The sequence below is a fragment of the Natator depressus genome, chromosome 2, assembly GCF_965152275.1.
Source record: "Natator depressus isolate rNatDep1 chromosome 2, rNatDep2.hap1, whole genome shotgun sequence".
Taxonomy (NCBI): domain Eukaryota; kingdom Metazoa; phylum Chordata; order Testudines; family Cheloniidae; genus Natator; species Natator depressus.
Genome location: NC_134235.1, coordinates 255,228,168 through 255,289,115, shown reverse-complemented (window position 1 = coordinate 255,289,115; position 60,948 = coordinate 255,228,168). Strand labels below are relative to the sequence as shown.

Sequence of the window (60,948 nt, the reverse complement as noted above, 5' to 3'; positions counted from 1 at the left end):
CCCCCCCACCCCCCATAAGTCCTGAATGCAAAATTGTATCTGGTGTGTATGAAATTTACCTTTTTAAATAGACACATTTTTAAAAATTAGATTCACTTTCATTCAAATCATGCTTATTGCTCAGATCTCATTTTGCTCTACGGACCAAGTCGCGTGTGACGTTTCTACCTTCAACGATGTTTGATTTATCCATGCCCAGAACGTCTGACGGAGCACGCCACTAATGCTGAAGCGTGAGTATTTTCAGGCATATGTAACTCAAATAATAATTGAACCGATTTTGCTGAAAACTTTCCTGAATAATTCACCTCTGGGCTGAGACCGAACATGGAAAATGTCACCCCTTAAGTCTGGCTCCAGCCCTCACAGGTATTTAGGCACCTGACTCCATCACCCTCAGTCCAGTGAGCTGATGGCCAGACTTAATGGGACCCCGAAAATGACACTGAGGACTTCTATGGATCAGCATCCCCAGGACTGGGACAAATGCTTACTCTACCTGCTGTTCATTTATAGGGAAGTGCCCTGGGTATGTACAGGGTTCTCCCTTTTGAACGGTATTGTAGGACAGGGAGGGGACGCCTGGACTCGATGAGGGCTGAGTGGGAAGGGACGGCCTCCCGTGGGAACGTGCTGTCCTTGTGAGAGAGGCTCCCAGGGGTTGTGTCAGGGGGAGGCCCCAGGGGCACGGGCGGTGGGGGAGTCGGGCGCCTCGGCGCGGCCCCAGGGGCACGGGCGGTGGGGGAGTTAGGACGGGGCCGAGACAGAGGGGGCTGGGCGAGGGCTGCCCCCGGCCAGGTGCGACCAGCGTCGTCGTCCCGTGGCTGAGGGAGCTGCCCGAAGCGATCCGGCCCGGGAGGCGCGGCCAGGCCGGGGGCTCGGGGGAATCTGCGGCGGGGGGAGTCCCACGCGCGCCGAACTGGAAGCCCTTGGGCCAGGGCCGGGCCCTTTAAGAGCCGAGCCTCCAGAGGAGGACCCCCCAGTTCCCGGCATGCTCCGGGGTGGGGTGGCCGCTCTAGCCGCCGTCTCGGCTGGAGGCGGGCAGGTTTGTTGTTGTGGGGCCGCCTCCTGGGGGCAGCGACGGGGCCCGCGGTGGGGAAGGTAAGAGCCGTTCAGCCGCCAGCGCGGGGGGCCGGCTGAGGGGGCGGCTGGGAGCGGGGCTGGGCGGGGGGCAGGTTAGTGGTGAGGTTGAGAGGGGCAGGCTGGGTGGGGCAGGCTAGTGGCGAGGCTGGGGGCGAGGCTGTGAAGAGGGGGGAGGAGGTTAGTGGGGAAGCGGTGGGGGCTGGAGAGGGTGAGGGGCAGGGTGGTCGGGGGCGAGGCTGGTGCGGGGGGGCAGGGTGGTGGCGAGGCTGGTTGGTGGGGGGGCAGGCTGGTGGGGAGACTGAGGGGGGTGGGGGGCAGGCTGGTGGGTGTGGGGGTGCTGGGGATACAGAACCTATACTGTCAACCCCAAATCTTCAAAATTCATGAGTCATTCTCACCAAAAACCATGAGATTGACTTTAACCTCATGTTTTTATGCAAAAACAGTAGATTTGGTGTTTTTATTTGCCTTCTGCATTTTGAGCCTTTAGGGTGCCCTGGGCTCACATTTTGAAGCTTTCTCCACGGCCACGAGGGTTAGACACTTACTTTTTCCTTTAAGAATGAAGGCTGAAATAATCGCATATCCACTTGATTCCAGGAGCTGGGGCTTTAAGGAAAACAATAATTATCATGAAACTCATGACAAAATCCTGAGAGTTGGCAACACTGCTGAGTGGATGTGCATGGAGGAGATGCCCTTGTTGGCACCTCACTGCTGGAGAAACGGCTGATTACGGAAAGGCAATGTGTTGGGCATTAGATCTTGTCTATATTATAAAATTGGATAGTCAATTATTTTTTTGTCAAGGTCCAGACTCCAGAAAAAATAATAAAACAATGAGTACATCGATTTTGGGGTCCATTCAACAGTGTCTGGTGGTCTGGGTTTGGCCTGCAGTCTGCCTGTTGACTACCTGTTATAAAAACAACTGTGTCGGGACACTTGGAAACAGCACTACATGCCCCTGATGTCTTGAAGACTTCGTTTGTGGATGGGATTGTATTGTGCTCCCAAACTGCAAAAATCCTGCTAGGTCTGGAATTTAGCTCTTCCTGTGCTGCGAGAACAATTTTTGTTCTAGTTGTTCACAGTATAGGTGTGATTGTGGAAAAGGGGGCAAGTAAAGGCCAATAGGTGTAGTTGCTGGATGCTTTGGGAGACTGGTCCCTATGTAACTCAAGTCAACAAGACTCTATTTGCATGAAAAACTGTAACAGTGTTAGAGAGACAAGGTGGGTGAGGGAATATATTTTATTGGACCAATTTCTTTGGTGAGGGAGATCAGCTTTTGAGCCACACAGAGCTCTTCTTTAGGTCTGGGAAAGGAACTCAAAGTGGCACAGCAAAATGCACAGTGGAACATATTGTTAACATGAGTAATTAGAACATATTGTAACGGACCATTCAAGGTAGAAAGGTCTGTTTTAACACCTCTGCAGTCATAGGACTGAAAAAAAAAAAAAAAGGGTTTCCTGGGTTACAGATTGTTGTAAAATAAGACATAAATCCAGTGTCTGTGTTCAGTCCATGATTTTTGTTGTTTAGCAAAGTAATAAATTTAAGCTCCCTGGCTCTTGTGTTGGTTTCCGTTAAGGGTGAGGACTGATAGTCAGATATCGGTCATTTTGTGAAAAGTGTTCACCCACAGGTGATGGGGTGTTTTTGTCTTTTATCATTTTCCTGTGTGAGTTCATTTGAGAGTGTAGTGATTGTCTGATTTCACCCACATAGCTATTGGGGAATTGAGTGCACTGGATGAGGTATACCACATGTTGTGATTGGCATGTGTAGGATCCATTGATCTTGAAAGATGTGTTGTCGGGGGTGTTATGTCTGCAGGTTTGCTTTGAATTGGTGTGTCCTGGTCTGTGGGGAACTTGCTTCTGGTGATGAGCTTGGAGAGGCTGGGGGTTGTTTGAAGGCCAGAAGAGGGGGTTCAGGAAAGATTTCTTTCAGGATGGGGTCCCTATTGAATATGGGTGGTAGCTGTTTGATGATACCCTGTGTGGGTTCCAGTGTGGGGTGGTGGTAGGTAATAACAAGGGGTGTGGGGTCAGAGAGGGTTTTATTTCCGTATTGAAGCAGATTCGTTCAGGGTACTTGGGTGGCCCATTGCATGATGCGATTTACTTCTCTGGTGGAGTATCCTTGTTTGGTGAAGACGGTTTTAAATGTGTTAAGGTGTATATCCTGGATTCTGTGCTATCCGAGTGCCTGCCTATAGATAACAGATTTCTTGGAGTGTTTGGGGTGGTTATTGGCTCTATGAAGGTTGGTGTGGTGATCCGTGTGTTTCTTGTATATGGTTGTCTGCAGGGTTCCATGGTTGACGCTGACTGTGGTGTCCAGGAAGCTGATGCTAGTGTGGGATTGTTCCAGAGAGAGTTTAAAGCAGAGAGTCTCAACCTTTTTCTTTCTGAGGCCTCCTCAACATGCTATAAAAACTCCATGGCCCACCTGTGCCACAGTAACTGGTTTTCTGCATATAAAAGCCAGGGCTGGTGTTAGGGTATAGCAAGCGGGGCAATTTCCTGGGGCCTCATGCCACAGGGCCCCCGCGAAACTATATTTCTCAGGCTTTGGCCACAAGTGGCGGGGCTCAGGACCCAGGCTTCAGCCCCATGCAGTGGGGCTTTGGCTTTCTACCGTGGGCCCCAGCGAGTCTAATGCTGGCCCTGGTTGGCGGCCTCCCTGAAACCTGCTCGCGGCTCCCCAGGGAGCCTCGGACCCCTTGTTGAGAACCACTGGTTTAAAGGATGTATCATGGTTGTTGAAGTTGTAGTGGAAATCTATAAGGGATTTTAGGTTGCCTGTCCGAGGTTGAAAATATCATTGAGGTATGTTATTGGTTTCATGGTGCATTTGTGCTATCTATGTGCTAAACAATCTGTTCCACCTTGCCTTTCACCATGATGCTGGGAGTTCCTTTCCCAGATCTGAAGAAGAGCTCTGTGTGGCTCAAAAACTTGTCTCAACAACAGAAGCTGGTCCAATACAAGATATTACCTCACCCACCTTGCCTCTCTAATATCCTGGGACTGACCTGGCTACAATTATACTACATATAACGGTGTTATCAAAGTGTAAGGAAAGACAGACTCTTTATGTATGGCAGGGGGCTGTACAATCCATCTAGGATACCTGCTCCCACAGAAAAGACAAAGGCCTTGCTCCTGCTTCCACCCATACACACACTCATCCCCTTTATTTTTATTTGTTTTATTGGCTGAGGCAAAATATCAGCATGTATGTGATCTGCAGTTCTGTTAAATGCTGATGAAGCTTTATACTTCCTTTATGTTTGTTTAGACTGTTCTGAGCCTAATAGACCTATAAAGGTTTTGAGCACCCACAGGTCCCTCTGCAGTCAGTGGAAGCTGTGGGTGTTTGGTCCATCTGAAAATGAGATCAAAGGTGCATTACCTGTAGCAAAACACAAATTTTAATCAAATGCACAGTCAAAACCCCTCAACTTCCTCTAAAGCTTTCCTGAGCACTGATGTAACTTTTATCAGCTCTCCCACAGTCTTCAGTGGGATTGTGTGGGTATGGCCTAGGGCAGAACTTGGCCCAGTAACCGGAAGTTAGTAAATTATTGGGCTGAAATTGGCCTAAATGCAGCTTTTCCATAGGTAAAAGGTGTCTCAAATGAGCAATGAGAAGGAGAACAGATACTCGAGTCAGGACACTCCTGCTTCCTGAGTGCTACCAACCATCCCATTCTGACTAAACAAAGACAAACTTTTTCAACAGTAGAGGAATTTTTTGCTTAAAAGGACACCCAGGCAGCTTTCTGCATCTGTGCTCAGAATCTTTTGGGTGGATACATTTTCTAAATTGCAAAATATGAAAAAAATGTAATGGAAAATGTCTGGCCTGTCTTATAAATAGGAGGTCTAATTTACGCATGAAGGGGGTGCAATAATACTACAGTAAATGTCTAATTCAGTCATACACAATACACTGACTAGTCTTTACATGAGCCTTAGGTTAAAAAGCATATCCTTGGAATGTTGTTAGATGTACAAGTGTATTTCATTCATGTTGAAATTTGACGTACCTTGTTTGTTATGTAAGTTCCCATCTACTCTGTTGAAACGTCCCTTTAAAAAAAGTTTGTGAAGTTATGTCCAGTCTACACTAGTAGTATAGCTGGACTGGCAAAATATTTTTTATTAAATGTGTTTCAGTAGATTGTGTGGGGGCTATAAATTAAAATACTGTGAGCACGTTATTGCTTTCTTAATTTTGAGCACCAAAATGTATGATAGGTGTTTAACAGAAACAGTAATGACATCTTTCAGAGTAGCAGCTGTGTTAGTCTGTATTCGCAAAAAGAAAAGGAGTACCTGTGGCATCTTAGAGACTAACAAATTTGTTTGAGAATAAGCTTTCGTGAGCTACAACTCACTTCATCGGATGCATGTAGTGGAAAATACAGTGGGGAGATTTATATACACACAGAACATGAAACAATGGATGTTACCATACACACTGTAACAAGAGTGATCAGGTAAGGTGAGCTATTACTAGCGGGTGGGGGGGGGGAACCTTTTGTAGTGATAATCAAGGTGGGCCATTTCCAGCAGTTGACAAGAACATCTGAGGAACAGTGCCGGGGGGGGGGGGGGGGATAAACATGGGGAAATAGTTTTACTTTGTGTAATGACCCATCCACTCCCAGTCTTTATTAAAGCCTAAGTTAATTGTATGCAGTTTGCAAATTAATTCCAATTCAGCAGTCTCTTGTTGGATGACATCGTCCCTGGCACAAATATGTTGTATTACCAGGCTTCAATTTCGCAACTGGATCTTTGAATGTAGTTGGCTTCAGTGAGGCTCTGCATATGTGCAAGGGTCTGCTACACAGATCCAACTGCTGGATTGGGGCCTAAATTCAGACAAGTGATCATAGACAGAAAAGGGGACTGGAGAAGAAGAGAGGTAGACAAGGGTTAGAGTAATAAGATCGTGCATTTACTCAGGCAAGTACACATCCTGATGAATCCATTAATCTCTCTTAAGAACTAACTTTATCATGACACCTGCAAGTAAATACATGCCATAATAATTTAAACAAGCAGAAAGGAGGTGGCTTGGGAAACAGGTTTTTGGAAGGCATTCTGTGCCTGTGGGGCAGCATGGAATGAACAAAGGTGAAAGTGAGCAGAAAAACGAATGGGGTGTGAGGCTGGTTTTGTGGGCAGAGTAGATGGAGAGAGCCTGCTTAATTTGCAGCCTTGTTTGGTGATGTAGGTGCATCTAAGTGTTTCAGTGTCTTGATGACAAGCTGTTGCCTCTCTGTGTATGGAACAAACTTGTGAGTTAAATCTTAAGGTTTGCCCTGTATCTTATGGGGTGACATTAGCGCTAACCTCTAATCCAGGCCCAAGCAGACTTCTAACAAAACCCCAAATCAATCAAGAATACGTAAGTCTCTCTCTTCTGCTCATGAATAGATGCTTTTAAAAGTTGTACACGATTCCTTAGAAAATGATGAAAAGTGGTTCATTCTAGGTAATGTAGCTGTCCATGTTCTCAGTATCCATACACATGTCTAATCCCTTTTTGAATCCTAATATCTTGGCAACACTGATTTATTGAGGCAAAGAGATCTACAGGTTAATTATGTGATGTGTTAAAAGGGTTTTTGTTTTAAATTTGTTGCCTTTCCATTTAATTGAATGTCCCCTTGCTCTTCTATTACAAGAGGGTAAGTAGAAGCGTCCAATGTACCTCATCTATATCATTCATTGTTTTATATAGATCTGAAACAGTTTTAGATAAATTCATCTTAATCTGTTAGGAATAGCACCCAGTAACTGAGAGAATTTTGCAGTTTTGAGGAGCTGATCTCAGTTGAAAGTTAACCATGCTAATATTTATACTTCTTCTGAACCAACAAACTTTTTTCAGTAGGTTAAAGTCTGGGCGTGTTTGTGCACTGTTTGTTTTAAACATTGATATTATGAGAGCAGATGGAAGGTCAGTGTGATGTTTCACTCTCACGTATCTTGTATTTTGGAGCTTAGTTTGATTTTTTTTTTTTTTTAAAACAAAATCATTTATTTTAAACACAAGCTGTGAGACAAATAGTGTCAAACATTAACTGCTTTAACTTTTTTTACTCTCTATCTTAAAAGCTCAACAGTAACACTTTTGTAGTGTTGTTCAATTTAACAAATGACTATTTTTCTCTTTTTAATGGCATGCAAGCCCTATGTGGTTCTTTCTTTGTTTACTGTGACCAGGGTCCCAGTGGGGACCAGCTGTGGTCACTCAATTAGGGTGAACTGCAAAGAATGGGGCAGACAAACTCCAAAAAGCTGGTGGATATTCCAATACTTAGATTTACCAAGCCAGCATTAAACAGCTTCTTTTTTACCTTGCTGGTTTCTCAGAAGCCCAACCAACACAGTTCCCTTAAAGTGATCCAGCCTCAGGCCTCCATCCAGGTACCTAAGTCAAATATGATGATTTCTGAAAATCTTATTTCATCATATTAAAAAAAAAGGTTCTACCAATCCCAAAGTATTGGACGCATTACCTCCCAGGTTATTGAATATTCAAGATTTTACCCAGATACACGCGGCAGCCAATTCTTATGAACTAAACTAAAATTTATTAAAAAACAAAAGGGTATGGTTAAAAGATCAATATACATACAGATATGAGTTCAATCCATTGAGGTTCAGGTTCCTAGCAGAGATGGTGAACTTTGTAGTTGCAAAGAGTTCCTTTAGAATTCAGTTCATAGGTTATAGTCTAACGTCCAAATATCATATTCAAGATGTACCAGCATAACTGGAACCTCACTCTTGCGACTCAGACTTCCCCTGATGAAGCTTAAGCAGATCTGAGATAACAGAATCAGGACCAACGGGTCTTTTTATACAGTGTTCTAGCATCCACTAGACTATGCAGACCAGGTTAGTAAACAATAGGCTTTTGATGTAACCTTTTGTTTAAACACCACCAGTAATTAGTTACACAAATTAACACAGGCAAAAAGAACAGGAGGACTTGTGGCACCTTAGAGACTAACAAATTTATTTGAGCATAAGCTTTGGTGAGCTACAGCTCACTTCATCAGATGCATTCAGTGGAAAATACAGTGGAGAGATTTCTATACATAGAGAACATGAAACAATGGGTGTTACCATACACACTGTAATGAGAGTGATCACTTAAGGTGAGATATTACCAGCAGGAGAGTGGGGCGGGGGGGGGGGAAACCTTTTGTAGTGATAATCAAGGTGGGCCATTTCCAGCTGTTGACAAGAACGTCTGAGGAACAGTGGGGAGTGGAGGGGGAATAAACATGGGGAAATAGTTTTACTTTGTGTAATGACCCATCCACTCCCAGTCTCTATTCAAGCCTAAGTTAATTGTATCCAGTTTGCAAATTAGTTCCAATTCAGCAGTCTCTTGTTGGAGTCTGTTTTTGAAGTTTTTTGTTGAAGAATTGCCACTTTTAGGTCTGTAATCGAGTGACCAAAGAGATTGAAGTGTTCTCTGACTGGTTTTTGAATATTATAATTCTTGACGTCTGATTTGTGTCCATTTATTTTTTTACGTAGAGACTGTCCAGTTTGACCAATGTACATGGCAGAGGGGCATTGCTGGCACATGATGGCATATATCACATTGGTAGATGTGCAGGTGAACGAGCCTCTGATAGTGTGGCTGATGTCATTAGGCCCTATGATGGTGTCCCCTGAATAGATATGTGGGCACAGTTGGCAACGGGCTTTGTTGCAAGGATAGGTTCCTGGGTTAGTGGTTCTGTTGTGTGGTGTGTGGTTGCTGGTGAGTATTTGTTTCAGGTTGGGGGGGCTGTCTGTAAGCAAGGACTGGCCTGTCTCCCAAGATCTGTGAGAGTGATGGGTCGTCCTTTAGGATAGGTTGTAGATTCTTGATGATGCGTTGGAGAGGTTTTAGTTGGGGGCTGAAGGTGATGGCTAGTGGCATTCTGTTGTTTTCTTTCTTGGGCCTGTCCTGTAGTAGGTGACTTCTGGGTACTCTTCTGGCTCTGTCAATCTGTTTCTTCACTTCAGCTGGTGGGTATTGTAGTTGTAAGAATGCTTGATAGAGATCTTGTAGGTGTTTGTCTCTGTCTGAGGGGTTGGAGCAAATGCGGTTGTATCGTAGAGCTTGGCTGTAGACAATGGATCGTGTGGTGTGGTCTGGATGAAACTGTTTCTACATGTTTATTCTCTCCCCCCCCCCCCCCCCCCGCACTGTTCCTCAGATGTTCTTGTCAACTGCTGGAAATGGCCCACCTTGATTATCACTACAAAAGGTTCCCTCCCCCTCCCCCGCTCTCCTGCTGGTAATATCTCATCTTAAGTGATCACTCTAGTTACAGTGTGTACGGTAACACCCATTGTTTCATGTTCTCTGTGTATAGAAATCTCCCCACTGTATTTTCCACTGAATGCATCCGATGAAGTGAGCAGTAGCTCACGAAAGCTTATGCTCAAATAAATTGGTTAGTCTCTAAGGTGCCAGAAGTACTCCTTTTCTTTTTGCGAATACAGACTAACACGGCTGCTACTCTGAAACCTAAAATTAACATACGGCAATTTATCCATTAGGCAGTCTATCACAAACTTCAAAGAGACATATAGACAATGACATTATTTTACCAAAGATTCATATAAATGTTAATATTCCATTTTGATCTCTGAATCAATAGTTACAGTGACAGACAGGAACTGTCCGGATTACACGGGTAGCATCTAAGATACACACAATATTACCTCCAACTTCTAACAACATAGGTTTGCATTTCAAAGTTCTAGCCTATTTAGCATGCAGTGGTCCTAATTAACATTTCTAACATGTCTTTAAAGGTCGGCTTTGCGTCATTCAGCTTGCAAGCTGTTTAACACTTTCTGGTCATGAGTTATAAGGTTTGCTGCAATTCTATGGCAGTGGTAGTAACAATGGTTTGCATGGTTATATTTTAATTAGGTAACATCATAACTTCATAGTTCTGATACATATAATCATATCACAAACGCCAGCAGTATTCTAAGAATGGAGGATTTGCTCCCTCTGGTTGTCTAGTTTCATAACAACAAAAAAAGTTGAATTATGTGTAATTGGGTTGCTTACTCTTTTTTGATATTGTGGCCAGTTCGCATGCCAAACCCCATAGTTATACAGTGTAATTCTGACTATGATTGAGAGTTTATTGCCCTCTCCACATTAACTGCTTTTGCCTACGATGCTGAGTAATTTTTTTTAATATGAATTGGATGGAGAAAATACCTTTTAAGTTCTCTGAATTTTGTCTTTTTTTTTTTCTTCCTACTGTAAAACAAAGTTTAAATACAATTTGGGCATTAGATGTACTTTACATCATATATACAATTCTGATTTCACACTAGATGATCCTTATGTCTAGGAACACTAATATCCATTGACTAGAAGGAGTACTGCAGAAAGGGATCTGGGCATCATAGTGGATCACAAGCTAAATATGAGTGAACAATGTTTCTTTTTCTTTCTTTGCAACAGTGGTACGCTCTGGGATGTATTAGCAGGAATGTTGGAAGCAAGACAAAAGAAGTTTATTTTTCGTCTCTACTCTGCATTGATTAGGCCTCAACTGGAATGTTGTGTCCATTTCAGGAAAGATGTCGACAAATTGGAGAAAGTCCAGAGAAGAGTAACTAAAATGTTTGAAGGTCTGGAAAACATGACCTCTCAAGGTCCCTTCCAGTCCTGTGATTCTATTGTACAAAGCATTTGTCCTGAAGCAAACTAATTTTACTAGGCAAGCATACCTCCTAGAATATTGAAGTATGCTGATCAGCTCACTGGTAAGCTTTTTCACATGATCCATTGAGTTCTCTATTTCTGAGATGATGTGTAAGTTGATGCCTTAGTCTTCTAGCATTTTGCTGCTGAACTCTCGTGGTACATTTTTGAGGGACATATCTGCTGTGCTTCTTGAATGTACCAGATAGCACTTGACACTTAATTGGCTTCCATGGGATATTAAGTGGCCTGCTAAGGAAGAATCATAGAACTGGAAGGGACCTCGAAAGGTCATCTAGTCCAGTCCCCTGCACTCAGGGCAGGACTAAGTATTATCTAGACAATCCCTGACAGGTGTTTGTCCAGCCTGCTCTTAAAAATTCCCAATGATGGCGTTTCCAGAACCTCCCTAGACAATTCATTCCAGTGCTTAACCACCCTGACAGGAAGTTTTCCCTAATGTCCAACCTAAACTGCCCTTGCTGCAATTTAAGCCCATTGCTTCTTGTCCTATCCTCGGAGGTTAAGAAGAACAATTTTTCTTCCACTTACTTGTAACAACCTTTTTATGTACTTGAAAACTGTTACCATGTCTCCTCTCACTCTTTTCTTCTCCAGACTAAACAAACCCAACTTTTTCAATCTTCCCTCATAGGTCATGTTTTCTAGACCTTTCGTTATTTTTGTTGCTCTTCTCTGGACTTTCTCCGATTTGTCCGCATCTTTGCTGAAATGTGGCACCCAGAACTGCACAGTACTCCAGTTTAGGCCTAATCAGTGTGGAGTAGAGTAGAAGAATTACTTCTCGTGTCTTGGTTACAATACTCCTGCTAATACATCCCAGAATGATGTTTGCTTTTTTTGCAACAGTGTTACAGTGTTGACTCATATTTAGGTTGTGGTCCACTATGATCCCCAGATCCCTTTCCACAAGAAGAATTAGGATTGTCCTCTTTTGATTTTTATATAATATATAAAAAAAAGTCTTGAAAGTTTTTGGACAAAAAAATTTATTTCTTGTTTGTTTTTACATTAGGAATTTAGGACTTGTCTGTGACAGTAAGAATATGTCTGCAGTACAGATTGAGGTGTTAAGTTAGCTTGTGTGAGTAATAGCAGCAAAGATGTGGCAGCATGGACCCTGGCCAGGGATAGCAACCCAAGTATGTACTTACAATCCCTGGCGGGCTGGTACTGAGTTGGCTAGCCTGTGCTGAAGCTCGAAGCACCATGTCCTCACTACTACTGTTACTTGCACCAGCTAGATTAAAGCTAGCATGGTTATGTCTAGCTGCACTGCAAACACACCATCATTTGGGGTGTAGATGTACCGTTTGATGACTGACAGGAGGACTAGTAGAAATGACAACTAGTCAGTGTGAGTTAGATGTCCAAGTGCTATTTTTGTCTTTCAAAATCTCTTCCAGTGTTCCTGATATTTCTAAAGTAAAATGCTATCGGGAAGAAATTGGTGAATTCTTTCAGGGAGAGAACATTTTCTGGTCATTATTATACATCAGCAAGAAGCAGAAAAAGGGACAGTTCTAATTTAAAAAAGCAAAAAAACCTCACATTTCTTGATCATCTTTAAAAGATGATGGCAGTACAAGAAGTATTGTTGAGAAGCAGCAATGAAAGAGTTAAATCTGTGCTTTATCACAATATATCCTTGCATAGTAGCTTATTATGTAAATGGATGCAATCTTAATTTAATACATTTATTTCCAGGTTGTCCTCATGAATACTCTTGTGGAGGATGTCCATGATCCTCTTTGCTTGTGTGGTGAGAGTGAGGGACGGACTTCCACTTTCAGCCTCCACGGATTTTCATCTCAACCAGGACTTTCTGGAATGCAGGAAGAGACTAAAGGCATTATCCTTAATTCTGGCACAGTATCCTGATCGAGGCACAGCAACAGGACGTGGCTTCAGCATACAGTAAGCTACCACGTTCATTTGGTCTTAATTTCACAGAATTGTTTATCCTGCTGGGATTAATTTAACTTCAAGGGTTGGCTATCATATTTATTGGGTTTTTTTCATCCTATAATATAACTGCAACTTGAACATGTGCTACAGATATAACATGAACTTTCGGTATTATGTGAAAATGAGTGTTTGCATTATCATGTTGTTATATAAACTTTACTACTAATTTCCTCCTGCTATCATTTTGCTTCCAACCTGCATCTCTTCTCCTCTCCCCCTCCTTCATGTTGGTGTTCCCACTTCTTTATGGGAATGAAACTCTTTCTGTTTTAAGCATTTCTAAAACAGCCACCACTGTAATAACATCTAGATGAGTTTTCTCCCTCTCAAGTTCCTCATTCGCAGTCATGTCAGTTGTATTACCTTTAAATTGTACATTTAAAAAGGTAATCTTGTCAAGACAAATATAATATTTATAATAAAAATAATCCTACCAGAGTATACTCTTTAAATTAGATTTTTAAAACGGTTTTAATAGGCTCTTCAGCTTTTTTTTTTCTCATTCCACTTAGCTTGATCTGCAAGACTACTCAGGCCTGTTGATAATCAAAATTCCCTTCCTATTGAATCACGGGAAGCTACTTTTTTCTTAGGCTTAAGAACCAGTCCAGGTCATTCATGAATGAAAGTTAGCATCTGGTGGTGGTTTGGTCTCGATACAGGACAGAACTCAGAGGACAGGAGAGCCCCCTTCATTGTGTCTGACCCATGTGAGCCACCCAGACTGGTGAATGCCCATGTCTGAGAAATAATACTTCAAGGATCCTAGTCTTGACCACATATTGCAAAGTTCCTTTTCTCTGTTCTGTAGCCCATATGTTGTTCTCTTGGTTTACTTAATGATCAATATTTCTTTTTTCACCACACTTCCTCCATTGGAACAATCTTTGTGTGCCCATCTCCTTTAGGCACATATGAAAATCTCACTCCATGTGTCTGAATTTTAAATTGCTACCAACGTTCCTGGATGAGACTTGTGATTATCCAGTATTCTGATTTGCACCACAGCCTTGCAATTCCTACCTAACACAGCAAGAGTGATATGATGAAAATTCACTTCTTTAAAATAGTGCCAGTTGTTTTATGCACGAACGTGGGTGCTTCCTAGGATCAGAAATCACGCCGTGAACAGGGCCATTTGGCTCAGACTTACAACAATGGGTTTTCAATGGGAGTCTCGCACAACTTCCTTAACCATGTCTGAAAATCCTACTTGTGAGAGAAGAACTGGGGAGACTCCTTGCAATAGGATCCCATAACCCCTCCAGATAAATATGCCATGACACACACACTGGCTGCAGTTAGATATCTAGCAGTTTAATAAGACCCGTAGAACAACAAAAATTCCCCTGCCAGGCGCAAGAAATGTTGTCTCACAAAACTTAAATTGTAGATTGTTGGGTCTTAAAAATTATGGACAAGAAATTGAGGAACCAGTTTTACGGGAAAATCCTTTCTCGTTTAGTGCACAGCGGCTTATTCTCTAAAACCTATAGACTTAACATCTGCTTCCATTTCTAGAAAAAGCATAGCTTTAATTTGTAAGAAAAATATAAATCTCACGCTCTGGATATTTGCAAAAGGGAATATTAATGCATTGTTTAATTTTGTATACTCTAAATTGATTGGATTTTATTTCTTAAGTGATCAGAGCTCACATCTGAGACTGCATTCCTGGTTAGAGATTGTAAGGGCTGGTTACTGGAGACCTGAGCTATAAGTGATTGTATGTATGTGTATAATTATTTTTGTGGCATGGAGCGGGGGGGTGGGGCTATGAACTTAGATTGAATCACGAATTGAGAAAGGAAAGATTAGAGTTTTAGTTGGTTTTCCTTCAAATCCAGTGTTACAAGGCATGAATGTCATGTTATGTTTAATCTTCAGCATTGTCAGCTGAAGGTGATAGCTTTAGATCTAGTACCCTTTGTAGAGAAGGGACCATAAACAGGTAATGGGGATAAAAGGATATGAACAAATAGCTGCTGTATACAGAGATTGGTATGTTTTCTTTAAATAGAACTACAACTGGGATGAAAACCAGATATTTTTTTCAGTACTCTTTCCCAACTAATGCAGCCAAGATAAAAATATTTTTGAGACCGTACAGTCTAATGCTGATGTCCAGCATAACTCTTCTACCTCTTAACTGTGATTTAAAATGGATGTTTTCTTTTCAGTTTTCATTCTTCTGGGGACATCACCTGCATGGGGATCTGCACCAGCAGTTGCCCAACCGTCATGGCATTTTGTTTCCTGGAGGAGCTCCAGTGGAAATTTTCTGCTTCATATGACTCTACGAGCATAAGCTTGGCTACCAGACCCTATGCTTTTCTTGAATTTGGTTTGTAGATTTACTCTTTTAATGTTAGAATCCTTTGTACAGAGCATCATATCTGAAATAATTAAACTAGCAGACAGGTTGGTAATGACAAGGAGCCATGCCAATTCCTGGTCATACAAGGTGGCTTTATGTGGCAGGAAAATGGTGTACGAAAAACATTCATATAATAATATCAAACTGTATATTTATTATTGTGGTATTTCTTAGGAGTCTTAGTTATAGACCTGGGCCCTGTTGTGCTAGGTGCTGTTCAAAAACAGAACAAAAAGACAGTCCCTGCCCCAAACAGTTTACAATCTAAGTATAATGACAGGTTTCAGAGTAACAGCCGTGTTAATCTGTATTTGCAAAGAGAAAAGGAGTACTTGTGGCACCTTAGAGACTAACCAATTTATTTGAGCATAAGCTTTCGTGAGCTACAGCTCACTTCATCTGATGCATACTGTGGAAAGTGTAGAAGAAGATCTTTTTATACACACAAAGCATGAAAAAATACCTCCCCCCACCCCACTCTCCTGCTGGTAATAGCTTATCTAAAGAGTGATCACTCTTTAGATAAGCTATTACCAGCAGGAGAGTGGGGTGGGGGGAGGTATTTTTTCATGCTTTGTGTGTATAAAAAGATCTTCTTCTACACTTTCCACAGTATGCATCAGATGAAGTGAGCTGTAGCTCACGAAAGCTTATGCTCAAATAAATTGGTTAGTCTCTAAGGTGCCACAAGTACTCCTTTTCTTTTTTGCGAATCTAAGTATAAGACAAGATTGTGAAAAAGACCATGTGAACAGCACAGAAAACCGTGAGATCAGATCAGCGTGGTAGACAGTTTCACTTCCTACATAGCTTAGGTTCATGTAGCACTTCGTGATCATACAGGGAGTCCTCTCTCACCTGTGATTCCTGACATAAATAAATGGCTTTTTTTTTTTTTCCACCTACCAACTGGGGCCCCTTGTGAATATCACATCTCGGGGAAAAATATGACTAGCTCTGTAGGATTAGTTCCATTAGTGAGATATCTATAACCCATTTCACCACCCTACCCCTCCCAGGGTAATACACTAACATCCAGCTCTGAACAAGACATTTCAGATCCTGCTTAGAAGAAAGAGATGCTTATCGGGAAACTACAGTATGCAGCAGTTCTTGCATTATGCGTGAATTGACTGCCAGCCACATTCTAATTTCTTCATAAATCTGTGTTGAAATTTGCGTTCTGTTTCTCCTGCAGTTTGGCTAGGGATTTCTAGCTTATTTTAATCATACATTGGCCACGTACTAAGAAAACAAGATGCAGAAGTTTGGGTTCCTTGCATTTTTTCATTTTCAGTATGATGTTTCCCTCTCCTCTTACGCTGTTGCATGGTCTTTTATATGTTCTCTTAGATCTAAGTTGCACTGAATAAATTGCAAGATCTGAACTATTGCCTTAGTAGTTATTGATCTTTGTAACTGTTTAACTCTTGGCATATTGCAGCATTAATATGATCCCCGTAGTTGTTGCTTGAAATCCCCTATCCTTGCCTGATGCTGTCTGTGTACTGTGGGTCATAAAGCACTCTGTAGTCTTGCTGTTCAGTAGGAGCTGCCATCAACCTAAATGATACATTGTAAGTTACTGTTTGGATGGATTGCCTTTTAAGTTAGGATTTTTTTTTTTTACTTCACTTAAAAAAACAGATCTCTTTATAAATATGCTTCTACATTTAATTTGCTTCATTACTCATGATTATTATAAAAAATAATGTAGCAAAACCTCCACCCTTCATAGCATAGAGATAAGCAAGTAAGCTAGGCTAGAGAACAATTAGCAATATCCGTAATGGGGATCTCTGACTCTGGAGATGTGGATGATTGTTACTGAGATGCTGCTGTAGGTTGTAGTTTTAGTGGTCTGCAACTTGACTCAAACCTGTGGAGAGGGATATTTTTGTATGAGAACGTGGTTATAAAATCTAACTATGGAATATTTGTCTGAGTCATTTGTAGTACAAGTCTCAGGAAAATCCCTGGGCATCCTGGTCTGAGAAGTTGTTGCTGCTAGTGCACTTTGAGTAGTAGGTCCCATCTTGCACTGTAAAACTAAAATCCCTGGCACTGTTAAAATACAATTCTGTCTTGCGGAGTAGATGGGACCTAACAGCATTCAAGGCTTCATTGTGATTTATAGACCTTGCTAAACCATGGTTAGGTCATCTTTACTACGCAGAGTAAAGCTGTGTTTTAAGCATATCTGGGATGGCGAGTGTGTGCGTTACAGCATCCAGAAGTGTGATAGGTACTTTACACAACAAATAGAAAGCAAAGACTTTGATCCAGATAGTAAATAATATTTTAGATATGTTTAAAAAAAATAGGATAGGAAGGTCCGGGATATCAGTTAGCTCATTAACAATCCAGTGTTTTAATTAAAATATTTCTTGATACCCTCTTATAGATAATATTATTCAGAAAGTGAAATACCATTTCAACTACACAAGCTGCTCTCAAATGAAGAACCGCCTGGAGAAAATTCAGGAAGAGCTGAAGTTCCATCCTCCTGTGCTTCTGAAACTAGAGGATACAGAGCTGATGAATGGGATGATTAACGGGCACACAGAAGTGCACATGGGGTCTGGTAAGTTATTGGTATGCAAAGTTTTTTAATGTCAACAATACAGATTTCTTCTGATAACTACTTCTTAACCTATGGTGAATAGTTAAAAATTCCAGTTGTGTTTTTCTGAAATGAGAAACCCATGTTAACATATATAAACCTCAGACAAATAATTCTTGTTCAAGCCTACCTTTTTCATCATGATGAAGAGGACATAAACCCTTGTGTTATGGCAGATACATAAAGAAACTAATGAAGTACTTATAGTAGTTCATCTTTAACCATCAATCATTTTCTCTGTGGAAGTTCGTTATAACTGGAATTACGAATTGCACATTCCCCTGCATTTAAGCAAGTTGAGGCTTTAATTTTCTTTAAGAGAAAGAGCTTCCTTATATCATGTGTTCCATAAACAAAGACCCAAAATATACTTCCAGCCTAGAAGATTTATTTTGGCTTAAGGAAGAAAATGATTCAAAGAATAAATATCTCTGAGATTGCAGGGTGATGTCTCGCTTAAGATTATCCATCTTGAATTGTTTCACAACATTTCACCTCTTCCCCAGTAGCCAGGCAAGATAACTGATTACATTTAAAGTTGCTGTACATAAAAACCAGAATTAAACCTGTCTTACAGTTATGATAAACATCTACATAAATATCGAGAGGTTTCACATAGCTAATATTGTATAACAAACACTGAAAAACAAATAGATACTTTTTAAAGTATCATCTTACTATGCGAAAACTCAGAACACAGCTTGACTTGCCTATTTCAGGATGAATCTGTAGGGCTAACAAAAATCCCATTGTTTTGTTTATAAACCAAACAGGTTTGATTGGCAAGTTATATTAGTGATCAATTTTCAGAACCACATGTGAAGGGACAATATCTTACGACCTGACAGGCTTAGAAATACTTTAAACTAGTACAGATGGTTTCAAGACCAGAAAATATTTCCAAGCTATACCTGAACAAATGATAAGAACTAAATATTCAGTTCTCATAACCTCAGTATTCTTTATTACTTTCTTCCATTTTTCATCTAGGTTTGTGCCTCTGGCTCTTTTCAGTGGTCTAACCCAGGTGCTCATGCATGTTGTTTCATCCTTATTGTAAGAACCATTTTCAGCCTCATCTGTCTACCACTGCTTGACTCAGCTTTTCTGGCTTTTTGTCAGTATCTCAGTCTTTCATTTTCTGTCATTAACAGAAGCAGTGACTGAATCCCATTCTACTGCCTCCAAAATTTGTTTGTTTTATCTTAGAAAGAAACAAAGGCTTTATCTACACTACAACTATACTAGTCAGGAAACTTGGTTACAACACAAAGCCCTTGTTAAACCCTGGATTTGTGCTGGAAATGGCCCACCTTGATTATCATACACATTGTAAGGAGAGTGGTCACTTTACATAAGCTATTACCAGCAGGAGAGTGGGGTGGGGGGAGAGAAAACCTTTTGTGGTGATAAACACCCATTTTTTCATGATTTGTGTGTATAAAAACAAACATCTTCTGTATTTTCCACAGTATGCATCAGATGAAGTGAGCTGTAGCTCACGAAAGCTTATGCTTAAATAAATTGGTTAGTCTCTAAGGTGCCACAAGTACTCCTTTTCTTTTTGCGAATACAGACTAACACGGCTGTTACTCTGAAACACAAAGCCAGGGGATCTGATTACAATAAGGTTGAAAGATATAGTATAAGACAAGATCTAATCATGTCCTCGTAAACAGGTAAAAACATGTACTGTCCAAGGTTTTAGTCCTGTCAGAGGGAGGTGGTTATCTACACTTTGTAACCATGTTGTGACCAGATCTTCTGATGCCTTATTTCTAATGTTGGAAAGGGGAGTGTAGTCTAGCCATTTACTCCCAATCTGCTCTGGCCAGAGGGAACCCCTTTTGTACCGTGCTAAAGAACAGTGCTTGAACCCAGTTCTTGCTAACAAGGTGCTAGCATTGTTCCCTTGGTCAGTGTGGTCGCCATTGTCTTACTGGAAAGCTTAACTCCTGTCTTGATGGTGTTTATGTAGCTGGTGGAGTTCTGGAAGAAACTGGGCACACAGGAAATGTTGTAAATAGTTGATGTGGAGAGGAGAGAACATTTCCATCTTAGACAGATACTGAAATAGTACTTATGAAATGGAAAAAACATCTTGTCCTAATTAGCATGTTTACCAGACAATTAGTGGTGTTCATTTGGGAAAACACAATGCAGCATCGCTTGTCTCCTGAACAGCTTTACAGGTCATATTTAAAGCATAATTGCATTTTCTTAAGATGAGATCTTAATATAAATGGTTTTCAGATTTAAAATACCTCACTTATTTTTAAATGGAAATGTCTGAGTCTAATTTCATACTGCTAAAGATTGTGCATTGACTTGGAGCTCTCTGTCAGCCTTATTTCTCTGCTTGGCTCCTTGGCAGCCAACTATTTTGTACAATGCCCTGAGGAAATAGACATTACTGTTTGCTGAAAATTCCATTCGATCTCCAGTTAAATAGGCTGAGGGAATCAGTTTGGAAAAATCTTAATTGAAACTTCTACCCATTACTTAGTGAATGGATTTGCAGGATTGTATGTCTCCTCGAGATATGCACAAACTGCTGCTGATAAGCACGGAACAGACTCTCATTCCCCAAGGCCGGGTCCACACAATTTATGTACCGACTTAACTATTTCTGTTATGGGTGTGCTTTTATTTTTCTTTCCCTACTGAAATAGTTACATCAGCACTACCCTTAATGTGGTTGTAGTTATACTGGCGTGGTTTATTCTCTGAAATATGGGAATAAGCCATACCACTGTAATTGGTACAGCTTTTATGAGTGAGTAATGCCTAAGACATATATAGGAATAAAATGAAAACTTTTGTCTTGGGGTATAAAGATCAGTTCCTAGTCAGAAATAAACCAACCCCACATGATCAGGCATAGCAGTCTCCACTCTTTTTCTCCCATGATATTAATGCTTATTGCCTCCTGTATAGAACGTCTAATTTGAAAATTTTCTAAACTAGATTCTTCATCGTATTCAAGTCTCAATATGTTGCCTCCATAGTTTCTCACTGGGGACTGGAAGTTGGTGATATGCTTGCTTCAAGCAGGGAAGAATGACTCTTATATTAGTTACTGACAATTCCTGTTTGTTTTAAAGTGAAACACTGATTGGCTCGGAAGTGAATCTTGGCAACGTATTTATTTGGCGCATGCAGTCCAGTCAAGCCAAGCCACAGCATTCTTATCAACGATGCTCAAGGCACGAAGACCTCCAGGAAGTTGAGTGACTTTGCAGTCCTCAACAATATGTGTCATAGTTTGTGGCTGCCCATACTGACATAGTGGACTGTCTGTAAAATTTCACTGCAGCACAAATTCCATGTCCAGTACGAAACTGGTTGGTTCATAAGGCTCCATTGCCTTCATGGTAAATCAACCCCAGGACAACAATGAGTGGGGTCCGAGACAAGATAATTATTTGTCACTTTCTCTGAGGACCATGGAGCTCACCACATGTCCTCTACCGTAAATCCCTCTCCTGGTAAACTTATCTACAATGGGCAATGTGAGTGCAGACGATCACGTGGTGGATTAAACAATCTTTAATTAACAGTGACTGTGGCATATCGTGCAGTGTTGTCATGACCTTTGCTACGCTTTCCTCTCTGCAAACACTGAGTGAAGCAATATTGCAGAGAACCAGTAACTATGGTAGAGGAGTAGATTTAAGTGTGCCTGAAATAATACGCATGGTGGAATTAAATTGTATGTCAGTCATCTTTGTGTGAGACAAGTAAGCCCATACTGGAGTGCAACACTCTACCGAATAACAGAGTGCCATGGCTGAAGCGTTGTAACTTTTGGGCTTTGGCTCCCCATGTCATTCCAGCCAGTTTTCTGAGCAGGTTTGTGTATTTTGACCTTAGTTGCTGTCTTTATAAAATGGTCGTGATATGTGAGAGTTCTATCCAATGTCATGCCTAGATAGACCAGGTGTGAATCACGCTTTATTTGCTGACCATTGAGAACTATATTCAGCTGTCTGCCCACTTGTTCATGATGTAAGTGGGGAAACACTCAACGCAGTCTGTCTTCCACTTGGTATCAGGCGCAGCCAACGACAATCCGTCATAGCCACCATATCTGCGTTTAGAACACTCTCTCAGGTATGTCAAAGGCATGTGACTGAGTGCCAAGGCATATGTCATCTGCATGAACAAACTTGGCAACTTGAAATCAAGGGATAGCTAAACAAGGGAGGGAGAATCAATGCTCTTTTCTGGAAAATTGTGTCGGGAGGAATATGCACTATTGCTTATTTTAGTAAAACTTAATTCATCAAGAGTAATGTACAGTGAACTGTGTGTGCAGATCATTGAGAAAATAAAACATGCTGGTGCTGCTTATCTGACTAAACACTGTTCAGTGAGTCAATTCGATGTTAAATTTCATTGCTGTTTTTTATTATGCAAAGTCATATTTAAATGACTGAGATACCTACACCATTGATTTCAGTGGAAACTTGTGTCCAGTAATGTTGCATGATGCTGGCTTATTGCATCACAAAATTAATGTGGCTGCTGCCACAGCAGTGTCTGAGATAAAAGCAGGTGTGTGGGTGAGTGCCAGATGAGTTAATTGCGTAGCTAATTATTAGCACTAATTTACACCACTGTATTCAAATAGCATTGAAGCTTTCTGTAAATCCACATTGTCAAGGAAACCTCAATTATAGGACAAGACTTTATTTTAATAAAAAAAGAGTGAGTGAAATTCCTACTTTAAACTGTTCAGTATCACTGTATTAAACAGCTGCTGCATTCCATCCCAGCAGTGGCTGCATTTCACTAAAGAGTGAAATGTGGTGATACACATTTATCTTATAAGGGAGCTCCTGTCCTGGGGAGGCATAATATTTATACTGCATTTTGAGACAGCTAGATTAAAGGTGCTATAAAACATACATAATCGGTTTTTTGCATTCCTATGTTGCTACTAGTGTGTATTTTTGAGGTGGAGTAAGATCACTTCTGGTTCTGAGGCCCTTCCAATAAAGGAATTGCTGCCTCTTAACTCTTTGCTCTTGTGTGTTTGTCTGATATTAACTAAGTTAATATTTAAACTTATTGTTTGTATCGATTTATATAATGCTCAAGTACGTGAATTGGGTATTCTGTGTTTTCATGATTGCAATTCCATCCTCTGCTGTTTTTTATAAATAAGTTTCTAGCCCTTATGGGTGTAAGGAAAACCTTGTCTATTTTGTTTAGTTTTCTTGAAGCTACCATGAGCATAAAATGGTGCTGCACATTATCTTCCCTGCTTGCAGGCTCTTTGCTACCTTAGCAATGCAAAGATGATGGAATCCAGCTGTAACTGCTGAACTGAGACCCGAGCTGGTGGAGAGGAATTCTCAGTTGGCATAAAAGCCAGTGGAGCTACCTCCTGTGCCATCTGCCCCTTTCCCCAGGCATGAATGGTTGGTGAGGGTGCAATGTGGACCTCCTCTATGCTCCACAGTTTGGGGATACCAGCCAGCCACTGGCTATAGCTGGGCTGAGGCCAGAACATCGTAAGAACTGGGGCGACTCCTTGATGACCCGTCTCTTCTTTCTTGTGTCTTGTGGATCTTGGTGTAAGAGAGAATTGGAGCCCAGTATCTGAGGTGTGAATTAGCCTGCTCATCTCAGTGCTGGAGTTCCTTCAGAAGCCTAAGTGCAGCTTAATGTTGGCAGATAAGGTGCTTAAACCATCGATGATGGATGTGGGTACCAGCAGTGCAGCTGTTGTTGAGGGTTTGCTGGGGTCAGGAACTAAAGCTACGTCTACACATCGCACCACTTTTGGTGAAGCTGTGCGGTGCAGAGTGGACACGGTGTGCTTTTCACTGAGGTGAAGGTCTCTGGCAGAGGGCAGGTAGTGTGGAAAGGCTTCGGCTGCTCCCTGCTGCCAGAGCCTTTCACTGCCAGGAGGAAGGACTCTGGAAAGGGGGAGCAGTGGGGAAATGCTGAGCCTTTTCCCTTCTGCTGGTGCCTTTCTCTGCTGCACGGAAAGGCTTCAGCAGCGGAGAGCTACTGGAACCTTTCCATGCTACCTCCTTACTGCTGGAGCCTTTCCCTGCACTGTGAAAGGGCTTCGCAGTGGGACACTACACTGTTAAAAATAGCAGTGTAGGGGAGGCACAGCGTGGGCCAGTAGAGAACATGTCTATGCTGCTATAGATACCCGTGCTGGAAGGCCTATGCACGTATGTACACTACTATGCCTGCAGTGTAGCTGCCCCCTAAGAGTTAAAGCCCCTTTCAGTCCCTATGTGTAAAGTCATCTCTGCCCACAAGGAGCAGCAAAGAGGAGATACTTCCCCTCTCCAGTGTCAAAAGCTGTAACTGCTTCTTGGGTGCAAGAACTGTAAGCCACCTCCCATGACTTCTGGATGCCAAAACCTCCAGCTTTTCTGCTGACAAGGAAGTGAAGTGTCTTCAATACAAAAATCTGTAGCATGCTGACAATTGAAAATTTAGGTGTGGCATAAAATAAGCGACACTTAATATCCAGATACATAATGCAAGTGCTAATGGACTGATCGTATCATTCAGTCCATTAAAAATCACTTCAGTTTATTGGTAGCTGCTGTAGAATGTCCAGGTACCCTGAGAATTCAGCAATGGAGTGCAACAGAAACTGGGCGCCTTGCCACAAAATTTAAAGTCCATCTTGCCAGAGAGTACACAAGGCCTTGAATATGCAACCCATAATTAGACTGAATTTGAGTTTCCTTATGAAAAAGGAATGAAGTAATTGGAATGAATTTTCAATAGTCTTTTTTTTTTTTTTTTTTTTTAATTGTCTGAAGCCCCTACCTACAGAATGCAACCTGTGACTCCTTTGGGGATTCTGTCTCTTGTTCTCAACATCATGTGTGGGGCTTTGAACCTCATTCGAGGAGTTCATCTAGCAGAGTATTCTTTTCAGGTAACCTTTTATTGACTTTTGAGTTGTAGTGTGGGGAAAGGAGAGGAGGATTAGAGTTTTATACAGGTGTCAGATCATCGGTGGCTATTGCACACCATAACTTTTCAAGTTATAATTTGTTTATCCGAAGAGCTTTATTCAGATAAATGAATATACTTCATCCACTCTGATCTGTCAGAGCCTGAATTTTTTGAGCTTCAGGGCATGTTGAAAAATCTTTTTTCCCTGGAGGGAGTGGAGTGATGTAGTTCATTTGAAAGGTGGAGGAGAATCTTTATTTTTGACATCCTGGAAGGATTTTATGTGGGCATATTGTCCCACTTTAAAATGTCTGTTTTGATAAATTGCATGTGTTTCTTCGGATAGTGCACTTTTATATCTTTTAGAAAATATATTGTGGAATCAGCATAAAATACCTCTTTAAAAAAAGTCTAAATCGTTTAGTGTTTTGCAGTTTTTATTTTGTGGCCTAAATTAATCTATACATCTCAATTTCCAGTATTTTGTTCAATGAATATTGATTTAACTCCAGTCTGACTTTGTATTCTGAGATGATGATGGTACCACAGTAGAATGAGAATAAGTACTTCTATAGAATGCACCTATATAAAATGTCAAGCAGTACTTGGCATCAACTAAAACGCAGTAACTCTTAAAAAAAATTCTTCTTTATCTTCCCCAAACAGGAAGACCACGAGGGAACTGGAAATGTAATAGCATTTCTCCTTTCTTTTCTAGCCTGCATTTTTCAGGTATGTTAAATTTAACTATTGTGCTCTGGCACTCTTCCTGCATTTTTCATCTACTGCGCTGCATCTACCAAACATTTGTCGAGTGTGATCAACGTGCAGAATAGGAGACTTTGAAGCACGTTGTCTGTTCGCTGGCTGAAATTCTGTGTTTGGGTGCATACATGACACAGGAGCAAAAATTGCGCATTGGGTAGATGCAGTCTACAAATGGAGCCTTCACACTTCTAACCCATTATGCACCTATTGACTAATCGCTCCTCTCAACCCCTCAGCTGTAAGTTTATCTATCCCTTTCATTGTACAGATATCTCAAGAACTATTCCGGTTTAAAGTAGCCCCCACATAAACCACTAGTTAAATGAAAACTCCCCAAAGTAGCAATAGGTATGTTTTGTGCTATTCCAGCATTGTAGCGTTTTCTTTAAACCACTTGAAAAAGCAGGGCCATATAAACTTCAAAAGCCTTGAGCCATAATTTTAATTATATTAACTAGTTTTAAAACTCTTTCGCACTTTAACATTTTCTAAAGAGAATCCTTAAGATACTGTAGCACAAACCTTGTTTTTCCATTGTTTCCCTGCCATAATATATGAATCACCAAAATTGTTTGTGAATCTGAGACAAATCCAGGGCCTGCTAAGTTTTATTCTAACTCTTTCATTGACTCAGTGCGGCCTTGAATAAATCTCGTAACTTCTCAGCCTTGGTCTTTCTATCTGTAAAATGGCAATTATGCGCTGCAGGGCCCTCTTGGCTCCTACCCCTGTTGTGCTGACAAAGTCACTCGGAGACCCTGGGCTTCAGTAACCACTGGTGCTGTTTATTTACGGGTTGTACTCCCACCATCTTTTCACCATACACTGCTTGGGTTCTAGTGTCTGCACCCAGAAGGAAGAGCTATCCCTCTGCTTCCACTCCCTCGCTGCTCCTCCCCCCCCTTCCTCCGCATCCTTCCTCCCAGCCTTTTATATAGCCCCAGGATAATTGGGTGGGCAGCTGTCTCCCAATTAGTTGCAGGTTTTCTCTAGTCAGCTCCAATTTACTTCCCTTAATAGGGGCTGGCGTGACAGAGGGCTGAGTCAGCAGTTCTTGCCCAGCGCCCTGTCACATGCACATCTGTTTACTTTACAAAATAGCTTTTTTTGTCACCTATCTGCCAGTAAACAATCCTGAGGTCATATATGAAGATCCTTTTGCATTGCAGTCATGTTGGATATTGCAACAGACTCCTAGTCAGTAGGCAAAAGGCATTGCTGATGTTAATGGTGTAACTTACACATCAGCTGTGAGTGGTAAAGTAATGTAAGTTACATTGATCTGGCATTTGATGGAGTGCAAAAATATGTTACGGGCAATTTAATACTACCTGTGGACCAGTTCTGGCATAAACAGGCGCAGCTCACACAAAGATCTGTAACTTACGTTATACACATGACTGCTGAATTTAGCTTAGAGACAAATCTCTGTGGGAGCTGGTCCTGTTTCCAGGCTGTTTTAGCATGAGCTTGGCCCAATATCCAGTCTACTTCTTTAATAGCATGTGCAGCCCTCTTCCTCATTCTTTTAAGGTAGCTGCCAGATAATTATTTCTTCTTGCATTATTTCAAATGGTAACCGAAATCCCCTTCTCCTCTTCTCTGAGAGCTTTGCAAGAATTTGAGTAATCTTTTGTTCGGTATAGTGGAAGAACAAGCATTCATATTTGGCATTCCTTAGAGCTTTTGCATATTCATTTTCCAAATTATGTTCTTGGTTTTCTGATTCACATGGGTATAATGGATGAATGCTCATGTCTAAACAAGCCAACCTACAAATGAACAGCCGTCATCCTGATTTCAGGGTCATGTGGTGCTTGAATTGAGCTCAATTATTTGAGGAACTTGGACTTTGCATAACTGGTAAAATGGACTGAAAATGGACAAAACTACATGCTCTAATTTATTTAAAAATAAGTCTTGAAACTTTAAACTTTAACTGTATTTAAATTCAACATTAGTATTTAGTCTTATCTTTGGACACTAACCTTCATTGCTAAAATAGAGAAATTCTAGCCTATAACAAATTAACATTTCAAATATTAAATGCTTTAAAAACCTTGCTGTTTGACCAGCTCAGCCTTTCTTCAACTGAGTGAGTTACTTTGGACACGCTTTCAAATCTACAGCGGAAAGAGCCGATATATTTATTGTGTATAAAAATGCCACGTTGGTTTCTGCATAATCTGAGGCTTAGTCGGAAGACCAAGTTATGTTCTGTCACTACAGCCACTCAATTCCACTGACTTAAGTGAAGTAGCACGAATGTGAGGGCAGAATTTGACCCTTGTTAAATAGCAATTACAGGTCTGATACAGTGCATCTTTACTGTAAAGTGCCAGATGCGGCTCTGTGATAAATGAGGCTTGGCACAGAGATGACAGTTTCCAAGAGGGATGAAGTAGTATTTCTTCAGGACCTGAGGTCTTGGATTTAGGCTTGTGCATTATTGCCCTTTGAAAACCTGGCCAAATGTAAAATAGCAGAATTGCAATAAGTGTTTGTAATCGGCATAAATATAAAGTTCTAAGTGTGAATACAACTCCGGACCTCTTTCAAAGAACACCTTGCAAAAATGTAAATTAGTGTAGTATCACTTTCAGTATTTCTGTGTGGTGATTAATATGCTAGAAATATATTTAGAAAACTATTTGCCATGTTAGGTTAACCTAGGCTGATGATGAAATGTACCTTTTAATATCTGATTTTGTGTTTTGTCCAATCACAGAATTTCAGAAACTTAGTATTCTGGGCTTAGTCCTTTATTGTACCATATGGCTTCTAGCTTGGCTTGATTCTCTGACTGTGATTGAAGTTTTTTGCCCTTTAAATTCATTGGACTTTTCTGCCAAAATAAGGGGAGAGACAGTTAAGGTGAAACAACTCCTTGCTCTGGTACATGTGTAACCCATTTTTACTGTGGTTCTCTGTCTACTCTAATGGCTGGACCACTTAAAGGTGTGGATCTGCTGCTGGCTTTGAGATAACAGGGTCTCTTAGCTCAGGCAGTAGAGTCTAATGCTTATAGATCCAGAGGTGCTACCATTGGTCCTGACTGCTGGTGACCCATCCCGGGGTGGTACATATACATACAATAAGAGAAGTAATTGCGTAGCTTATACTAATTTTTTGGGCCAGTATTTCACATAGTAGAAACTTTGTATTTTTTGGGTGACGTGAAGTGATCTGCTCCTAAAACTTGGTGCCAGTCAGTTTCACCTTTTTACACAGAGTAGCTCTTTCTTGACTTTCCCATCTTCTTGGCTGAGAGTGGAAAATGCTAACAAACATTGTATTTTGGGCTCTTTGCCCTCTTAGATTATGGCAGGACAGAGTCATGAAGTGACCCTGCATAATCATACTCAGTGCAAAGTGCTGCGTATATAGCAATCCCACTTGTGTCACCAGCAAGGTTTGAACCCAGGACCTCCAGCAGACTAAAGCCCGAGTCTTGACTGCTTGAGCTAAACAAGTAACTCCTTTAGCTGGCACGCGTAATAGGCTCTTACCCTGTTATGTGGACCAGCCACTAGAGGAGAACACTTAAAACACACTGAACGAGTGGACTGTACCTGCACTGGGAATTTTTTGTTTTGTTCTGTTTAAATCTTGCTCTGAGTCTCTTGTTAGAAATTATATCCTCTAATATTTAAGTGAATTCTGGGATAAAATCACTGTTAATGTAGCCCTTTATTTTTGCCCAGAATAAGTACAGCAGAAGTGAGTAGAGGTTTGCCTCGTATCTCCCTACCGTTGATTTTCAGCCTTAACCTACAAGGCTCACATCTGAGTCTTAGAATGTAGTTTAGCTTTCATACTTCTTGTAAATCCTTTTTCGACTACCAACAAGGGTGCCAGTTGCGCTGGCGGGTTTCTTTTGTTGTGGATATGGTACCTGTTCAGTAGGATCTGGATTGAGGCCACCAATTCACTTCTGTTGGATGGATGGTCTTGTAATAGATAAGACTTGAAAAGAGCTTTAAGCTTTTTGTGTGCGTTTTAGTGGCAGGTGAATCCCTAAATCATAGGTGCCAGTAGTTGTAAGCTGTGATCCTTGTCTGTGTATATTCAGTTTGATGTTGCTAACATTGTTTCTCTGATGCTATTCCAGTGTTATTTGTACTTGTTCCATGGTTCATCAAGGAAGATGAAGGCATTTGTACTGTTTTTCTCCATTTGTCTATGCAACATTTACTTGTATGGATTAAGAAACATCTGGCAAATACTCTTTCACATCGGAGTGGCTTCTCTTTCTTCATATCAGATACTGACAAGGCAACTGATGGAGAAACAGCCTGATATTGGAGTATGAAAACACACATGGGATTCATTGCTCATATTTTAAAAAACTTTTATTTACTTAAACTAGCCAAAAATACTTTGGGGCATATTTTAAAACTGTACAACGATGGTTATCACCAGGGAGAGATTTTGAAACGAAACAACTCGAAATAAACTGTGCTCTTCTAATTAGTGTCAAATAGACATTCAGGGGATTAGTTGTACTTCAGCTGTGCATTGCAGACTATTGCAAGCATTCGTAATGGAGGTTCTCACTGCCATTGAGAATCTTCAGTACTCAATCTTTTCAATGTACTCCTTGACTAATACCAAACAGTCAGTCTCTCTTCATTTGTCTCATTTGCTTTGCAACAGTTCACTATTTCAGTGTGTTGCCCTGGAAGTTTGACAGAAAACATTGAAATTGTACTTTAAAACCAAGACTGATTAAAATTGTGGATAATAATGCTTGGCACTTTCATCTATAGATCCTAAGTTGCTCGACAGATGTAAGCTAAGGAGGCGTTTGCCATAATTAGTCAGTAATTGGTGGAAAAAATGCTTTTAGTGGGATTTTCAGGGTAATCCTACTAAGGTGAAATAGAATGATAGGGGTCAGAAGAAAAGAAAAGAAAAGAAAAGAAAAGGGGCCCTTTTAAAAACCATAAAGGATGTAAAATGTCTCTTGAGTAAACTGTACATCTTAATTGTTGGTATGGTGTGAGCTTATTGAGAAATTGTCAGTAAGTTTTTGAAGCTGCATAAACCAAACCAAAAAAACACACAACTGACCTTTCAGCCCAAGTGGCCTTTATTTCCCTGTTGAAGGTCACATTTTTTGAAAGGGTAATTATATGTTTGTTTGGTTTATACAGATAAATAAGTTTGGAAGATGTATTTTGTGACAACCCAGTGAGTTTTTCCACCTTTCAAAAGATACGTTATTAGCGATTAGAAATCCATTCCCCATCCTGGAAAGCAAGAGCAGGTTCTCTTTATTTTACATTTAAGCTCTCATGCTAAGGTTAATTTATGAGCATGCACTTTTGAGTATAGTCATTAGGAGCTGAATTTCTCCACCTCTGCTGCAGTGTATATTCTGGTATTTAATGTGCTGAAGTATACACTGAGATATAAAATGTATCTGAACACTTTTTTGATAAGTTTTCTCTGTATAAAGAATGTCTAATGTTTTGACACAGCTGTCTTTTGGAGGGTTAGTGGAGAATCATGAAACCTGAGAAATTACAGGAAGCTTGTAGTTGTAATACTGTGGAGGTAACCTCTTAATTTTTTCTCACTTAACCGTTTTATGGTAGTCCCATGTATTATGTAGAATTTCATCCCCTTGCTGAGGAATTGTTCTTTCACTTAATGTCTCTACCTTTCATGTTTGCAAAGAGATTAAATTGATGGAGAGTTACCTTCCTGACTCTGTAGGCAGCTTAAATGTTAGTCAATATTATCTGTTTCAGTACTGACTATTATAGCAGAAACATCCAGCTAATATTTTAAACCAGACCCACACATTGCATGCTAAAAGCCCTAACAACTGACTGTCCAGCTGCCGAAACCTGCACCTTCCTCTGACAACTTGTGCAATGCAACTCTGTGCAGCCAATGCATAAATCTGTGCATAAAGATTTAAGTGACTGGATATTGTTTGTCTGCTGTTCTAATAGTACGGCCTTTACTGTACCTAATCCCATGCACTGCTACAGTGAAACAGAAGTATCGGGGGTAGCTGTGTTAGTCTGTATCCACAAAATCAACAAGGAGTTTGGTGGCACCTTAAAGACTAACAGATGTATTTGCCACCGGACTCCTTGTTGTTTTAGAGAAATAGCAAAAGATTCTTCTATGTTTTTGGGACATGGAAAGGCACTGTGTAGTAAAGAAAACTGAGCTGAAATTCCAGGAGTAAATAAACTTTAAAAAGGGAAAAAAATATCAGAAGGAAAGGGCTAAAATGAAACATCAGAAACAGTGGTGGGTAGAAACTTAGAGACCAGTGGAAACTTTAGCTTCGTAGTAGACAGTAAATTGGATGTGAAATTGTAAGATGATATGACCGCCAAAAAGACCCTATGGTTGTAGGCTGCATGGGGTGAGGCATGTCTCAGAGCAGGGAAGGATCATAATCCTTTATGCAGCTTGGATGCAAGCACTCCTAGAATTATTTCATTCAGTTCCAGGTATCCATACCGAAGACAGACACGCTGAAGGGTGTCCACAGAAGACTGTCCAGGTATTGATATTTGAAGAGAGAAGAGAAAGTCACTGCTTAGCATAGAAACTAAAGGGGTCAACCTTTCTTGATGTTTGTCCTTCAGATATCGGGTCAGATGAGAAAGAAGTTAGGCACAAGGAGGCACAACTAAGCCTAATAGAATGAAACTGAAAAGGAACATTTAGGTTGACTGTCAGGGAAAACTGCTTGATACTAAGGGCTTGTCTGCACTACCGCGTGGGGTCGATCTAAGATACACAACTTCAGCTACGCTATTCACGTAGCTGAAGTAGACTTACTTAGATCTACTTACCACGGTGTCTTCACTGCAGTAAGTTGATGGCTGACGCTCTCCTGTCGACTCCGCTTGCACTTCTCGTTCTGGTGGAGTACCAGAGTCGACAGGACAGTGCTCAACGGTCAGTTTATCGCATGTATACTAGACGCGATAAATCGACCCCCGCTGGATTGATCTCTGCCTGCCGATCCAGCGGGTAGTGTAGACAAGCCCTGAGATCTATTAAACTGTGTGGAATAGGCTAAGGTAGCCGTTCCCAGACTTCATGAATAACATAACATTTGCTTAAAAATTTGATGTTTGAAGTATCACTTGCAAATGTTTCCTTTTTTATTTTAGGACTTAACTGGTTTTTAATATTTCTGAACTCATAGTAAAATAAATGCCTAAGGAAGCCAGAAATTATAACCTCCTTTTTTAAACATTTCAAGTTCTTTATCAGTGTATCAAAAAGCACAATGAAGCAGCAATTGTTGATCTGTTTTGTATTACTCAAATTACAAGGAACAATTAAATGTCAAGTGACATGTTGACGTATCTCTATATGCTGCTAAGCTATGTCAAGGCCTGACTTTTTAATATATCAATTCAAAGTTCCTCCTCATTCTTATCTGGACTATTGAAGAACATGAGCCAAAGTTCTTTACTTACATTTTGACAATATTTAAATAAAGAGCCAATCAAAATGTTTTGCATTTTCTCTGATAAAAATATAAAAGTACCATTAATGAGAAGGGTGTTCTTGCTTCACATATCAGGGTTGCTTTGTGTCAGGTAAGATTTTGCTGAGCTTCAGCTGAAGGTCTGGTCCTGCAGACCTAAGTTTCATCTTGTAGGTTTTTTTTTTTAAATGGTGATCAGGGCAGAAATCCAGTTCTGTCAGGGAAACCTTTCTTAACATTCAGCCTAGTAGCACTTGTAACATGTTCTATTCATATGAATGGAGGTCTTATTAGAAAATAAGGCATGAAGATGACTAAGAGTAAACATTTTTTTAATAATCCGTTTTCTAAATTTCCATACTAGGGTCTGCCTTGCTGATGTTACAGGACATGGTGCTCATACCTCTGGCTAGTCTTAACCAGGTGGCAGTGCATTGACTTAAATATGGAAAGCTGTTTTCTGCTAGGAAAAGGGGTAGGAGATTTACTTTGTACATGGACAAAACATTGTGGGGAATAACCTTAATGACAGGATCTGATTTCTATGTCTCCCCTGATCCTGGTAGTGTTGTACTTGTCTCCACTAAATGTATTTGAGTAAAGCTAGTCTTGCATAGACTTGGGCACCTAGAACACTTAGGTATGTCAACACTGCTGTCTGGAGATGTGAATTCCAGCTCAAAGAGGACATACCTGCACTAGCGCTCATTCAGCTGGCGTGCGTAGCCACGGTGTTACAAGTGGCCCACTGCCTTGAGTACATATGGTCCAAAATGTTAAGTTTAAGCATAATGAAATGAATCACTGGATTTGCCTACTGGAAGGATCATCCAACCCAAGAATCTTTAGGAAAACAATACAGCAAAATCTCTCAATACAACGTTCTGCTTTCCCAGTGGACCCTATGTCTGATGAATGGACAAACACCTAGTAGCGATTTGTTACAAAGGAGGTAGAATTGGCAGGGAACTATTCACAGGGAGATCTGGTTCTATAATGTGGGTAAGCCTGCCTTCAAAATCCATATTAGGGAACATACATTTAGCAATGTGTGTCCATTAATAGCTGAACACTTCTTCCAGCTTGGGTTGTGATTCAGGGACCAAGGAGAGGTCAAGTTAAGCATTGACTGTCCTAATTTTTTTTCTGTAAATGTTTACATTGGCTTCTTGGTATGTTAATTCTGTGCACAGTGTGTGTGTGTATAATATATGTTTAAACTTTCTTTTGCTAAAACAGGAAAAGAGATAACATAGTTTTACATTTATATGAGTCCTTCAAGATTTAATAAAACAAGCGTTTTACTGTTTGAGAACAGAAAATCTGGATCAGAACTCTAGGATTGTGCTTGTATTGAATCAGATCTTTAAAAGGAATCAAATTTTTGTCAGAACCTTGGACCATTTAAAATAATTTGATTATTCTCATTTTCAATTTTCACATTAAGTCTCTTGGAAATTCTGTTGTTCATCTAGAAACACAACACAAGAAAATAGGCCAAGAGTAAACCTTCCTTCCAGTTAAAATATTTAGAGTGCTTTGCCAACTTATGAAATATTGACCCGTTCTCCCCCTGCCTTTTTTAACCAAAGATCTGTTAAGGTTTCTTGAAAGGCTGGCTGGTACCTTTTTTTAAAAAAAAAAACTTTTGCACTGCATTAACAATTGAACCTGTGTATATGTATGTAAAGTCATTTTTTGCATGTGTGTGTATATATGTACATATTTATGAAAATAAATGACTTTTTGTAATGGCTGTGTTCATTTATATCTTCAGAAATTAGTGAAACACATCAGAAACAGGATAAACAAGCTTTTCATCAATGTTGCATCCTAAAATATAAATACACATACCAAACTCTTGACATACATAGTGAAGGCTGGAAAATATATCTTGAGAATAACTTGAAGAGATAAGTTGAGCTTATTTAACAGATACGTTTTAAAGCCAGTCTGGTTCAAATGTTGCCCTAACACTCACTGGGCAATCTGTGTGGGCTCTCTGTTTTTCATAGAGAGAAATGTAAGCATGTGATCATGATGGGGTGCTTCAGTGATGTGTTTCACCCTCTAAAACCTGCCCTTCAAAGTGATGGATGCTCATCCCTGCGGCTGTTTAAAATTGGACTGCACAAAGCACTAACAAGATCTATCTGATCTTGTTACCTATTCTGTTATTTAGGACCCAAAGCTACTAGTTGGAGCTGCTGTGGTGCAGAGCAGCTGCCAATCTTTAGCGAAGGTCACATCAAAATAAGTTTATTTTTTAAAAGACAAAGTTCAATGGAATTGTTAAAGTCCACACAAAGGAGATTTAAAAAAAAAAGAGTCCAAGTCTCATTAGAAAGATGTGGCCATAAAAAAATGAAATCCAGTATACAAAATTAAAAGGCAAGTCAGACTCCTTTTAGATCCACTTGGTGATTGTGTAAGGGAGTTGGTGTGATGTAATTTATGAGCCAAAGGTGTAAGTATAACTTGCATTTTCTTACACTCTCCTGTTAGCTTTTCATCCTACACTCCTCTCTTCCATCCTCTGAGTAAGAACCTTACATCAACCTAGGTTTCCTTAGAAGCAGTGATCCAAACCCAAAGGTGGATTACTGAGCCCTGTGCCCATTTTCCAATGTGTAAATATAAGGTGCTTTCTAAATTCCAAGGCCTTACCTTCACTAGGAGAAAAAGTGTGTTTTACCCTTTAAAAGCCTAGTGTGGACAAAGTTGTAGTTTTACAACTACAGTAGTCTTAGCTTGTCCAGGTAAACCCTAGGTTTCCTGACAGCGTTTTCTGTGATCAGCTAACAATGTTAAAATACAACTGCCTTTTCTACTCTAAATGCATGTTAAAAATCTGCCCTTTTCCTACTGTAAACATGATCCAAGTTGATGTGGGATACCATGTGGTTGACTGGGCAACAAAATGGCTGATGAAATTCAGTGTTGATAAATACAACGTAGTGCATATTGGAAAACATAATCCCAACTATGCATATAAAATGATGGGGTCTGAATTAGCTGTTACCACTCGAGAGAGATCTTGGAGTCATTGTGGATAATTCACTGAAAACATCCACTCAATGCGCAGCGGCAGTCAAAAAAAAAAAAGCCAACAATGTTGAGAATCATTAGGCAAGGGACAGATAAGACAGAAAATATCATATTGCCTCTACATAAATCCATGGTACGCCCACATCATGAATACTGCTTGCAGATCTGGTCTCCCGCATCTCAAAAGAGATTGGAATTGGAAAAGGTAAAGAAAAGAGCAATAAAAATGTTTAGGGGTATGGGATAGCTTACATATGAAGAGAGATTAATAAGGCTGGGACTCTTCAGCTTGGAAAAGAGACGACTAGGGGGGTATATGATAGAGGTGTATAAAATCATGACTGATGTGGAGACAGTAAATAAGGAAGTGTTATTTACTCATATAACACAAGAACTAGGGGTCACCAAAAGAAATTAATAGGCAGCAGATTTAAAACAAACAAAAGGAAGTATTTTTTCACACAACGCACAGGCAACCTGTGGAACTCTTTGCCAGAGGATGTTGTGAAGGCCAAGACTATACCAGGGTTCAAAAAAGAACTAGGTAAGTTCCAGGAGGATAGGTCCATCAATGGTGATGGGCAGGGATAGTGTCCCTAGCCACTGCCAGAAGCTGGGAATGAGGGACAGGTGATGGATCACTCGATGATTACCTGTTCTGTTCATTCCGTGTGAAGCACCTGGCACCGGCCACTGTTGGAAGAGAGGATACTGGGCTACATGGGCCTTTGGTCTGACCCAGTAGGGCCATTCTTATGTTGTTATACCATAAGTGCACTGAAAGCCAGGTTACAGTAACAAGAAGGGTTTCTTCAGGTATGTTAGCAACAAGAAGAAGGTCAAGGAGAGTGTAGGCCCCTTAGTGAATGAGGGAGGCAACCTAGTGACCGAGGATGTGGAAAAAGCTAATGTACTCAATGCCTTTTTTGCCTCGGTCTTCACAGACAAGGTTAGCTCCCAGACTGCTGCACTGGGCAGCACAGTATGGGGAGGAGGTCAGCCCTCTGTGGAGAAAGAAGTGGTTCAGGACTATTTGGAAAAGCTGGATGTGCTGCATCCGAGGGTGCTAAAGGGGTTGGCTGATGTGATTGCAGAGCCGTTGGCCATTATTTTTGAAAACTCATGGCAATCGGGAGAGGCCCCGGATGACTGGAAAAAGGCTAATGTAGCGCCCTTCTTTAAAAAAGGGAAGGAGGAGGATCCGCGGAACTACAGGCCATTCAGCCTCACCTCAGTCCCTGGAAAAGTCATGGAGCAGGTCCTCAAGGAATCAGTTCTGAAGCACTTAAAGGAGAGGAAAGTGATCAGGAACAGTCAGCATGGCTTCACCAAGGGCAAGTCATGCCAAACTAACCTAATTGGCTCTGGATGAGGGGAAAGCAGTGGACGTGTTATTCCTTGACTTTAGCAAAGCTTTTGATACAGTCTCCCACAGTATTCTTGCCATCAAGTTAAAGAAGTATGGGCTGGATGAATGGACGATAAGGTGGATAGAAAGCTGACTAGATCATCAGGCTCAATGGGTAGTGATCAATGGCTTCCTGTCTAGTTGGCAGCTGGTATCAAGCGGAATGCCCCATGGGTCGGTCCTGGGGCTGGTTTTGTTCAATATCTTCACTAATGATCTGGAGGATGGCATGGATTGCACCCTCAGCAAGTTGTCAGATGACACTAAACTGGGAGGAGTGGTAGATATGCTGGAAGGTAGGGATAGGATACAGAGGGATGTAGGCAAATTAGAGGATTGGGCCAAAAGAAATCTGATGAGGTTCAACCAGGACAAGTGCAGAGTCCTGCACTTAGGATGGAAGAATCCCATGCACCACTACAGACTAGGGACCGAATGGCTAGGCAGCAGTTCTGCAGAAAAGGACCTAGGAATTACAGTGGACGAGAAGCTGGATATGAGTCATCAGTGTGCCCTTGTTGCCAAGAAGGCTAATGGCATTTTGGGCTGCATAAGTAGGAGCATTGCCAGCAGATCGAGGGATGTGATTATTCCCCTCTGTTCGGCATTGGTGAGCCCTTATCTGGAATACTGTGTCCAGTTTTGGGCCCCACACTACGAGAAGGATGTGGAAAAATTGGAAAGAGTCCAGCGAAGGGCAACAAAAATGATTAGGGGCTGGAGCACATGACTTAGGAGGAGGGGCTGAGGGAACTGAGATTATTTAGTCTGCAGAAGAGAAGAATGAGGTGGGGTTTGATAGCTGCTTTCAACTACGTGAAGTGGGGTTCCAAAGAGGATGGATCTAGACTGTTCTCAGTGGTAGCAGATGACAGAACGAGGAGTAATGGTCTCAAATTGCAGTGTGGGAGGTTTTGGTTGGATATTAGGAAAAACTTTTTCGCAAGGAGGGTGGTGAAGCACTGGAATGGGTTACCTAGGGAGGTGGTGGAATCTCCTTCCTTAGAGGTTTTTAAGGTCAGGCTTGACAAAGCCCTGGCTGGGATGACTTAGTTGGGGATTGGTCCTGCTTTTGAGCAGAAGACTAGACGACCTCTTGAGGTCCCGTGCAACCCTGATATTCTATGATACAGCAATTTCAACGCTAGCTTCACTTTTGAATGGGTCCTAGTGTATCTACCTTCAAAAGTTGACGGGCTGAGTCAGCCTTGCTGAGATGCAAACTAGCGGTGCTGGAATGTGTATATATTTCCAACCTGAAGCTTAAACTACTGTGCTTACCCCTGCAGCCTTCAAAAGACACAACTAATGGAAGTGTTTCTGCTGTAACGAGGTACAATGTGGTTGTCAAGGTTCCTCCCCCACTCTGAACGCTAGGGTACAGATGTGGGGACCTGCATGAAAAACCTCCTAAACTTATCTTTACCAGCTTAGGTCAAAACTTCCCCAAGGTACAAAATATTCCACCCTCTGTCCTTGGATTGGCCGCTACCACCACCAAACAAATACTGGTTACTGGAGAAGAGCTGTTTGGACACGTCTTTCCCCCCAAAATACTTCCCAAAACCTTGCACCCCACTTTCTGGACAAGGTTTGGTAAAAAGCCTCACCAATTTGCCTAGGTGACTACAGACCCAGACCCTTGGATCTTAAGACAATGAAAAAGCATTCAGTTTTCTTACAAGAAGACTTTTAATAGAAATAGAAGTAAATAGAAATAAAGAAATCCCCCCTGTAAAATCAGGATGGTAGATACCTTACAGGGTAATTAGATTCAAAACATAGAGAACCCCTCTAGGCAAAACCTTAAGTTACAAAAAAGATACACAGACAAATAGTTATTCTATTCAGCACAATTCTTTTCTCAGCCATTTAAAGAAATCATAATCTAACACGTACCTAGCTAGATTACTTACTAAAAGTTCTAAGACTCCATTCCTGGTCTATCCCTGGCAAAGACAGAATAAAGACAGACACACAAACCCTGTGTTTCTCTCCCTCCTCCCAGCTTTTGAAAGTATCTTGTCTCCTCATTGGTCATTTTGGTCAGATGCCAGCGAGGTTACCTTTAGCTTCTTAACCCTTTACAGGTGAGAGGAGATTTCCTCTGGCCAGGAGGAATTTCAAAGGGGTTTACCCTTCCCTTTATATTTATGACAGTGGTAAAATGTAGATGGTAACAAATGAGAGCCTTATTCTTCTGAACTGCTCCGCCCTTAGAATTCTATATTTCTTGTAAATAAAGGACTGCTCAAAGCATGTTTCTTCTTGGGATGCCAACTGGAAAAGAGCAGCTGCTTTACCCTTTTTTCTTTTCCCTTGATGTTAGGGGAGAAAGCAATTACCGCTTCATTTTCTTTTGAAGATTCTGAGGAGAGGAGGCAGGAGGATGAGAGGAGCGTCATGCCAAAGGAGGAACAATTCCTCTGGTGATGAAAGTGTGCGATTTCATGAGAGAGCCTGCACATCTATGCCGTGCCCTGGGCATTTGGCAACTCGACTTTTGTGCTGATGCTTTCCTTTGAATGTGACCCAGTTACATCTAGAACTATGTTTGGAGCAATAATGGTCACTAGGAAAAGAAAAGCTCGGAATGCATTATTTGCTCCTGAGGCAGGTTTGATGAGTGTCCTGGTTAAAAGTGAAAGAATCCTGCCATTATAACAGCCACTGGTCCTTAAATGGATCACACACATGGTGGTAGGCAGTCTGTTTAAAGGGACGCAGCCTGTTTAGGCCCCCAAATTTGTTTTCCTTAAGGGCAATCCTCAGTGGATACCATTTTAAGAATTCATCAGTCACTCTGCCATATACCTACAGTACTCACAGTATGTGCCTGGGGCTAGAAGAGCAGAGAAGATGTTGTTATGCTCCCTGTGGAATAGCCAATGAGTTTTTAATGGTGACTACTATTTACAGCATTTCAGATGATGCCTTTTAATATACGTCAGAAATGAAAACAGAACGATCGCTGGGAAAGTTGGTTATTATTTAAGAGGAACAGTGATTGGAATGTGGTTGCACTAGCGTTTTGCATTCCGAATTTTGTTTTCATGCTTAGGTTTTTCATATCGGATTCTTAGACCCAAAAGCTGCTTTTGCCACACTTTAAATTTTCACTGTGTTTTTTTAAAATGTCTTTTTTACATTTGCCTTTCACATAAAGAGGAGCACTAGTTTTGGAAACTTGAAACAGACAATTTTGAATAACTAAATAGTGAAAACTCTGATTTCTGCTACTACTAAGAATAAAAAGTAATAAACACAGGACCATGCCTGATTACATTTGGTAGAATAAAAGTCATTCTGTATAAGAGGAGGTGAGAAGGAGCAGAGAAGATAAAGGGACTGAAATAATGGCTATTAAAATGTAAAGCAATAGTCTGCATAGCACGGCACAAGTCTAGAGAGAGCAGCTGAGATTCATTCTTTCATTACACAATGAAATATATTAACATACAAAATCCTTTCTTTCAAGGGCTCTGGTATGAAATGGTTTAAAAAAAAAAGAAAGAAAGCAATTATGCAAAAAGTTCAGCTATGCAATACATTAGCGCTCATAAATATGTATTTGGAAAGGCAATCAAAGAGCCCTGTCCTGTGCAGTGCTGAACGCTGTCAACTCCCACTTACTTGACTGAAAGTTGGGCATGCTGAGTCCCAGGCAGGATTGGATCTGAACAATCCACACTTGCCTGATGGCGAAGGCCAAAAAGTCTTTCAGTTCATGCAGCTCATTCAGATGTGGGAAGTGCAGGACACATGACCTGCCATTCCCCATTGGTTCTAGAACTCAAGACCCACAGGTTGCTGGGATGGGCATCTCCTCTGGGTGTGGAATTCCCGTTAATTCCAATTGCAGATGGAGGCTGTGCTTAGCAGAATGGACCCTATATATTCTAAATAAGCATCTGTTTTACATATTCAGCCATCTCTTAAAGGTATATAACCATTATTCATGGAATATCCATCCAGGTATACTATGGCTCTTATCACCAGTGTCTGAGCACCTACGTATATGTGAGGGTAACGTCCAGAGTCCCCAGTCGAATCTGCAGTCCCATGGTGCTAGGTATTGTAGAAATGTTGAGGCAGACTCTGCAGAGCTTAAATCTGCGAAGGAGGAAAAAGTAAATATTTATTAGGCCACTCAGTGAGAGAGATTTTGGTCTGAGAAGTTTGTGTCTTAACAGCATGGAATTCCCTTCCAGAGGTGGAATCCCTCACTCAGAGTATTGTCCTATAAACTTATTTACTTAATTTTTGTGCTGCTTTATGATGATCCAACTTGCAGTTGTGTATTCCCATCCCCTGGGGCAGTGTATTCTTTGTCTTTGGTGGTAAGGACCACTGTTTCCTCTATAACCTGGCTAGGGCAGAACAGTCAGTGTTCGACAAATGATATGATGCCTATTCCATGTGATCTCTGTGGGTACTGACCATATCCAACTATAATCCACTGGGATGCAGACCCCTGTATGGCTTCAGCCCTGCTGCAACTTTGGAAAAGCTCTTCCTGTGACTTGCTAATGCAGAAGTGAGTCCATCACGCTGTCTGCAGTGTTATTGGTTGTTCCCAAGATATTAGACAAGGTGGGTGAGGTAATATCTTTGATTGTACCAACTTCTGTGGGTGAGAGAGACAAGCTTACTGTCCAATTCAAGATACTACCTCACCCACCTTGTCTCCCTAATCCAGCAAGCTGTTAGACCTGGGAGCCTTATTTATTCCAGCTGGTCTTGTAGCACTTAAAGTTCTATTTCTCATTAGGTCTCCACACAGTCTTATGCCCTGATCTGCATAACCAAGCCTTTGCACTCACATGGAGCCCATGATGTCAGTGGTTTCCACAGAGGGGCTCTCCTGCATGGAGCTCATTCCTGCATCAGTGTCACAAATTGTGCAGTGGGGATTGGGCTCATTAGAGGGCCAACTTCCAGGGCACTTTTCTGCTAATAACTGCAGTCAAGGACACAAACTATGTTGCTTGATGCAGTGATTCAGGCAGGCATTGGCCAGGCAGCGCAGATAAAGCCTCAGATTTTTAGGAATTCCTACAGTATCTCCTTTAGTTTATTGTCCATCTCCTTAACTTCCTGAAGGACATTGTATCTGTGTGATGGCGCAGTACCGCACTGCACACAGATCTGACAGGAAGGGAAGAAAAAATACCCTAATCATTTGAAATTGCAGTAGGAATGCGATGAAATTTGAGACAAAGCACAACTAAAGAGTAGGGGCAAAATTTTCAAAAGTGCCACAGTGTCTTGGAAACTTGTCACCTTTTCAGAAGCGACTTATTCCCAGATCCACAGAGGCACACAGGTGTCTAACTTGTAATGATTTCAGTGGCAAGTAAGCACTTAGATACCTTTGAGGATCTTGGCCCTATGGCCAGCTTTTCTGAAGTATTTTTAGGTGCCTAAAACTGTAGATAAGCGCCTGGTGGGCTTTTCAAGAGAGGGAGTCGGCACCTAGGCACTCGGGCACTTTTGAAAATTCCCAGTGGGTGCTTCTCTGCACCTTTAGGCACCTCAAGCTACTTTTGAAAATCTGGCCCTGAGGCTCCGAAGCTCCCTGAAAGTCAATGGCACTTAGGCACCTACCTGTCACTTTTGAAAATGGGACTTTGGTTCCCGAGTCACGTAGGTGCGTTTTGGTATTTTCTCCCTCATTCCAGCTCTAGTATAGAAATTCTTAAAGGATTGAGGCAGCTGAACTCTTCCTTACATCGTCTCATTTTCTAATGACAGTTTCATGTATATCTATCTCCTTCCTTAAGGAGAACAAATGCCATAAACACACCCCCCCGCTTATTGCTAAAAAGGCTTAATCCTGCTCTTGTTGGGTTCATTAGGGAGGTTTCCGTTGACTTCGTTAGGAGTAGGGTCACCTGAGATGACTATTAGCCGGTTCCATTGTATTTAACTCCTTGGTTACAGAGACAGTTTCACTAGGAAACAGGGTGCATTTTAAAATGTTAACACTACAACTTGCCTTGTCAAGGCTAGGATTTTAACACCTGTGTAAAACCCCTCTTTCCTAGTGTAGATGTGGCGAAAGTGAAATGTGTTTTGAAGATCTCTCTAGTTGCGTTTCAAGCTTTTTTTACTTGCCAGTCTCTGTTGCAACCACTAAGAGGCATCAGCGTACAAGCTAATGCTGCATTTCTCAAGCCACCGGGGAATCAGACAGATGGAGAATCAGCAATGGGTCTTTTTAAAAAAAAACCCAACCTTGCTATAACCTGCTATATAAGAGCAAGGTATTACTAGTTCATTACTATTCCTATCTACCAGTCTGTATGAGGTACTGTCTTAGCTCTTTGTAGAGAGACTTGGGATACTCAGGAGAAAGGCACTAGGAGTGAAATCCTGGCCCTGTGAAGTCAGTGGGAATTTTGCCTTTGATTTTAGTGGGGCCAGGATGTCACCCAATAAACTTGCAAATGATTACAAATAAAGTTAACGTGAGCGTTAGATAATGAGTCAGTTTTCACGGGTTTATAGCCCAATCCTTCTGCCACTGAAGATAACAGCAAAACTCCCATTGATGTAGAAGAGAGCCAAACCGGCCACGCACAATCTCCCCGATTGTGAGGTGGGAACTCACCCCAGCAGAGCAAACACGGCTATAGAAAATACAAGGAGGTGAGAAAATCCATTTGCCTCTTGGAGGGGCTATAAGGATCCTTCCATCTTCAGAGACAGAATGAGAGCCCCAACCCTTTAGTGGAGACCTGTCTATTAATGCTGGGTGTCTGAGAGAGAACTACAGGGCTTGGCAATGAAACATGGTTTGGCTGCCTTCCAGGTCTTGGATCCTCTCCACCTGCTGCTAGTGAGGCTCAGGAGCAAGGACTTTTTGTCTTCCTCCAAAAATATTAGGCTTTTATGGAGATTTCTATATATTTTCCTCCCCATGTTTTAAATGAATGAGTGTGTCTTTCCGCCACATTCGATTGTTTCTAAAGTAAAGAACCAGCATTCAGCAGGCCTCGAAACTCCTGTTCTGATACTGTGGAAAATGCTCTTGTGACTCCAAACTCTAAAGTGGGCTTGATCCCATTCACCATCAATGCCTTTGGAGGCTAAGGGTGTGTGTATGTTGCAGTTATAAAGCTGCTGCTGGCCTGTGCAGGGCTTGCGGGGCGGGGGCTAAGGTGCTGTTTAATTGCAGTGTAGACATTGAGGCTTAGGTTGGAGCCTGGCTCTAGGACCCATCCCGGAACAGGGGCTGCACCCAAGCCCAAACATCTACACCGCTGTTAAGCCCTTAGCCCAAGCCCATGTCAGCTGGCACAGGCCCAGTCATGGGGGTCTCATTGCAGAGTGGACATTCCCTAAAGAACTGATCCAAATTCCGCTGACTTCAGCAGGCTTTGGATTAGGTGCCACAGCCCAGATCCTGCAATGAGGTCCTTGGGGAGCTGATTGCAGGAAAAACTACTCTGCTATTCTGCTTGGGATAGCAACATGCTGAGAAATCCAGTGACCCTTTAGAGGGGGCTGCTGCTTTTCAGGGGGTCACTAGGCCCAACATGACCCAGCAGAAGGAGACACGTGTCCTGGCAGCCCACTTTCTAAGTACCTTATGCTGCTCTCCCTTACACCAGTGCAACTCCCCTGGCTCCCCTGGTGTTACTACTGTTTGACATCAGTGTAAGTGAGCCTCATAGAAGTGTAGGACTGGAAGGAACCTCAGTAGGTCACCTAGTCCGGTCCCCTGCACTCAAGGCAGGGCTACATAATAACTAGACCATTCCTGCCAGCTGCTTGTCTAACTGTTCTTAAAAACCTCCAGTGATGGAGATTCTACAGCCTCCCTATGAAATTCGTTCCAGTGCTTAGCCATCCTGACAGGAAGTTTTTCCTAACGTCCATCCTAAACTGCCCTGGCTGCAATGTAAACTTATTGCTTCTTGTCCTATCCTCTGAAGTTAATGAGAACAATTTTTCACCCTCCTCCTTGTAACAACAAGAGAAGAGACTCACGCTGCCTAATAGGAAGTTAGTCCCATCCCGAATAGGATCTGTAGGTATCTTCTGGATTTTAAGAGCTGGATTCTTTGCCTCTGTTCCAGCCCCAGTTGTCAAACTGATAAATCTCCCTGGTGGGGGGGAATTTCTCCACTGGCATTTAGCTGGCAGCACTGATTTCTGTGCCACTGCCTGCCTACCACCGGGTGTAGGGGGTATTTTGGGAATGGGAGGGGTGTGCCAGGGCCTGTAGGGGGCAGAACTCTACTATGCTAAGCCAATTTGCTATTGGCATATGGTCTCCTACAGACCATAGCTAGCTGTTGTGAGTTAGAGCAGTGCCTAGGCTGCTCTAACTTTTCTTGAGGCTGGGGCAGCTTGAAAACCCAGGTCTGACCCTCTCCTGTCCTGTGCTGAGTAGATCTTTGTGCAGGAGGAAAGCTGGACCTAAATATATGTATTTTTAAAATGTACCCTTCACTGAGAAATAGGCATAATTAAAAATTCTCTATTTTGGGTGTAACACACCAACCCCTCCCCCCACCCCCTGACATAGGCTAAATGTCCAGAAAGATGCATTAATGTTGCACATGTAAAACCAGCAACTGTACGTCTGGTATGTCTGTTTATCCACAGAAATTAGACTGGTTGATAATATCATGCCAAAAATCCATACAAGGGATGCAGCAAATAGGAGTACTACAAGCCCTATTTTATTTTTAATTGCAATTAATTCATTTCCCTCTGCAGAATCAATTCATGTTTTTAACAGTTTTCAAGTATATAAACATTTGTTACAAGGCAGAGGGAGAAATATTGTTCTCATTAACCTCTGAGGAGAGGACAAGAAGCAATGGGCTTAAATTGCAGCAAGGGAGGTTTAGGTTGGACATTAGGAAAAACTTCCTGACTGTCAGGGTGGTTAAGCACTGGAATAAATTGCCTAGGGAGGTTATGGAATCTCTGTCACTGGAGATTTTTAAGAGCAGGTCAGACAAACACCTGTCAGGGATGGTCTAGATAGCACTTAGTCCTGGCTTAAGTGCAGGGGACTAGACTAGAAGACCTCTCAAGGTCCCTTCCAGTCCTTTGATTCTATGTTCTTTGGGCTCCGTCCACCAAGGTGACACCCTAACAAACCTAATCGAACCCTAAAAGACCACCTCACCACCCCAGGCTTCCACCTAGGAACTGATTGGGGGAGGGATAGCTCAGTGGTTTGAACATTGGCCTGCTAAACCCAGGGTTGTGAGTTCAATCCTTGAGGGGTCCATTTGGGATCTGGGGCAAAAATTGGGGATTGGTCCTGCTTTGAGCAGGGGGTTGGACTAGATGACCTCCTGAGGTCCCTTCCAAAACTGGTATTCTATGATCTGAAGTCCATGCTAGTGCTCCCAGTGACTTCAGTGGATTTTGGATCAGGCCCATGGTGACTCCCTGGCTACTTTATGGTATCTTGTGGGGGCAGTCTGTGACTCGAGTTCTGTGGGAAATGAGTGTCTTCCCTTTGGCTCATGCAGTTCAGTCCAAATCTTGTTACAATAAATTAAGTAGTTTCTAACTCTCCTCTGGGCTTCTAGGTGCAGTTTGACAAAGGTATTTAGGCTCCAAACTTCCACTGAAATCACTACATGCTCTGAACACAGCCCCGCTCCCCATCCTGTCCCGCCAGCACAGAGGTGCTGTCATGGTGCAGTTAGCCAGTGGGATTCCTTGCCCGGTCTTCCGTGGGATCGTAGTGAAGATTAATCAGTGCTGCAGACCTGCACTTGGAGCTTGTCTTCACTAGGAAAAACGATGTGTTCTTACCATGTGTTAGCTAGCACGTGGTACTAACCCCAGGTAAAAGCCTAGTGAAGTCGAGACGGTTGTAGTTTTAACACGTCAGCAAGTAAACCCTAGGGCAGGGCTTCTCAACCAGGAATACCCAGAGGTCTGCTGGGAGGTACATATACTCATCAAGATATTTGCCTATTTTCACAACAGGCTACATAAAAAGCACTAGTGAAGTCAGTACAAACTAAAATGTCAAACAAACAATGACTTGTTTATATTGCTCTGTATACTGTACACTGAACTGTAAGTACAATATTTACATTCCAATTGATTTATAATTACATGGTAAAAACGAGAAAGTCAGCAATTTTTCAGTGCTGTGACACTTGTGTTTTTATGTCTGATTTTGTAAGCAAGTAGTTTTTAAGTGAGGTGAAACTTGGGGGTGTGCAAGATGAATCAGACTCCTGGAAGAGGGACAGTGGTCTGGAAAGGTTGAGAGCCACCGCCCTAGGGACTCCTCATTAGAGAACAGCCCTAGGCTTTTTCTCCCCCTGATGCTCACACGGACTATGAAGTATGAGTTGCACATGCACCCTTGAACATCTTCCTTAGAAACTTGGCACATCAGCCTGTTCTAAAACGAGTGCCGTTGTAATTAAAAAAAGGGAGACATTATTGCTGGCCTAAGCAGCTGTGAGTCAGTGGATCACACGGGACTCATTTATGTTTTGGCAATGCCAGCATTGAAATAACAAGTCATCAAAGTAATGGAAAAGTTATCAGGGTGAGTGATTCATCCGCAGAATCTGCTTGAAGGGCTTCAGCTGGGTGATAATTAAATAAACCGGACAAGTCCTAATTAATTCTGGACATGGTTTGGTTTCGGGTGGATCATTGCAAGAGCGGTAGGTCGTTCTTGTTTGTCCACCAGCATGCAGGGGTGTGTCTTCCAGGACTTAGCCCAGATCTTTAAAGGTACTTTGGCATTGCTCCATCAGCACTGCAACGCCTAACCCCTCTGAGTAAGTCAACACAGCCCGGGGCGACGGATTTGGGCTCGCAGGGTGTGTGCTGCGGCACTAAAAACAGCAGTGGAGATGTTGCAGCTCTGGCTGTGAAGCCTAGTGAGTGGGGGTGAGCTCAACGCTGGCTCTGAGATCTGCTGCCACTCGCTGTGTAGAAGTATCTCCCTTTCCCCCCTCCAGGGCTGCCACTCAGAGGAATTTTCAGCCCCAAGGAAGGTGTCCAAGTTCCCTATACAATGGATGGGGAGAGCTAGGCACTTAAGGAAGGGATTTTCAGAAGCTGCCCAGCTGAGCTGGAGCTAGCCAGGGGTGAAATGCCAATGAGAGGGGCTTTGGTGCCTATGCAGTTTACCCGGAGTGCCTGGCTGATGGGCCAGAGATAGATGTCTCCTGCCACGTGGGCTCCTTTCGGGGTTGGCTCTTCAGTGCCTGATCCAAAGCCCACTGAAAGCAAAGGAGGCCTTCCAGCGACTTCAGCTTTCGCTCAAGCTGTAGCAGTTCATGGTTTAGTGCTGGCATTCCCCTATTCGATCTCCAGCATGTTGGCTGTGAAGAGGGGTGTCTGTCACACACAGTCTAGAAGAGACAGTGAAGGGCTGCGGTGGGATGAGGCGTGTGCGGTAAGGGTAGCTGCTGAGGGTGTGTGACTGTTTACACTTCATAAAGGATCAGGTTCTGATTGTTGTTATGTTGGTGGCTTGGGGGAGATGAGACGTGATCTGTACAGGAGAGGGGAGAGGCAGCAGGAGCCCCAAAGACCATTTGTATTCTGATTTATTTCTCATATTGTTATAACATCTAAAGGCCCCTGACAGATCAGGGCCCCGTGGTGCGTGCACAAACTCATAGTGAAAAAGAACCTAGACCCCAAAGAACTTACCATCTAAATAGATAAACAGACCCAGGTAATATCCTAAGCCCCATTTTACAGATGGAGAATCGAGGAACACAGAGATTAGTGACTGCCCAAGTCTACTCTACAAAATTGTCGACCTAACGTACGTCGGCATACAGCCGCTGCAGTAATTACATCACTTGTGCCTGTCCACACTACGCTCCTTGTGTCGGCGGTGGGCATCCTCATCAGGAGCGCTTGTATTGATTGTACTGTCCATGCAGGGCATTGTGGGATGGCTCCTGAAAGCCAGTAACAGTCGACGTAAGCAACGCCGTGTCTGCTTTGACACCGTGTCAATCTAACTACATTGACCTCGGCTCTATGCCGCTCATGGAGGGGGAGTTACTAAGTTGGTGTAGCTGTGCCGTTACGTTGGCAGGAGCAAAATGTAAGTGTAGACGCTTCCATGGTTAGGTTGATGTAAGCTGCCTTGGGTTGACCTCACTCTGTAGTGTCGACCAGGCCCCTCACAATGAATCTGTGGCAAAACTGGGTACCGAGCCCCGATCTCAGGAGTCTCAGCCTGCCATTTTAACCAGAAGGCCAGCCTTTCTCGGGCTCCATGCTTTGAAAATAATTGGCTTATTTATAGCAGAAAAGAATATTTCCTGCTTAGAAAACTGATGTCTGAACCATGTCTACAAAAAGAAAGTCATTGTAGGCAATAATAAACACCATGCAGCTGCGAAGACAGGGACTCACTGGAAGCAGGGGTATATGCTATCCACCTTCATAGACAGACACCTCTGGAGCTTGGAAAATTACTCACCCAGAAAGCTGTTGAACTGTCAGCTTTCCTTAACAGCTTTGTTATGATGGGGTAATGTGCCGAGCTGGATAACAGCTCTGGAGGGGCTGTGGCTTTAATCTCTTCTGTGCTTGCTTCAGTGCACTATTTTGTTAATAAAAAGCCTCTCCTGTCTCTTGTCTTCTGTTCCCCTGGGCTCACCAGTTCCTGTTTACTTTGGGTTGACTGAAAAAGGATCCGATGAGGCCACAGGAGGTGGATAGGTGCTCCAGTGGTCTTGGCTTGCCAGAGAAAGCAAACAATCTGAAACTCGTGTGTGTGAGAGAATAAAGTAGCATGATCGTCAGCCTGGCTCCCTTTCAGAAGGTTGTCAGGTAGTTCAGGCCCCAAATGTAGGGTTTATGGTAAAAACCAAACAGATTTTAGGGACTGATTCAGTTAGGCCATGCCAACACTGCCACTTATGTCGGCAAAACGTACGTCACTCAGGGGTGGGAAACAAACACCCCCTGGAGCGACCCAAGCTGCACTGGTGTAAGTGGTAGTGTGCACAGCGTTATGTCGGCTGGAGAGCGTCTCCCACCAACGTAGCTACCGCCGCTCGTCGGGGGTCGTTTAATTATGTTGACTGGAGAGAGCTCTCTCCCGCCGGCATAGAGCGGCCACATGGGAGATCTTACAGTGGCGCAGCTGCCTCGGTACAGCGGTGCTGCTGTAAGGCCTCTAGTGTAGACACAGCCCTAGTTACGCTGAAGCCCCTTCACACCACTCTGGCTTTGTGAAGGGCTATTGAAGTAAGTGTGATCTGCATTTACATTTTCGGTCACTTTAAGGCTCATTGATGGTATCAGTGCAGCAGAAATGGTAGCTGAGACTCAAGCCCTTAGGCTGTGTCTACACTTAAACAGCTACCATGTAGACGCTTACTACAGCAATTGGAGAGGTTCTCCCTTTGCGGTAGTTAATCCACCTCTCTGGGAGGCAGTAGCACGAGGTGTTCCATCCACCCAGCGCTGTCTACCCGGGGGTGGGTTGGGCCGGTTTAACAACGTCGCTCAGGGGTCTGGATTTATCATCTTAGAGATTAACCAAACCTCATGTTAATCAGCATGTTTTCATTAATTAAAAAAAAAAGCCAACCTTTCTTATGCCTGGAATTATCCATTTCCCGGCATTTTTAGCAGTATTGGAATAGTGCACGAGAGCCAGAAATAAAGAGAAACTGACTACTCTATTGTTGTTGTCCATCTACCTAAGCTATTTATATGGCCCTCATGATTGTAATATCAGAATGCCTCACCATTTTTAATGTAATGCTCTTCCTAACACCCCTCTGGGGTAGGGAAGTGCTACAGAAGCCTTTTATAAAAGAGAAATGGAGAGACTAGCCAGAGGTTACACAAGAAGCCCATGGTAGAGGAGGAACTTGAACCCATTACCCACATCTGAGGCTAGCACACAAACCACAAGACCATCTTTCCTTTTGCCTCTAGGTTTGGTGAAATACAAATCTGTAGGAATGGAGGAATGAACATCCTGGATCCGAGCAGTGGCCCATCTTGTCCAATATCCTATCTCCTATAGTGGCTAGTACTAGTGAACATGTAACCCACAGTAGCACAGTGTGGGTCTTTGTCCCCCTCTAGTGGCAAGTCCATAGAAGTGGATAAGAGACAACTGCTACAATCCACAAGCTCAAGTGACAAAGACTTATGCTTTCAGCACTGAGAGTCTCAGGTTCAAACCCCACTGGTGATTTAATGTGGCAAGGGTCCCTCTATATGCAATCAAGCTAAATATTTTTGGATCTGCTTGTATCTGGTGCTAACCCTGTGTATTTTTGTGTGTGCCCTGGCCAGTGGCACTGGTTCCATTAAAGCCCTGATTAGAGCCAGGTATTTGGAGTACATGACGTTTGCCTGATTTCCCTGCACTCCTCAGGCACAGGCTGGTTTCAGGGCACTTGCTTAGATCGCAGCAATTCACCCAAACACAGAGAAATGTGCACCGTGGAATTTGGAGGGAGCCACGTGTGATTGACTCTCAAGGACGGGAAGGAAAAGGAAGAATAGAAATTAACCTGAAGAGGGATTTGATTTCAATTTAAACTCCCTGCAAAACTCATATGTGGGAGGATCATCCAGGAGAACTACCCAAATTAATGACAGGTTTCAGAGTAGCAGCCGAGTTAGTCTGTACCCGCAAAAAGAAAAGGAGGACTTGTGGCACCTTAGAGACTAACAAATTTATTTGAGCATAAGCTTTCGTGAGCTACAGCTCACTTCATCGGATACATTCAGTGGAAAATACAGTGGGGATGCAGCCGATGAAGTGAGCTGTAGCTCACGAAAGCTTATGCTCAAATAAATTTGTTAGTCTCTAAGGTGCCACAAGTCCTCCTTTTCTTTTTACCCAAATTAATGTTTGCCGTTTCACCCACCCATGAGTAACTTCTGAGCATTTGCTCTCTCTGCCTTATTTGGTGTGTGGTTGCCTTGAGTGCTGTGAAACATTCAGCCTCCAGTCAGCTTCATTTTTTCCTAGTGCCACCTGTTTGTTAGAGGGGCTCTGGAGTTCTAGACACATCACTAGCTGCAAAAATCAAAAAAGGTACCCAGCTGCCTTCTGCTAAGGCTAGAGGCTACAATTCACCCCTGCACAGGGTCTATGCATCACTTACATACACAAGCTGTAGGCCAAGGTTTTCCAACATGACTACTGATGTTTGGAGCCTCCATTTTTGGGTGCCCAACTTGAGGCATCTTTAAAAGGGCCTGGTTTTCAGAGGGCCAGTGCTCAGCACTCTCTGAATATCAGGCCCCTTTAAGTGTCTCAAGATGGGTTCCCAAAAATTCACTAGTCACCTCGGAAAAGCTTGGCCATTGGTTTAGTTTGAAATGAATGCTGGGTGTTAGAAGACTTCTGATAGATGCCCTTCCTGCACGGATGTGACGGTCTATACTATTATGTTCGCTACTTTTACAAGACTATGATAAATTGTGTGCAAAGTATGCCTTGTGAGGCATACTTTGAAACATCATAATCTGCTGAACATTACTTTCCTGGTAAAATATGTGTATCAACACTGTATGTGAAGTTATAAGATTCTACTATGTATCATTGCTGTACCATGCTCCAAGTTTAAGAAAAGCAGGCCCAAACCATGTTTCTCAGAAACAAAGGACAGACCAACACCCAGCCAGGTGTTAAAAGACTATCACCTACTTAAGTGTCCAGTCTCTGGTGGGGGAAGGTGTGAATAAGAAATTTACATTCACAGGGATGGGTCAGACCTCATGTCCACAAGAAACTACTTGTCATAAAAACATAAGAACGGCCATACTGGGTCAGACCAAAGGTCCATCTAGCCCAGTATCCTGTCTTCCGACAGTGGCCAATGCCAGGTGCCCCAGAGGGAATGAACAGAACAGGTCACCATCTAGTGATCCATCCCCTGTCACCCATTCCCGGCTTCTGGCAAACAGAGGCTCGGGACACCATCCCTGCCCATCCTGGCTAATAGCCATTGATGGACTTATCCTCCATGAATGTATCTAGTTCTTTTCACCTGTATCCCAGCTGGGGGTAATCCTTAAAGAGGGGAGAGTGGTATAAGAATGAGAGACATTGGCCTCCAAATCACCTCTCTCTCCTCCATCTCTACTCATGGCGGCTACAACGCTTGAAAGACACTGAAAACATCACTGAGCTAGGGGAGGGGTGATCCTGGCAGTACAGACAGCTGTAAACATATGATGAGACAAAACCTTTTTCCTTTAAAATTCGTTTAGCTATTAGCTTGTGTTTAACTTTTTTATTTCTTTTGTAACTGACTTTTATGCATCGTTACTTGTAATAACTTTAAAAATAACTTTCTGTAGTTAATAAACATATCTTATTGTTTTAGCTTAACCAAAGTGTTTGGTTAAAGTGTGTGGGGAAACTCCATTTGAGATAATGAGGCTGGTTCATATCAACTTCCTTTGATGAAATGATGGACTTTCTGTGAACTTGTACTGTTCAGATGGGTACTGAGCAGTCCAAGATGCACATTTCTGGGGACAAGGCTGGGACTGGGAATTTGCTGGTGCTGCCCTATATTTAATTCATGAATGGCTGCCAGGGCACTCATGTAACATAGCTGGGAGTGATTTTGCATGTGAGAGGCTGTGTGTGAACAGGCCAGGAGCGGATGTTCTTACAGCACAGCGGTGTAAAAGGCAACCCCAGGCTAGAGAATTGAGGGGACACGGCTGTTCAGCAGTCCAGATTGTACCCTGGGTAATGTCACAAGTGGAAGTGAATGGGTGTCTCGCAATAGAGGCTACCAGCGATACAAGGACATACATGTATTTGCTGGATGCCCCAAGTTAAAACTAAAAGTGGCCCCCACATCCCTTCAAAGTTATTAAATTAATGAAAAGCCCTCCCTTCTGCTCCTCTGATTGTGTCACTTCCAAGCACCATGCACAGCTTGCCATGTTCATGAACTAGTTAACTCTGTCAGAAAGACTCACTGAGCCAACCCCAAAGAGCTTTAGTAACTGACAGACATTACACTGGAGTTTCCGCAGAGCTGATAATCAGCCCTATCAAACCATCTTCCTTGCATGTGATCTTCAGACCGTACTTGATATGCTATGAATGGGACTGTGCAAACTCCATGGGACTGCATTTGCAGAGGACAAATCTTTCCTTTAGGCTGGCCGGCCTGTGTCCACCAGCACACTATGGCCATGCCTCTGGGTGCACGTTGTGTTCAGGGTAAGTGGCAGGATCTAGAGGTGCCATCAGCACAAATTCAAAGCGGTAGATTAGATTGTGTTCAAACAAGAGTGAGAGAGGGATGGATTCCATCAGACTCAGACCCATCTCCTGGCATTGTTGGGGTGGGAAGGGGTTAGTCAGGAGGAGGTTAAAGAGCAGCTATGGGCTCAGTGAGCCCTGCTGCACCTGTGAAGCATGCCAGACTTGAGATGTGATCATGTTGCAGCTGGGGGTGTGATTTGCCGCTCATGTAGATGTACCCACGTTAGCTGTTCTCTTGCTAGCTTGCTAAAAATAGAAGCGAGGATTCCATGGGACAGGCGTCAGGAGAAGATGGGGTGATGTAGGAAGTGGTCCAGGGAAGAAGCAAGAAGTCTGCGAGACAGACCTTGACCACTTGCTACAGGGTCCCTGGGCTGGAACCCAGGATAGAGGAAGGGAGTGGGTTCCCCTACTGCCTCACCGAGCGGGATAACATGAAGGCCCCAAACATGAGGGCAGAAGGACCATAAGGCCTGGACCTGTGCTGATGACCTGAGGTGAGGTGATGGGACTATCACTGAGTTGAAATTTGGTTTACCCCGAAAGGGGCAAGCCTAAACGTGACCGGGCCAGTCACAAGATGAAGGGGACCAGCAGCAGAGCTGAGTAGCCAGTCAGTGGGGCTACAGAGAGGGAAAACACGGCAGCCAACCACTAGGGGACACCTGGCGGGTGAGTCACTTTGTCACAAATGGCCACTTTGTAGTGAGAGAACACCTGCTCTCCACTAGTTAACTATGAGTTGGACTGAACAACAACTAGCAGGCCCCAGCTAGAGCAGTCTGTGTGTGAGAGAGAGAGGGTGAGTCGCTGGGGCTGGGTGGGAGACGTTGATAAGTAGCCATGGCCTAAACAATTTGTTACACAATAGCACTGAAAATTTGAACTAGCTCTTTGACTTCTAACTGTAAGGAGACTAGGGCCTCGAATGTAAATAGGCTTGGTACAATCCAGTTTTTATAGATTCAATGGATAACACCGCTATTCATTTTTAAGCATATTTTCCAAACTTTATCGATTTAAATTTTCACAGTGGTGGGAAATTATGTGGAGGTGTCAGATAATTATTTAATGACAGAAGATGTTGAAATTCAAAAAGCTAATGCTTTATAACCATTAAAACACAAACTGCCAACACCACATATCAAAATATACGAATCCTGAAATCAAACTCTATTAAGTTCTCAAGCAGTGTTTTTCTCATTTTGCCTATCTGTGCATTTCAGTTACTGAGAGAAATATTTTTTTCATTGGTTTGTGTGTGTGCGGTGAAATCGACGCTTACCAACATTTACCAATAAAAATTGAATTCTTCCAAGCCTAGATATACAGGAGCATAATACTCTGTTTTCCTCTCTTCTGCCATTCCTACTGCACTGAGGTTCTGGAAGGTTGCTTCTGTAGGAAGCAACTGATAGGAGGGTGTAAAGCTTGGTGCTGGGGCCCTGTGCTTCATGTTTCCAGCTGCTAGATTGCATTCAAAGAAGCTAACTATATATTCAGTGCTCTCTTGGTCCCCCGAGGGGGTGGTCCAGGGGATTGTTAGTATGTGGGGAGACACTCCATGCTATTGCAAAGGGGAGAGGAGGTTCTGATGATTATTATTTGCTATTTACATTGCAATAGGAATAGTGCATAAGACCCCCAGACATGGACCATGACCCCATTGTGCTTGGCGGTGTACAAACACAGAACAAAGGCTGTGTCTACCCTGCAGTCAGGAAGTGTGACTGCAGCATGTGTAGACAAGCCCAACCTAGCTCTGCTCTAGCTGAAGCTGTGGTAGCAGAGGTGGTGGCCACTCAAGTATGTAGCCAGAGTCTGGGGCGGGTGGGGCTACCCCTTGCTGGGACCCTGGCGCTAGCTTTGTTCTAAGCTGGATCAAAGTTAGCTCAGCTGTGTCTATACACCCTGCAATCACACTTCCCGACTGCACTGGGACATCTTGCTCCACGGAGATGTGGTCCACACTATGAAACTTTGAAAACTCCTGTTCTAAGGGTTAATCCAGCAATGAGGCTGTGGTGGTGGGGATAGTATTCACATCCCTTCAAAAATTGGATATTGAGTGAGATTTCACCCTTCTGGAAACAGGCAGAACTGCATTGACTTTAATGGAGCTACACTGGCTTACAATGTGGGTAAATTCAGCCCAAAGGATCCGATCTAACTGCCATGGAGATAAATGGAAAGACACCCGTTGACTTCAATGGGTGTTGGATCAGGCTTGTAGCCTTTATTTTTATTTAAAGTTAATTTTAGTGATGTTATATTACACCAGCGAGGGTTCAGCTCTGGTAGCTATCATCTCAAGTTCAAGAGAGTTATCTCTGTCTGTTTTAGATCTAGAGCTAAAAGGAACACATGAAACCACAAGCCAGTGACACGTACAATCACAAGAACAAGGTCTGTTATCTTTTATCAATTTTATTCAAGTTACCAAGAAAGTTATGTATGTCACAGCATAAACAACTCCTAGGTATAGCCATGCACCAGTTATAGCTACAGACATACTCACATCCTCCTAGACAGTGTTAGGGTCTGATGGGTCTCTCATGGATTGATCGTCAGTAGAGGGATGGTTCCTGCTGGAGTTTTCCTGTAGGAAAGCTCAATTTTCCCAATCTGGGCACCCCCTTTTTATGTGATTCTACCTATACCCACATTCTGTGCATGAACATGGAAATGTCAACCCTCCTTTTCCTTATTGGTCTGGTGTCCCCTGGAAACTCAAGGTACCCCAATTCCTATAGTTGTGTATAGTTCCTGTTATTTTCATTAGCATTGATGCATGACCTATATCCTGTTGTTAAGATACATGTTAGAAACAGATGTGCCTCCAAAGAATTTTTTGTGATTTAAAACCAATCTTCCGGCTATTTTTTTTCAATATTATCCCTTGGTGCCTCTTTTCCCATAATCTTATGGCATCGGGTTATTCTTCGGTCACTCACTTCTGTCAGCTTTTCTTACCTCCAAGACCTAAAATAGCTAAGCTAAAATCTTATAGGCCTCAGCCTTCCTTACTTAGATATCTAATACATTATTCCTTCTAAATACGGGTCACTCTTATACTTCTATAATCCTACAACTTAACTCTATTTAACATACAATGATTATATATGAGATAACATGTTAATTAATCATAACATCGCACAATAATGGAATAATAAACTAAAATAATTGGCTACGGGCCCTAAATAGTTTCTTTCCCTAGATAAAATATGGTGTGAGATTCTTATGAAAGGGTTCGGTGGGAGTAACAGTAGCACCATGATTAGCAGTACGCTTGCCCTTGTGTTTCTCCTTCTAGGTTTTTGCAATTTCTTTGTCTGGCATGTACATTATTTTTAATCCAGTTGTCAAATTGGGCAGACAGATGCTAGAGAGACTAGAAAGTTGGCTTTTTCCATGCGGCACACAGCAATGACGGATGCTAGGTTATTAGAGATTCATTTGTCACTGGGGGTTCTCGGAAGCGGCCTTGCTGGTTCATAAGAAGTTCCCCTTCGCTTTCCTGTTGTTGTCACTCTTGCTGCATTGTGCAAGGAGGAAGAAACAGCAGGTGGTGTGAGGTTGTTTGGCTTTCCTCAGAGCAGGCATTGAACCGGCTGGCTAACGCTTGTGACACTTTCAAAATGCCTGGGGGTGGGGGGTGGCTTAAAAATCCATTCAGACTCTCCAACCATAATTTTCATGGTGCCACTGTAAATAATCAGGCAATAAAGGGGGAACAAAGATGCATTATTCTCGTGTAATGCGATCTTTCACGGACGCAGAGGCAGGCTGTCTCCCTTTCATGCCCTGCTGGACTAGGAGCAAACAATGAAGTTGTCAGTGGAAGCAAGCGCCTCTCCTCATACATGTGTGATGGCCACCATCTTGGCTGAACCACGGGGGGATTGGCCTGGGGGCCTCTGGAGGTAGAATCACACACTGCTACAGCTTGATCTAAAGCTCTGTAGGTGGGGGTTGTAACACACTCATAGCTGCTGCGGATTGTGCACAAAGTGGGGACCTACAACACACGCTCACCAATAGATTCCACATGTCCTCTCACGCCCGAGGTATAGAGGCCTCAGTGACCATGTTACCTCTCCTCACCATGTGTTCATGTTAGAAAGGAGCCCTTAGATAGCAGATTCTTCAGCATTCACCGCAGAGATCAAGAACAAGACCATGTGGTGGTGCCACGGGGTTTGCTACTTGCTGTTGTGGCACCTCCTCGTGGCTGCATCTGGGGATTAGCTCTCGACCAGTCTGACGCCCCCTCCTTCAGTTGCTTGCCCCTTGTCCCATGCTTTGAGCAGGGGGTTGGACTAGATGACCTTCTGAGGTCTCTTCCAACCCTAGTCTTCTATGATTCTATGATTCTTCTATGTCTTTCCCTCCAGATTTGATTGCTCTCTCTTCATAACTCAGGGTGATCTCTCTTAGTGGCTTGCTGCTCCGGCCAGCTCACTATAGTTTTCCCCTTCCAGGGTAACAAAGTCTCTCTGGACAAACTGTCTCAGGCAGTCTTAGAATCATAGAATCATAGGACTGGAAGAGACCTCAAGAGGTCATTTTGTCCAGGCCCCTGCACTCAGGGCAGGACTAAGTATTATGTAGACCATCCCTGACAGGTGTTTGTCCAACCTGATCTTAAAAATCCCCAAAGATGGAGATTCCACAACCTCCCTAGGCAATTTATTCCAGTGCTAAACCATTCTGACAGTTAGGAATTTTTTCCTAATGTCCAATCTAAACTGCCCTTGCTGCAATTTAAGCCTATTGCTTCTTGTCCTATCCTCAGAGGTTAAGAAGAACATTTTTTCTCCCTCCTCCTTGTAACAATCTATTATGTACTTGAAAACTGTTATCAAGTCCCCTCTCAGTCTTCTCTTGTCCAGACTAAACAAACCCAATTTTTTCAATCTTCCCTCATAGGTCATGTTTTCTAGACCTTTAATTATTTTTGTTGCTCTTCTCTGGACTTTCTCCAATTTGTCCACATCTTTCCTGAAATGTGGCGCCCAGAACTGGACACAATACTCCAGCTGAGGCCTAATCAGTGCGGAGTAGAGCAGAAGAATTGCTTCTCGTGTCTTGGCTACAATACTCCTGCTAATACATCCCAGAATGATGTTTGCTTTTTTTGCAACAGTGTTACACTGTTGACTCATATTTAGCTTTTGGTCCGCTATGACCCCCAGATCCCTTTCCTCAGTACTCCTTCCTTGGCAATCATTTCCCATTTTGTATGTGTGAAACTGGTTGTTCCTTCCTAAGTGGAGTACTTTGCATTTGTCCTTATTGAATTTCATCCGATTTACTTCAGACCATCTCTCCAGTTTGTCCAGATCATTTTGAATTTTAATCCTATCCTCCAAAGTACTTGCAACCCCTCCCAGCTTGGTATCATCCGCATGCTTTGTAAGTGTACTCTCTATGCCGTTATCTGAATCGTTGATGAAGATATTGAACAGAACCGGACCCAGAACTGATCCCTGTGGGACCTCACTCGTTATGCCCTTCCAGCATGACTGTGAACCACTGATGATTACTCTCTGGGAACAATTTTCCAACCAGTTATGCACCCACCTTATAGTAGCTTCATCTAGGTTGTATTTCCCTAGTTTGTTTATGAGAAGGTCATGCGAGACAATATCAAAAGCCTTACTAAAGTCAAGATATACCATGTATACTGCTTCCCCCCATCCACAAGGCTTGCTACCCTGTCAAAGAAAGCTATCAGTTTGGTTTGACATGATTTGTTCTTGACAAAGCCATGCTGACTGTTATTTATCACCTTATTATCTTCTAGGTGTTTGCATATTGATTGCTTAATTATTTGCTCCATTATCTTTCCTGGCACAGACGTTAAGCTGACTGGTCTATAATTCCCCAGCTTGTCCTTATTTCCATTTTTATAGATGGGCACTATATTTGCCCTTTTCCAGTCTCCTGGAATGTCTCCTGTCTTCCATGACTTTTCAAAGATAATTGCTAATGGCTCAGATATCTCTTCAGTCAGCTCCTTGAGTATTCTAGGATGCATTTAATCAGGCCCTGGAGACTTGAAGACATCTAACTTATCTATGTAATTTTTGACTTGTTTGTTCCATATTTTAGACTCTGATCCTACCTCATTTTCACTGGCATTCACTATGTTAGATGTGCAAGTGCCACCAACCTTCTTGGTGAAAACGGAAACAAAGAAGTCATTAAGCACCTCTGCCATTTCCACATT

General features: G+C 42.4%; 1 protein-coding gene across 4 annotated transcripts; it reads left to right on the top strand.

The window, feature by feature from the left end:
* Window positions 1–206: 206 nt before the first annotated feature.
* Window positions 207–34,650, top strand: SEC22C (SEC22 homolog C, vesicle trafficking protein). 4 transcript variants are annotated; one of them, XM_074946402.1, is made up of 7 exons: window positions 207–233; window positions 12,583–12,792; window positions 15,024–15,187; window positions 17,625–17,804; window positions 24,644–24,762; window positions 25,449–25,514; window positions 29,662–34,650. In XM_074946402.1, exons 2-7 carry the CDS (start codon window positions 12,611–12,613, stop codon window positions 29,860–29,862), a joined length of 912 nt encoding a protein of 303 aa, XP_074802503.1. In that variant the 5' UTR covers window positions 207–233; window positions 12,583–12,610; the 3' UTR covers window positions 29,863–34,650. The 4 variants fall into 4 exon arrangements, with proteins under 4 accessions (XP_074802503.1, XP_074802504.1, XP_074802501.1 ...); XM_074946403.1 differs by lacking the exon at window positions 207–233 and adding an exon at window positions 512–529; XM_074946400.1 differs by lacking the exon at window positions 207–233 and adding an exon at window positions 992–1,101.
* Window positions 34,651–60,948: the final 26,298 nt, after the last annotated feature.

Coding starts and splice junctions, on each gene's coding strand:
- SEC22C (XM_074946402.1), top strand. CDS start 12,611: ATGTCCATGATCCTCTTTGCTTGTGTGGTGAGAGTGAGGGACGGACTT. Junction 15,188..17,624: donor CTATGCTTTTCTTGAATTTG/GTTTGTAGATTT, acceptor ACCCTCTTATAG/ATAATATTATTCAGAAAGTG. Junction 25,515..29,661: donor TTCTAGCCTGCATTTTTCAG/GTATGTTAAATT, acceptor ATGCTATTCCAG/TGTTATTTGTACTTGTTCCA.